General features: G+C 56.2%; 2 protein-coding genes across 2 annotated transcripts; both read right to left on the reverse strand.

Annotated features, from left to right (window-relative positions):
- Positions 1 to 1,902: 1,902 nt before the first annotated feature.
- On the reverse strand, positions 1,903 to 5,052 carry KLHDC7A (kelch domain containing 7A). Its single transcript, XM_032709295.1, has 2 exons — positions 4,742 to 5,052; positions 1,903 to 4,573 (listed from the first exon to the last, which is right to left on the reverse strand). Exons 1-2 carry the CDS (start codon positions 4,934 to 4,936, stop codon positions 2,573 to 2,575), a joined length of 2,196 nt encoding a protein of 731 aa, XP_032565186.1. The 5' UTR covers positions 4,937 to 5,052; the 3' UTR covers positions 1,903 to 2,572.
- A 4,985-nt stretch (positions 5,053 to 10,037) lies between these two features.
- Positions 10,038 to 50,912, reverse strand: IGSF21 (immunoglobin superfamily member 21). The gene is made up of 10 exons (XM_032709218.1): positions 50,684 to 50,912; positions 28,221 to 28,333; positions 20,182 to 20,303; positions 15,986 to 16,104; positions 15,075 to 15,190; positions 14,387 to 14,834; positions 11,357 to 11,442; positions 10,792 to 10,984; positions 10,662 to 10,700; positions 10,038 to 10,291 (listed from the first exon to the last, which is right to left on the reverse strand). The coding sequence occupies exons 1-10, from the start codon at positions 50,745 to 50,747 to the stop codon at positions 10,218 to 10,220; spliced, it is 1,374 nt and encodes a 457-aa protein (XP_032565109.1). The 5' UTR covers positions 50,748 to 50,912; the 3' UTR covers positions 10,038 to 10,217.
- Between the last annotated feature and the right edge of the window lie 4,594 nt (positions 50,913 to 55,506).

Below are 55,506 nucleotides of genomic sequence, written 5' to 3' on the forward strand. Positions count from 1 at the left end.
CCATGGACCTGTGGGAAGTCCATGGTTGGAAGCTGTCCCAGCAGAAACATGGAGCTGTGTGTCAGCACAGCTGGGAATCGACATCTGGCACCCGGTGGTGGTGACAGGAGTTGCCTGGTGATGCCACCACACCTGCCAGCCCTCCCAAGACTCCTCCCCTGCGCTGGTATTTGGGAGCAGAAGACAAACCACCCAGGACTGAGTATCGGTTTGCATTTGTCCTTCCCCCTCTGCCTTCCCTCAGCCTCAGCCAGAAGTCATTTCCCTGTCAGCCACGAGTCGTGTCCCCCTCAGCCACAGCATTCCCACAGGTGTTCTCACTCCAAACCAGCTTGTCCTTCCTGCAGAACAAGCACGGATGTCCCCAGGCATCTTTAATCTCCAAAATGCCTCCCCAGGCGAATCCTGTTAATTGGAGAGTGCAGAAGCGGGGGGAGAGCTGCCCCCCTCCGTCCTTGGTGTTCATCACTTACCATCGGAATGGGAACGAGGAAAAACTGCTGGATCTGAGCTTTCAGCCCAGCAGCAAAGGAGTTAAAGGGAAGGTGAAACATTAAACAGAGGCCCCGTGAGAAAGGCAGGATCCTGGGAAAGCTTTTGTGGGGATGAAAAAAAATAAGCTGTCACCTGGAAGGGCTCCAGCTCCCACCCAGCCCAGGAATTCTCTGCTCCCCAGCACCCAACCGACCGACGGGGACAGGGATGCCAAAATCTGGGATGCCGATGGGGACAGGAGAGTTCTGCAGGTTGCAAAGGGCTGGGCTGTGCCAGGGCAGCAGCTGGTGTCTGGGTTTTGCCATGGGAGAAGCAGGACTGCGTGAGAGGGAATTGAAGAACAAGGAGTCACATAACAATAAAATAAGGAGGTTTTTTTGACTCATAAAGTTTATCAGCCCAAGCTGGTAAAACAGAGCCACCCTGGGATGCAGGAGGCTGCAGTCCTGGCACAGCAGTGCTGGGATGGTCCTGCTGGGGTTGGAAGAGGTGGCTTCACGGTGGGAGGAAGAAGCTGGACTGAGGAAGCTTTTAGCCCAGGGAGAGGGAGCATCACCCACCCTCCGGCAGCAGCTGCTCCAGCCGAGGAGCAAAGCTCAGGCAGGGTTAATTAACACAAGGTTTCCTAATGCTGGGTGGGTGCCACTGACCTTCACACAAAGCCCTTGAAGGCAGGAACACGAGGTCTCCAGGCAGTGACCAAGTGAAGTAATAAATCCTTTGGGAGCCCTTTAAGAGAACATTAACTTGAGCTTTCCTAAAGCACCCGAGCAGCGGGGCAGGAATTACCCGGGGGAGCTGGGGCAGAAATCACCCAGGGGAGCTGTGGTTGCCCCATCCCTGGAAGTGTCCATGGCCAGGTTGGACGGGGCTTGGAGCAACCTGGGCTAGTGGAAGGTGTCCCTGCCCATGGCAGGGGGCGGAATGGGACGAGCTTTAAGGTCCCTTCCAGCCCAAAGCACCATGGGATTCTCTGATAAATGGGGATATCAGGGGCTGCTCCAGCACCGTCTCTTTATGTACAAGCACTTTACACACGTCCACGACTTCATGCTCGTGGCCTGCAGCCACTGAGGAGGCAGGTATGGGAGGGGTTTGTCTGTCTGGAGCTGCTTTGGTCTGTGTGGGGCTGACAGATGACTGATGACGAGCTGTTTGAGGGGAAGAAAATGCAATTACCCAAAGTAGGCTTTTGGCAGGACATGGAGACGATGGAGTGAAGTTGGGGAGACCTGGGAAAAAGGTGATGAAGGACCTTCTGCTCACATCCAGGGCCCTTGTTTGCTTTTGGTTGCCTCCTCAGAGCTGCTGTTCATGCAGTAATTAGTGATGTAAAACATGCATCAGGCGTTTTGTTCCCATTAGACTTGGATACAGTTGGAAATGAGGCGCAGCAGTAGCCCGTGGTTAATTTTACCAAATGTTCTCTTTAATTTCATTTAAAACCAGCTGTCTAGAAATCCATAGTGCCTATTTACATCACGTGCATATAAATACATAGACAGATATAAATATATATATATATAATTCCATTCTGAGGAGAAGGTAAGGGATAACAAGGCACCGGTAGGAGCAGGGCACCCCCAGCCCCAAAGCTCCAACCCTAGGGGGATGTGGGAGATCAAACCTGAAGGCTCAGTGCTGATAGGGCTGACCTTTGGGTGGTACCTCCCTTGAGATCCAACCTCCCTGCCATGTTCCTCCACCCTAAAATCCACCATGTGCTGCGTGTCCATGTCAATATTGAACACCTGGTGCCTGAGCAGCCACTCCAGGGGCAGTGAGCAGCTGGGAGCCTGCAGGGATCCGCGTTTATTTGCATCCAAGCAAACACACCTGTGTTTAAACACCTCTCACCAACGAGCCCGCCCAGCTCCTGCTTTGCTCTTCCTTGTATCCTCAAGGCTGGGGTTCCTGGCAGTGGCCAAGGGCAGTTTGTTTCCCTGCTCAGTCCCTGTTTGATGGAGGGTGGGGGTGACACAGTGCAAAGTGGGCTGGTGGCTTCTCCTCCCGGCTCTGACCATCACATCACACCTGAGCCACCACCGGTCATCTCACGGGACCAAACCACGGCCGCTCAGACCCGAGTCTGTGCCGTCCCTCCCTGCGGCAGCACCAGCACGGCCGGGAGGAGGCTGCCGTGGGGCACGGGGAAGGGCTGCAGCTCCTTGGCCCCGAAGCGCGGCGAGATGTGGTCGGCCAGGAAGCGAAGGTGGAGGCGGCGGCCGAGGCAGTGGACCAGGCTGCCCATGGCGGCGCACTGGAAGCCGGGTGGGTCAGGCAGGGCGTAGTTGGCACACCGGTACCACAGCCTGGCCCCGGCGCCGCAGCGGTGGACGCTGACGCCGGTGCCGCGCTGCCGCTCGAAGCGGTAGATGAAGCCATCGGCGCTCACCATCTCGGCCGTCCCGTCCCTGCTGCCCACGGCCGGGACGGCCCTCCAGCTGTCCCAGCGGGGGTTGTAGCGCAGCAGGACGTAGCGCAGGGTGCCCCCGGTGACGTAGATCTCCCCGTGGCACGCCGTGGCCGTGTGGGCCACCGCAAACGTGTCGTGGGGCAGCGGCGCCACGAAGGCCCAGCGGTCGCGCCGGGGGTCGTAGCGCTCCACCGTGCATAGGCACTCGCCGCCGATGGCGTACAGGTGCCCGTCCAGGGCGACGAGTTTGCAGCGTGGCCGCGCCTGGTTCAGGGGACAGATCTCCCTCCAGACGTCGGTCAGGGGGTCGTAGCAGAAGACACGGTTGGAGGGTCTCCGTGCCTGGCCCACGCCCTCGCAGCCAGACACCACAAAGAGGTAGTTGAACATGCTGCACGTGGCACAGCACCGGGACAGCACCTCCGGTGGCACATGGCAGAGGTGGTGCCAGCAGTCCCCTCCCTCGTCATAGTAGCAGAGGCGGCCGGGGCAGAGGTCGGGCTCCAGCCCACTGACATCTGCCACCACCACGAACATCTTCCCCTCCATCCTCCGTCGCAGGATCAGCTCCCGCTCGCCGGCGTTGAGGCGGCCGTAGATGGAGGGTGTCCTCAGCACCTGCAGGTAGTTGTCACTCATCACCCTGTAGGCAGCCTCCTGGAGGGCTCTGAGCCCCTGTGCCTTGGCTGTGCTGAGCACCTCGTAGCAGTTCCCCAGGTCCAGGGGGGTGTCTGGTGGCAGCTGGGTGGGGTCAGGACTCGCCACCAGTCCTGGCTGGGGACTTCCAGGTGGTGGTGTTCCAGCTGGAGCTGTGACCCCAAACCCCTCCATGGGCAGCTGGAGGTGGGGGCTGTCGGCGATCTGGAGGATGCTGTTCCTGCGGCCGGGAGACGGTGGCTCAGGAGAGGCTTCTGAGCTCCTCGTGGGTGGTGGGACTGTGGAGGAGGTGATGGAATCACGTGCTGCCAAAGCTGGGTCCTGGTTCTGGGTTGCAAAGCTCTGCAGCTCTTCATTGACCCACTCGGAGCTGCGACACTGGGATATTCCCGGAGGGATGTAGGGGAGACATTTCTTCTTCAGCACCGACTCGGAGATGGACTGCACGTAGTAGTCATAGACTTTGCCTCTGAGCCCGGGGACCATCCGGTTGTCCTTGTCCTTCCCCTGCCTCTCAGGGATGTAGTTCTCCTCCACCTGAATCTTTGCGACCGAGGAGAAAGAGTAGGAGGTTTCGGACTCTGCATCACTCGCTGTCATCAGCAGCCCCAGGTTCGAGGTGACACTGAGGGTCCGGATGGATTCGCTGTTCCCCTTGGTCTCCCTGCTCATGCTTCCACCAGCCAAATCCTTCTCCGTGCTCTGGGAACATCCATCATCTGCCATCTGGGCATTGGAAATCCCTGGGGAGACCCCGGTGCTTGGGGCAAGTGTTTCCTTCTCAGAATGGCTGCTCAGTGTTTCAGCCACATTCCCAGGGTCGTGAGAGCTCGGCTCACTTCCCAGCTCCATTCCCAGATCATTTCCCAGCTTGCTTCCCAGCTCACTTGCCCACTCACTTCCTGCCTCATTTCCTAGCTTGCTTCCCAACTTGCTTTCCAGATCACTTCCCTGCTCAATTCCTGGCTTAGTTCCCGACTTACTTCCCAGCTTGCTTCCTGGCTCGCTTGCCAGCTTATTTCCTGGCTCATTTCCTAGTTTGCTTCCTGACTTAGTTCCTGACTTACTTCCCAGCTTGCTTCCCAGCTCGATTCCCAGCTCACTTCCTGACTCATTTCCTGGCTTGTATACCAACATGCTTCCTGGATTATTTCCCAGCTTGCTTCCCAGCTCACTTCCCAACTCACTTCCCAACTCATTTTGCAGCTCATTTCCCAACTTGCTTCCTGGCTCAATACCTGGATCACTTCCCTGCTCAATTCCTGGCTTGCCTTCTGACTTACTTCCCAGCTCCCTCCCCAGCTCCCTTTCCCTCCCGGTGGGACTGAGCCGGGCTCTCCCGCAGGTCAGTCCCTGTTCAGGAACCATCTCCTCTCCCTGCTCCTCCCCGCTCGGCGCCCTTGGATCCCCCCGGAGGGGCGGGAGCCGAGTCCCGGGGATGCTCCCTGGGGCGTCGTCCCCCCCCTTCCTCACCTCCTCACCCCACACCCTCCTCCGCCGCGGACCCACTGCCCCGTTCCCATCCCCATCCCCATCCTCATCCTCATCCCCATCCCCATCCCCGGCCCGGGGAAGGTTTTCCTCGGGCTGTCCCTCATCCCTCGGGGTTTTGCCCCCGGCGAGCGAGCGGCTCCTGTAGAACCTGAAGGCCAGGGTGAGGAGGAGCAGCGCGGCGGCGGACAGGAGCAGCTTCCCGGCCAGCGGCATGTCGGACTGCCAGGGCACGGCTGCCCGCTGGGGCATTTTTCCATCCCGGGAATGCGGAGCGGCCGATTAATGATTGCCGGGCGAGGCTGAAGTGTGGAGCCGAAGGTTTGGGACAAGGTGACTTTGAGCAGGCAAAGCCGGAGGAGGTTTCCGGACCAGCTTTGCGTGTCTGGGCTGGGCTGGGCTCCAAGGAAAGGTGCAGCCCAGAGCAGGTGGCACAGAGCCGGCTTTATGAGCCTGGGAAACAGAGAGGCTCAGGGAAAAGCAACAGGAAGCACAAAGGGAGAAAAAGTATCCCCTCGGAGCAGCCCGAGGTGCCGCCTCCTCATTTCTGCCGCTGTTTAAAAAGGATCACATAACGGGAGGGGGAAACTGTTGCTGTGGAGAAAAGTTGTTTTGTTTGAAAATGCTTCTCATCCCTCGCTGCAGACACAGGGAAGGGAGGGAGAGCGGCCAGAGCCGGGAGACCTTTGGTCTGACGCCGAGCAGCTGCTCTGCGGGGGCCGGGTGGCTGATCCGGGGCCTCTGTTCACGGCACGAAGTTAATGAAGGGTGACGGGAAATAGCCCGGAAGCTCCCGGGGTCTCTTGGAGGCCAGCTCGGAAGTGGCAGGGGAATTAAGAGCTGGTGGAAAAGGAACTGGGGGCTTTGGGAGGGATAAAAGCCTGGCACTGAGGAGAAAATAAAGGCAGGAGTTAAACTGCAGCTGGTGGCTGCCGGGATCAGCGACCTGCATCCGTGGGCACGAGGAGAGGGATGGACCAAGGAAAGGAAACACAAGCATTAGGATCAGGAAGAGATAAGGGATGGGAAGGGATGGGAGAGATGTGTGTCGGGTATCCATGGGGATTGGAGTCACTGTGGGGAAACTGAGGTAGGACGATGCCAGGCTGTGCCACACTTGCTTCCTTCTCCCCCTGGGAAGATGTTGACAATGAGCATGGTCTGAATTCCAAAGATTTAGGGGGATTGTTGTCCCTGTTGTCCCCAGGGCAACCGGGGCCCAGTGCTTCGACTGTGGCAGGGGAGAAAAGGAGGGAGCTTGGGGAATGGCTTTGCTCCCCACCACCCTGGCTGTGCTGCTGCTGAGGAGATCCCTGAGTGATTGGAATTCAAAGGGATAAACTGAATTTCCTTTCCCTGAGGGGGACATCTCACATGCTAAGAGATCCAGAAAGAAACAAGGGAGCAAAGAAACAGCCAAAATATGGGTGGGGATGGGTGGAAGCTCCTGTTTCTATGCAGGGACTCACTCCCTGCTCGCTCGGTCCCGATCCGGTGGGATTTTCCTGCAAAAAAACCCAGGTGACGTTATGACAGGCAGGGTGTGATGTGTCCCAGCTGCACAGGTCGTGGGTAGGTGTGGTGGGAGGTCTTGCCACAGGTCTTCCGTGGGTGGTGGGCGCTCAGGAGCTCATTGGCAGTGCCCTCCCCCTGCCCCGGAGCAGCTGATCCCCAGCAGCCCCTCAGAGCCTGGGCACTGCCCTTTGGGATGGGGAGGAGCAGCTGAACCCCCCCCCAGGGCACGTTCCCCCCCCCAGCATCTGCGAGGGCTGGGAGGGTCCCCTGCCCCTGCTGAGGGGCTGAACTTCCCGGGATGGGTTTGGAGAGGGCCCATGGTGCTGCCAGAGGGGCTGGATGTGTATCTGACTCTAGACCTGCCAGGGATGCTCCTTGGATGGAGGATCATGTTCTAAATAGCAAAATATTTATAGCTCTGTATAAAGAGGATGGAAAAGAAGCCTTGGTGTAAACTCCCATTGCTGGATTGGCACTCGGGGACCCCTGTGCATGTCCCTGCTGGCAGCAAGGAGAGCCCACCAGCGGCTTCTGGGGGAATGTTTGGGATGTTGTCACCTTGTGTGGGGAAATGCAGCAATTAAGAGATTGAGGGGAGGAGGATATTTAGACTAAAAGCTGGACTTTGGAGCAGGGATGGTGTGATGTATCCCTTGGATGCATCTGGAGCTCACACCAAAGGCCAAACCAGCACCAGCCAAACCCACCCAGCCACTCTCCTCCATCCTATTTGGCACAGGGCCCAAAAATCTATCACTGGGGGCTTGGTCTGGCCAAAACCTTGGGAAAAGGGGTGTCCCTCCTACCTGTAAACCCAGAAGGTCCCGAAGCTGAGGGTAACAGGGACATGTATTGAGTCTGGGCACGTGTTTCGGGGCTTGGCTAATTGGCAAAGGGTCTGGCCACCCCCTTGACCCCCGGTTTCTTCGTCTCTCCTGCCGTGGTTTTTATTCTGCAGGAAGATCTACAAAGATCCTGGCATTTGAGAGTTGGGAAGTATGAATTATGCATGTGCTTGGCAGCCCCATGAACCCCGGCCTGGTAATGAGGTGGGGGAGGCAGGGGAAGTACCAAGCAAAGCTCCCACTGCCTTTCCCAACCCTACTGAGCCAGAGAATCCCTGGTTTTGTGTCCCACGCCCTCGTATCCCAAAGAACCCATGGCAGAAATTCAGGTCCAACACATAAACCCCTATTTATCTCTGCCTCTGGGAAGGATGATCAGTGGTGTCGGGGAACAGGAGAAGCAGCGGTGACGTCTCGGCACTTGTGACTCTAATTGAATGTAATTACCTCTTCCAAATTTTGCTAAAACCTTTTCAAAGTCCCCTGAAATGAGGGAACATCGATAACGCTGCTCCTTGGGGTTTTCAGCTCTCGTCAGCCCTCAGAAAGGTGCTTAATTTTTTACAAGCTAATCATATCTCTTCGGTAGGTTGTCAGCCGCGGATCTGTCATCTCTCATCAATAATGAAACAACCTGAGCAGCTCTTTTCCCCTCCAGCCTCCTGCATTATTCACTACCAGGGCCTCAGACAACGGGATGTGTGGTAGGGGGGAACCTTGGGGGGAACCGGGGATTTAATTGTTGTCCTTTGTAATTACCTGGAGGAAGGTGGCTGGGGGTGGGGGAGGCAGGGCTGGCAGGTGGTGGGTGGAGGATGAGAAGGGGTGGGAAGGAGGTGAAGGCAGGGTCCAGCAGGGCATGGATGGGTTCCTTTAGTGGGCTGGCACCTCTTTGGGCCCCTTGCCTTGGGGGGAATTTGGGAAAGCAGGCAGCACCTCTGCCCGGGATGAGGAGGGGCTCCCAAGTCCCCTGTGTTGATAGGGAGAAGATCCCAACCCATAGATGGGCCTATCCCCGGGGAAGGAGCTGAGCGTCCCAAATTGGGGTGGATTTGGGATGCAGGACCACTGAGCCCACCGTTCCTATCCCAGCTGTTGGAGCGGGAGGTCACGGCGCTCCCGAGGGGGCACCAAGCAGAGCTGGCCGTGGTGGCACCACCGCCGCAAAGCTCCTCATTTCCACGGTGCCGGGCTAAACCCGCCGCATTTGCATTTAAATGGAGGTTTGGGCGCCTGTAAATCCTCATTGTTTGGAGCGAGGAGGCCTAATGGTTGTTTAATCACGTCGGGATGAGGCCCCTGGAGCATCTCCAATCCTGCGAGCAGGGCAAGAAGCATCCACGGTGTGGTGGGGGGGCCCTCCTGGCCCGCTCCGTCCCCGGGGGTGTAAGCTGAGTCACGGAGAGTTCCCCAAAAAATGAAGGTTCCTCTAAAAAAAATGAAGATTTTCCTCTCATCCAGGGAGGAACAGTGGAAGCAGCTGGAGAAGAAGCAGGTCTGTAGGGATCTGGATGCTCAGATGCTGTTCCTTCGGGATGAAAGTGGAGCTGCTGATCCTCCCACATCCCAGCCAGTCCCAATCCATCCCCGTGTTGCTTCCAGTCCAAATTATAAACTGTGGGCTTTTGTGGCCGGGAAGAAGCTCCTGAGCTGCCAAGTGGTTGTTGGGCTCCTTTGGGGATGGGAAATCGCTCACAGTGAGGTTGGCAACAGAGCAGGGAAGGGATGGAATCTGCTTAATAATAATTAATCATAATAGTAATAATGATGCTTAGCACTCGTCCGGGGCTTTGGGAAGATGAAACGCCACATGGCTGCTGGATAATCCTCTAGGATTAGGAGTTCCCAGAGGAAAAAGCAGGGGAGCGCCCCGTCTTTGGGATCCTTTCTCCCCCACATCTGCTCCCCAGGGATCCTGGATGCTCTCAGGGTACCACAGGGTAGGAAAACAGGGAAAACCCTGGGTGTCCTCCGTGGGCATCCTCCAGCGCTGGGCAGGGCTGGGGCAAATCCACCTGGGTTTTGCCATCCTGCAGCAGGACTAACACCCTGCCAGGACTGGGGGCCACGGGAATATTGGGGATCTGTCCATGCTGGACCGTTATCTGTTTCCATGGAGATGATTAGCCAGGAGGGACGGGGAGGGTGGCATGGAGCAGGGGAGGGTGCAGGCTGGTGCCTGACGGGACCCGCTGCCCACTCATGTGTGAGCACTGACATTTTGGGTTGGGAGCTGCCTGTCACTTGTGATTCGCCACCAGCCCGGGACGAGTGCTGTGCACGGCCCTGGCTCCCAGCAAAGCCGCTTCCCCCAGCCCAGCCCCGGAGAAGGCCAGTGATCTGCAGCTTTTGGGCTCCCAGCGCTGCTACCCACACGTGTGTGGGCTTGTCCCCAACCTCCCTCACGCTGGGGACACGTGCAGGGTCTTCCCCTGTGGATCTGGAGCATCTTGGTGCAGTGGGAATGGTGTAACCGGATTTTTCCAGGGGAAATTTGGTCCTTGAATCATAGACATCCCCCATCCCCCTCCAAGACCTCACAAAGCCTGCGGGTACCCTGAGACAGCGCTGGGAACCCCAGCACAAGGTAAAACATTAATTACAACCTTCTACCAGGGGAGGTTTTTCTTTTTCCTTTTAATTAAATTGTCTGAGGAAGCCAAGACACAGAACGGGAAGAGATTGAGACTGTAAATAGATTAGAAAAAAAAAGAGCGAGAGAACCAATGGACGGAGGTGGAGACGCCGGGTGGAGCCGTATGGAGGAGGAAGAGGAGGAGGAAGAGGCAGGTGAAGCCTCACGTGAGCTCCAGGATCACTGTCAGGGTGAGCGCCAAAACTAACCTGAAGCCGCAGTGGCCAGTAAGTGAACCTGGAGAGGAGGAGAAAAGGATGGGCAGGTCATGGAGCTGCATCTCGCTGCTTGGGCTCAAAGCAGGATGGGGATCAACCGCTTTTTTGGGGGAGATTCCCCCTTCTAAGCTGGCTATGGAGGTTGTGCGGGGTGGGAAGCAGGTCAAGGATGTTGTGGAGAGCATCTGCAGGGACCCTTTTTTGTCCAGGTACATCCCTGATGCCAAGGGGGAGGGCTTGGGATAAGGTCATGAGGGATGGCCAAGGGCTTGGAATGAGGCAAGGAAAGATGACCATGGGCTTGGGACAAGGCAAGGAGAGATCCTCTCTGCACAGTCCTTCCCTCCCCGGGTGCTCTGTGTTGAAGCACCGGTGCCACCACCACTCACCGTTGGAGTCTTCTGGTCCTCTGGGAATATTTGGATTTTCTAAGGGGAAAGAAACAGCAGAGAGACAGTTTTAGTGGGGAGGAGATGAGTGAGGGTGTGTGGAGGGGGGCTGAGCCCGTGGTGAGCGCACCGAAGACGATGAGGCGGGTGTGGGTGTCGGTGGAGCCCAGAGGGTTCTGGGCAGTGCAGCGGTACATGGAGCCGTTGAGCTCGGCCGGCACCCGCTCCAGCACCAGCTCCTTCCCGTCGTGCTCGGCGCTGCCGTCGAGGAGCCGGCTCCCCACTCGTGTCCAGGTGAAGAGGGGCTCTGGGAAGACTTCGTTCTGCAGGGAGATGGTGGGGGGTGAGATGGGACAGAGAGCGAGCAAACCCCGTCTTGTGCCTGGAGCAAGGATGGGGTGCAGCTGAAAGCCTGGAGTCCTGGAATGGTTTGGGTTGGGAAGGACCATAAGGCTCATCTCCTCCCACCTCCTGCCATGGGCAGGGACACCTTCCACTAGCCCAGGTTGCTCCAAGCCCTGTCCAACTTGGCCTTGGACACTTCCAGGAATGGGGCATCGACAAATTCCCTGGGCAGCCTGTTCCAACGTAGAGACCATGATGCGACCCAAGGCCACCAAGCCAACCCCACAAAGTGCTGGTGGGGATGCAAGGGTGTCCCTTGGCATGGCACCACCTCTGCAGCGGGTGCTGACCTGGAATCCCTGCACCAGAATCCGCACAGTGTCTCCAACGCGGGCTCTCGTCGGGGTCATCGTGATCTTCGGGCCCTTGGGAGCAACTGCGAGGGAAGGGGACAAGGGACATCAGCAGAGCACAACATTCCCGGGGCCCTTGGCTGGAGTTAACGATGCTTTGGTGGATAACCATGGTGAGGGGGTGGATCCAGCCCAGGGGGGCTGGTGACCCTGTGAGTGATGAACAGACTGAGTGATGTCTGAGTGACTGATGGACAGGTAGGAAAGGACCCCGCAGGTGGAAGAACGGGAAGAGTGTGAGACTGATGGATGACTGTGATGGGATACACTGACGGTGAAGGATGGATTTCCCAGTCAAGCCCTTCTCTGCTCAGAAACAGGTGGCGAGAGGGGTCAGGCTGGTTTGAAGCACCTCAGAGAAGCATCCCCAGGACGAGGTGACCTCAGCGAGTCACACACAGCTGGTGGTAACACAGGAGACAGTCATAAAGCTTTGCTGGCACAAAATTCCAGGCACAGTGTGTAAAAAAGAGGGAATTCCTTTTTCCATGGCAGACTTGGGGTGTTCATGACTGGTGCGTTGAGAGGAGAGGCAGCGATGCCACCAGTCCTGCTGGGGTGAAACCACCATGGTGTGCCCCTGGCCTCCACCACGGTGGGGAGTGGGGATGTCCCATGGATGGGATGGGACAGCCCCAGGAGCTGCCTGGTCTCTGCGTGGAAGGAACCTTTGGCAGGCTCCAGGGGGAAAATGGGCAGGAAGGAGATTGTGCCTTGCCCAAAGTGTGGGTGTCACCCCTGGTACACTCAGGCTGTGCCAGGGGTGGGACAGGCTGAACCTGGACGTCACCCGGCACAACACAGAGGGACAAACAGCCAGCAGGAAGCACGTCAGTGTATGGGGGTGGACACTTGCCCTGGAAAGGGCATCCCATGCCCCGGGATGCTCTGCAGGGACACACACCACCGACCATGGGCTGCACTGGCTGTGCAGGATCTGGCCCTCTGGTGCTGGACCAGGGGTGATGGGCTGCAGGTGATCACACCATGCCATGGTTGGCACCAGAAGGTAGCTTTATGGAGCAAAGCAAGTGGTTTGTCTTGGTTTCAATGCAGCTTTTATGGAGAATGTATATATATATACATATATACATATATAAACACGTATATATATATATACTATGAATATATAAGCGGGGTTAACGGGGGATGGTGCTACGATGGTGCCCAAAAACGGGTGTGGCTGGTGCTGGCTGGGCACCCAGTGAGGTGCAGAGGCTGGGGGCACCTTAGGGCTGAGGAAGGCTGTGGCTTTGGGGGGGCAGTGTGGGGTGAGCTTTACCAATACAGGTATTGCAGTCCTGGGGAAGAGCAGCAAACTGTGAGGTCTTGGCCTCATGGGAGCCCCAGCGAGGGGACACCTAAGCCTGATGAGCTGCAGAAGGTGTGAAAATGCAGGATGGAGGTTGTTTTTTGGCTGGTTGGATGCTGGGAAGGAGATTTAATGCTCAGTGGGCGGGAACAGGGAACACAGGGCCCTGTCTTGGCAAGGGAGCTGCTGCCCTACTTGTTGAGTGCCAACCTCCCCCTGACCTCCCCACTGCCGACAACCTCCCGCTAATTGAGGTGTTTGATGAGCTGAGGAGACGCAGCACCAGCGCTGGGAGGTCTGCGCTGGCTGCAGCCGGTGCCAGCGAGGAGAAGCTCTCCAGGAGAGGCCGCGGCAGCCAAGTGAGTGCTCCACTTGGCCAGGAGCAAAGCCCGGGCTCCTCCACCTGGCTCAAGGGAAGGGAGGCTGGAGCAGCCTGCCCAGAAGGCTTCCCTGAAGCTGGGAAACCCCAGTGGAGAGCTCAGACTCCTCTCACAGGGAACCAGGAGGAGCTGGGGAAGCCCCAGCCCGGGTGGGAGACTGGGAGGGAGCTCCACCGACCTGTTCACCAGCTCCTGTGGTCACCTGAGCAGCTGCTGCTCTTCTGTGGTCCTGGGAATTTGGGGGGCCAGTGGGGATTCCCTGGCTTCAATCCCATCACCCAATCATAGCTGCCCCACAGGATGCCTCACCAGCCCCACAGGATGCCTCTGTGCAGGAGCAAACTGCACCCCCCCCAAAATTCCCCCTGGGATGAGTTGTGCGGTGATAGCCAACAAGAACCATGGCGTGTCCTTGGATCTGCTGGGACTGGGTAGAGGTGGATGGAGGTGACACCACTCTGGGGTGAAGGGGTGTGTCCCCCATCCCTTCCCTTCCCTTCCAGAGGGACTCCTCCATCCCATCCCTTCCTTTCCCACAGTTACATCCCAGAGGTAACAGTAAGGGGTGACACCAACTCCCCTCCACCAAGCAACAGGTCCCCAACACAGCCCTTCCCCCCCAGCTCTAACACCTCCTTCCTGCTCATCCCAACATCCAGAACAGCCTTGACTCCCCCAAACCAGCCCCTTTTTCCCCTGATCCTGGTCGTATGTCCCCTCCCGACCAGCAAACCCACGAATGGGAGGCCCTCAATACACAGCAAACCCCTTCTCCTGCCTGTTGGATGCCCCCAAAGCCCCCTCCCCTCATCCCTTCTTTTGTAGAGCCCTTGTTGGACCCTTCCAAAACTCCCTCCCCTCATCCCTTGTTTTGTGGAGCCCTGGCATCACCACCTCCTATCCTATCATCTTGCAGCCCTATGTGGCACCTCTCTTTGGCTCACGGGCACCTCAAGACCCCCGAGAGAAGAGCAAAAATACAAAAGAAGGGAAAAAAAAAGGCAAGAAAAACAAAACAAAACAAAAAAGGGAAAACAAAAGAAAAAAGGAAAAAAAAAAAAAAAAAAAAAAAAAAAAAAAAAAAAAAGAAAAAAAAAAAAGAAGAAAAAAGAAGAAAAAAGAAGAAAAAAAGGAAAAAAGAAGAAAAAAGAAAGAAGAAGAAAAAAGCAAAAAAAGAAAAGAGAAAGAAAAAAAGAATAAAAGAGAAAAAATGAAAAATTTACAAAAAAAAAAAGTGTAAAAAAGCCAAGAAACCCCCCCAGCCGGGCCACTTACCGAGGGTCACCTCAGACTGCATGGGCATGGAGAGCGCCGGGTGCTTCACCTCGCAGCTGAACAGGGCCTCGTTGTCGATCTGGGGGTTCAGGGTCCAGGTGAGGGTGGCTCTGGCCTCCACGGTGCCGTCGCTGACGGGCGCGTGCGTATGCCGGAAGTAGTAGATGGGCTCAGCCACGTGCACCCAGCGCGGGAACTCGCGGCTCACCACCGTCTCGGGGATGGGCTCCGTCACCGCGTCCCGCTCGGCCGCCAGACCCCGCGGCGGCTCCGCCGTGCCCGTGGCTCGCCCAACCCCCGGCTCGCCCTCGGCCGCCAGCGATTTGGGCACCTTGGTGTCGTCCAGGTCGCGGTGCAGGAGGTTGCGGGGGGCCCAGCTCCCGGCGCCGGCCGGCGGCTCCGGCAGAGGGGTGGCCTCGATGGGCTCCCCATCCCGCTTAAAGTACACCTGTGTGGGGACAAAAGGGTGGTGATCCTGATGGGGACATCGCCGGCATCCCCTCAGGTGGCTTTGGAGGGAGCTCCTTCCCAGGGTGAGATTTGGGGAGCAGCAGCCTTAGGAAATAGCCTTTATGTTACATTTGCCCTATAAAAGCAGCAACGTATATAGGATATATTTTAGGTATTTCTGGGTTTATGATTTCAGGTATCCCCAGGAGGGGTAGCCCCCCCAGGGGGCTCAGCTCACCAGGGGGGCAGGTTTCCCTCCGGACACCACACACACCAGGGTGAAGTTCTGGGCTTGATAGCGGCTGAACGGCGCAGGCGTGTCAGCGGCGAGCACCGAGATGGACGTTGGGGGGGCTGCCGGGAGCAGAGTGGGGTGTTGGCACAGTGTCCTCAGCACCCACCCATCTACCTACATCCCCATCCTCATCCTCATCTCCCTCCCTGTCCCATCCCCACCTCCATCCTCATCCCTGTCCCCATTCCCATGTTCATCCTCACTCCCATATCCACCTCCATCTGCATCCCATTCCCTATCCTCATCACTATCTCCATCTTTGTCCCATCCTCACTCCAATTTGTTCCATCCCCAACTTCATACCCATCCTCATCCCCATGGGCATCCTCGTCCCTCTCCCCACCCTCCCCCTCATCCCCATCCTCATTCTAATCCCTGTGCCCATTCCCATGGCCATCCTTCTCCCCACGTTCATCCCATTCCCCATCCTCCTTCCCCTCCCCATCCTTGGCCCATCCCTGTCTTCCAGCGCATCCTCATCCCCATGGGCATCCTCATCCCTCTCCCCACCCTGTCCTTATTCCCATCCCCAAACCTGTATCTTCATCCCTCTCCTCATCCCCATGTTCATCCTCCTCCCTCTCCCCATCCCTGTTCTAATCCCTGTGCCCATTCCTGTCCTCGTCCCTGTGTTCATGCCATTCCCCATCTTCCTTCCCATCCCCATCTTCATACCCATTCTCATCCCCATGTGCACCCTCGTCCCTTTCCCCATCCCATCCCCTTGCTCATCCCCATTCCTCTTCTCATCCTCACCCTCATCCCCATCCCCCTCCCCGGCCCCGAGGATGGGAAAAGGAGCCCAATCCCTGCTGTCCCGTGGCCCTGAGGCCCCGCAGTGTTTCCCCTCTTACCCATGACATTGAGGAACACGTTCCCGGAGGCCAGGACCACCTTCTCCCGCGTGGCGCGGTCGTAGATCCCCACGTGACACTCGTAGGGCCCGTTGTCTGAGATGCGAACCTCAGGCAGGCTGAGGAGGACACACAGCACTCACCACCCCACCCTGGCCTCGTTTTCCCGGGGATGGAGCGGTCGGCACCCGGATACCCAGGCCTCGGACGGGGCTGCTCCTCCCCGGCGATGGGGATCAATAAACTATTAGTAAGTGCCCAGGCTGCGGGAGGGAGCCCTGTAATGCAGTTTAGCAGCTGGAGTTTACCGGTCCTGACAGCTCCTCCGAGGGGAAGTAATTGCATTATTGAAAGGAGACGTGGATGGGAGGGAAAGGCACCGCCGGGAGCAGAAACCCGTGACCACAGCCATCGAACGCCTATGGAATGCCTGTGGAATGCTGACGGAACCGGTTCAGCCCCGCACCTTCCAGGCCACCCCACCACAGTAAAACAGGCAGATAAAAGCATCAAAAGGCCAAACTCAGAGCAAATCCAGAGCACCCATCAATCAATCTTTTATCTAGAGACTTTCTGTGGATCTGGGAAAAACAGGAGAGGAGGAGTTGTGGAAAGGATCGCTGCTACTGGAGGTGGAAATGCTCTGCTGGCTGCAAAGGAGCCACTTTGCTGACTGGCAGCATCCGCCTCCCCAGTGGGCAGCATCTTCCCACCTCACTGGCCAGCTGCATCCCACCCTGCTGGTCCTCAGCATCCCACCTTGCTGGTCCTCAGCATCCCACCTTGCCAAATTGGCAGGATCCCTCTGTGCCAGTTGGGACCATCATCCCACCTCACTGGCTGGCAGCATCCCACCTTTCTGGTTGGCAGGATCCCACCCTTCTGGTCCTCAGCATCCCACCTTTCTGGTTGGCAGGATCCTGCTTTGCCATCTGGCAGCACCATCCTGCCTCACCAGCTGGCAGCTTCTGACCTTGCCAGTCGGCAGCATCACCCCACCCCCCCAACTGGCACATCCCACCCTGCTGCTCTGCACCATCCCACCTCCCCATGCAGGAACATCATCCTGCCTTCCCAGCAAGCAGCATTCCACCTCAGTGGCTGGGAATGTTGTCCTGCCTTCCCAGTGACCAGCATCCCACCTTACTGGTGATCAGTATCCCACCTCACCAGCCAGCAGGATCCCACCCTGCCAGCTGGCAGCATTCCCCCTTTTCCAGTCGATGTTGCCATCCCTCCTCACTGGCAGCATCATCCCACCTCACCACCCGGCAGGATCCCGCCACGCCGTCAAGGGTGGGAGCAATTCCCACCTGGAGCACTCAGCAAGCCACTCCCAGTTGAAGGATCCCACTTGGTGGGCACCTCATGGGGCTTCCCCATCCAGGGGCAAATCTGGCACTGCTTTCCTGGCTCCTTCCCACCAGCCCTTGGCTGCCTTCCCACACCTCCTCCTCACACCCAAGCCCCCGCCAGCACAAACAAGCCCCCATTGAAGTGAACAGTCACTTGGCAGCTCCTTTTAACGGTCACAACACTTTCAACTGAGCCTCCACCATCTGTTCCAGCCTCTAATTATCCGTGTTCGGAGCGGGAAATCACCCACCCACCCCCTCCATCAGCAGCACAAGGAGCAGGTTTGGGCCCCACCAAGCTGAGGACCGGCTCCAGACTAGTGGCTGCTCCTCCCCGTGAAGGAGCCCTTTGGATTTGGGTGTAAAACAGCCCTAACTGGGTCAGTCTGATGTTCCTGGGGATGGCAGAGAGGGAACCACCAGCCCTGCAAAGGCAAAACGCTGCCTGGCGTGTCCTCTGCGTCCTCTAAGCACGCTGGAAAGAAGGAAAGAAAATTATATAGATATTCATGAAGAACGTCTGCTGCGACGAGGGTGGGATTTTAATCAGAGGAAGGGAAAAAAACCCCAAACTGCAGGATTGGATATTGGATATCTCCTGGCTTTGCTCTTCACATCTGAGCAGGCGGCGTTCAAAGCCGGGATGAAAAGAGGCAGCTCCACCAGCGCTCTGTGCTGTGCAGATAAGGGCTGTGCCACCCGGGATAACGCTCCGTGGGACAGCTCCGACGTGACCGTGCCGTGACAAAGATTCCCCGGAAAATAATTAATAAATAGGTGAAAATACAGAATGACAGGGAATGAGTGGATACAGCCAGGAAACGATTGACCCGTCACCAAACCCTTCCTGATATTGCTCCTCTTCTTCAGTAGAGCCCCAAAATAAGGCAGGGCCCCCTCCCTCCCCCCCAAAAAAAAGCCAATGATTTGGAAAACAAGCTCTTTTCATACCCTCTGAGAAATATCTCCTTCTCCCCAGGCAAGTTGCTGTTTTCCTCTGAAAAAAAAGGCAACTCCATGAAAAGATTTCGGCGCCAACATCCCTGGCTCCACGGACGATTTGCCGGCGCCGTGCCGACGATTACCGAGCCTTTTAAGTGCCTGGTCCTAGGGCGGTGAAATTTTCTGCTCACAAATTCTATTAGTTCTACAATACTCAGTGAAAGGGAGAAAAACGGAGGGTTTGGAGCCAAAAAAAGCAGCTGTTTTTCGGTGCTGTGACCGGGTGAGCGGGGCCCGTCCTTGACCCTCGCTCAAGGGCTGCTCTGGCTTGCTTCGTGCACAGGGAATGTTTAATTCCCCATCCAAGGGTGCTCGTGACCCTCGCTGCGCATGGGGAATGTTTTAATCCAGTTTAATTCCCAGTTTTCCCGGCACTCCCAGTTGGAGGAGAGTGACGGCCAAACCCGGCGCCGAGCGAACCCACCGGCTTTACGGCAGGAACCATGGCAGCAGAGTCAGGGAATGTGTAATCCCTCCGTGGAGCTGCCAAAACGTTCTCCAAACAGTAATTAGTCATGTCAGGAATTTGTACAACATGTGAGCGAGCTGCTGAGCAGAGACTCTCCACGGGGAGACAAAACGAGGGAGAGCAGCACCCACAGAGCAGCCTCTGTTCATCCCCCGAGAATGTCCTGAGCACCCTCTGACTCTCCCGAGCATCCTCTGTGCAACCCCTGAGCATCCTCTGACCCTCCTGAACATCCTCATGAGCATCCCGAGCACCCTCTGACTCTCCTGAGCATCCTCTGTGCAAGCTCTGAGGATCCTGCACTTCTCCTGACCTTCTTGAGCATCCTCTGAGCAACATCTGACCAATTCCTGACACTTCTGAGCAACCCCTGAGAATCCTGAGCCTCTCCTGACCTTCCTGAGCTTCTCCAGAGCATCCTCTGAGCAAACCCTGAGCAACCTCAGAGCATCTCCTGACCTTGCTGCTCCTCAGCTGAGCATCCCCTGAGGAACTCCTGACCCTCCTGAGCAGCACCTGAGCATCCTGAACTTCTCCTCGGCCTCCCCCGAGTGGGACCTGAGGATCCTCCTGAGCAACCCTTAAGCAACCTGAGCATCCTCTGAGCATCTCCTGAGCAACCCCACAGTATTTCCAACCCTGTTTTCCTGCCCTTTCTCCACTCTAAATCCACATTAATTCCCACAGCTGTCTCACACACTGCCTTATAATGAAAAATAACTCTGAGTGTAGTAGAAAAAACAGCAAAAAACTCCCCCCAAAAAATCGAATTCCAAAGAATTAGAAAGGATTTCCCACTTCACACCTGCTCATCGGATGGGATGAGCTGTGCCAAGCCCTTTTCCAACCCTTCCACGGACATTTGCAGGTGTAAACCATCCCCTCACTTGAGGAAATTATTATTTTCCCCACCACACACAGAATTTTTATTACCCCACGCTGGGAAAAAACGAGCTTTGAAATCCGATTAGAAAAATCTAATTTAAAAAGGAAACAAGGGGGAAAAAATAAACGGAGAAGGATAAATACTTCATCCTGGGTTCTTTACCTTGAATTAAACCTCCCCTGACCTTTTTTCCAAGCTCCAGTTTTGTTTTTATAACACTAGCAATAAAGCAAGTGTGTAATTAGTAATAAAACTGACACTCCTGCAAGTGATTTCACACTTGGAATAAAAGCAAAGAGAAGCTTCTGTGCCTGGTTTATATATAAACACAGACTCTTTTTTTCCCAATTTTCCCAAGCCTTGTATTTCTTTGCCCATTTCCACCACGGAGACACACCGTGGCCGTTGCCATAATCCTCTCAGCTGCCTCAAAATGGGGAAAAATTCCTAAAAATAGACATTAAAATAGACATGAGGGACTCACCGCACGGTGGACTGATAAACCAGGTCCTCCCTCTTCCGATAATTCTCCATCTGGGAGAAGTTGGTGGAGAACATGGCATCGAAGGTGAAGATCTTCTGCTTGATGGTGCCACCATCAGTGACCTGTGTAAAACAATCAACCCCATTTATGAGATGCCCATGGGTCAATTTTGGCAATTCCAAGCAGCTTTGTGACCACTTTTTAATATTTGTAAGGTTTTTATTCTTAATATTTTAATATTTTTATTTACATTTAAATATAATTATGATAAATACTTCAAATGTATTTATTTTAAAATGTTTACTATATGCATTTTAACATTTATAATAGAATTGTTTTAATTTTTATAGAGAGAATCCCAGAATCATTTGGGTTGGCAAAGCCCTCCCAGTCCATGGAGTGCCCCCTGTGCCCGATGCCCACCTTGTCCCCAGCCCAGAGCACTCAGTGTCACGGCCAGGCCTTCCTTGGGCACCTCCAGGGCTGAGGACTCCAAACCTCCCTGGGCAGCCCCTGCCAAGGCCTGACCACCCTTTCCATGGAGAAATTCCTGCTGATGTCCAACCTGAGCCTCCCCTGGCACAGCTGGAGGCCGTTCCCTCTCCTCCTGTCCCTTGTTCCCTGGGAGCAGAGTCCGACCCCCCCTGGCTCCCCCCTCCTGTCAGGGAGTTGCAGAGCCAGAAGGTCCCCCCTGAGTCTCCTTTTCTCCAGGCTGAGCCCCCCCAGCTCCCTCAGCCGCTCCTGCTGCTCCAGCCCCTTCCCAGCTCCGTTCCCTTCCCTGCACACGCTCCAGCCCCTCCGGGTCCTCCTTGTCCGGAGGGTCCCAGCGGTGCCCCGGGGGCTGGAGGTGCCCCGGCCGTGCCCAGCACAGGGACGGGCCCTGCCCTGTTCCTGTGCCCCCCCTGGCCCGGGCCCAGCCCGGGGCCATCGGCCTCTCGCCCCCCCGGGCACACCCGGGTCATGCCCGGCCGCTGCCACCGGCACCCCCAGGGCTTTCCCGGTTTTCCAGCCTGGAGCGTTCCAGGGGTTTGTCCTGACCCAGGTTCAGGACCCGGCACTTGGCCCTGTTGATGCTCCCCCTTGTCCCTGAATCCAGCCTGTCCCGACCCCTCTGCAGAGCTCCTGCCCCCCGGCACATCCACATTCCCTGGATTGGGGTTGGCCGGGAACTTCCCCAGGGTGCCCTCAATACTTTTATTGATTAACATCAATAAATATTTTTTATTTATTTATCATTAAAAGCAAAATCCACACGTTTCCACCCAGTTATGGCATCACCAACTCTTGTGTCCAGCTGCTCACTGGGGTTGGGATTTTTAAGTGGAAAAAGGCTCTTTTTAGGTCTGGGGAGGACTCATTCCTCCCCTGTGTCCTCCAGTGCCTTCAGATTTATCTGCCCTTCTTCTGAGGAGGAATTTTAGCAGAAAATTAAGAAGGAAAAGGCAGAGGAAAGAAATGCAGGAGGAGATGTGCATTTTGGGGCTAAAACAGCCCAGCTCAGTCCCTCAGAGGGATAAAATAGTCATGTTTTAAAGCAAACCAGGTGCAGAAGAAGATTTTGGGGTTCAACCCCCCAAGCCCAGCATCTCCTGGGGACAAGACCCCGCTGACCCCACCCAAGGCATCCCTCCCGCTTGGGCAAAACACTCTGATTCCAGATTTCCTCTTTTCCACCTTTTTTAATGGTAAAAAAGAAGAAAATCTGTCACTAAAACCATCTCTTCAAATTTATTCGCCCAGGCTGAGGCTTTTATTGCAAAGAAAACACACGGGCGTGGGATAAAGAAGTGCGGGAGGAATTATCGGAGCTGTAAATCTCGGCCTTGGGAATGAGGGTAAGTTTTCAAGGACACATCTGATTTCTCCTGACTCGTATTTACACCCCGGGGCGAGTTTAAGGAGCCGCTCCTGGATGGAGAGGTTGTTTGTGTATCATCTCCAAGGATTTTTAGGGGTTATTTTAGGGATGCAGCGAAGTTGTTGGGAAGGAAGCTCTGGGAATGGGGGGAGGTGGATGTGGCACCCACGGATCAGTCACAGGAGTTCCCCGGTACGTCTGGACAGATATGGACAAACCACCAAGCTCCGTCCAAGGACAGGAGTGGGAAATGCAGCTGGAAGTCATTCGTGCCACTGCTCAACCCCCCTCCCGGGGACCGCCGGCATTCCCTGAGGATGCACAGCAAGGGAAGATGCGGAGCCCGGTCGCGGGGGGATTACAGGCAGTTAATAAACTCCCAGGAAAAGGCACACGGAAAATAGTCTCTCTCCGGGGATTAGACCTACTTTCAGCCTTTTATCTGTGCCCTGGGGTCATTTTTTTGGAGAGGAACTCCATATAAAGTTGCTGCTAAACCCCCAGGGGAGCGGGAGCGGCCAAGCCAAACCCGATGCTTCCCGCTGGGAACAAGAAAGGATGATAATTGGGCAGCATCGGATGGCGACTGCCCCAGATTACATCTCCACATCAAGGAGTGTGAGGAAAAGGGGCACGAGGAGAGGAAATGCACATTTAAAGCACCGGAGCCGAGCTCAGACAGCCCGAGGCTGCCTCCTGCATTATGTATAAATCCCAAGAAAAATCTTATTCCTGACAAAAATCCGGCGACTGCCACAGCACAGGGAGGCATTAACCTCCTGCTCCTTCCTGCTGTCGCAGAGGCAGCTCCCTCCTGTCGCCCTCACCTCGCTGGTGACCCGGGCGTTCGCTGCCCCCAAAATACAGCGGCCCCATTAATACCCTCGGAGCCTCTGGCTGGGATGCCCAGTGGGTTCAATAGGCATCGGCAAGCGATGGATGCAGGATCAAGGGGGATGGGGGGAGTGATTTTGGAGGGCAAAGTGGGTTGTGAAGTGAACATCACCACCGGGCTCTGGTCCAGACTCGGTGTCCTGGGCCTACATTGACACCCCCTCTCCGAGCAAATGGACAAGCACTTGCCATGGAAAGAGGGAAAATCCCCTGGAGGGGCTGCGAGGGGTGACTGCAATGCCCGGGTTGTTCAGGGGGAGCAGCACCGGGGTCTGCAGTGTCCAAGTCCTTGTCGCAGCACTGGGAGAAACTTGGAATTCTCCCTTGAGAATCCACATTTAGCTCAGCTGGCTGGAATCCACCCTCCCATCCTGAGCTTGCTGGACCACCTTGCCCAGAGCCACCAGCATCAAATTCACCACGAAACCCCCAGATTATTTGATTTACTTGCCCAAACCCAGGTGGTTTGACCCCAAAATGCACACCAGGACCCTTCTCCGTCCCCCAAAAGGCATCACTTAGGCTGGTACCCCCTTTCTCCAACATCCCTAAACCACAGGAATGACCAAATGATTATGACAAGTGGGTTGTTCAATTTTGGGAGGCACATCCCAGCCTTCCCGGAGCAGGAATGATGCCCTGGTAATAGAGAGCTCAATAAACTGCTGCTGCTCATGACCTTCTCTCCCTGCCTGAACATGAGGAATTAAAGGAGTTCCCCATCCTGACACTTAAATTATCATCTCGAGGCACGGAGACAACCCAGCCGGGTGAGATGAATGGCACGAGTCAGACCTCTTGCAGCTGCAGGCCCCAAAATCTCTCCATCAGCAGCTTTGCTCAGCTTTTAGGGAATTTCTCCACATCCATAAAACTTGAGTTTTCCCCCAAAGGGAAGCAAGTGTGGAAATCAAAAGCACAACCACTGGACAATCTGGAGGGGGACGCGAATTTCAGGGAGATGTTTTCCAGGAGCGAGGAGTGAAAAGCAGCGTTCTGGTGCCTCTTCCCGAGCATTCCTGAATTTGCCGAGGCTCTGGGCTTTCCCAGCAGCATCGAAGGGCACAGGAAGAGTTTGGAACAGCCTCAGCACATCGTGTGCCCTTCAGTTGGCCCCTGCACCCCGTGTGCCCCCTCCCCTGGAGCCGCTGCTGCTGCCAGCGGGGACTTTATCACTGTCACCAGCAACAACTCCCGCTCGAGCCCTGCGGGAGGCGCCGGCCGGGCTGGAATGTCTCCCTTCTCCAAATGGGCACTGGCAGGGGAGGCCCCCGCGGGGACGGGGCTTTGTCACCGTCGATCAGGCGGCTCCGAGCGGTGCCACCGACCTCGGGATGCGCCGGGAGCCACCGGCCGGGGGGAGCACTTGGAGCCTCCGTGGGCTTTGCCAGGCAGTGAACGGCCTGGAGATCCTGAACGGAGTAAAGGATTTGTAATCCCTGTGCACCGAGGGCGGGCTACAGAGAGCAGTGACCTTACACCAGGAATACTACAGAGAGTAGTGAACTTGCATATAGGTACTCCAAGGAGTAATGCCTGTGCCTCACGGGTGCCACAGAGAGCACGGCACGTACCCCATGAGTGCTGTGGAAATGCCCACACACCATGGCTACTCCATGGAGCAGTGCCCACACATCATGGCTACTCCAAGGAGCAATGCCCACACACCATGGCTACTCCACGGAGCAGTGCCCACACACCAGGGATGCCTGTACACCATGGATACTACAATGAGCAACGCCCGTACAGCACAGGTACACCCGGACACCGCGGATACCACCAGGAGCAGGTGCAGCGCGGGTGCTCCAGGGAGCAGCGCCCGTGCCGGGTACCGCGGACAGCACCGCCAGCTCCTGCGCCGAGTTATTTTTCTTCTTGCTAATTACACTGAGAACCAAACTCTAATTAACGGAGGCAGAGTGTCTGCCCCCGGCCCCGCGGGGTCTCCTCCGTGCCCGCTGTCCCTGTCACACCCCCCGAGCCGGTGGGAGCCCCGCTCCCCGCCGGGGACCGCTCCTGTCCCTCGTCTGACACCAAACCCTGCGTTCCCTGCGGTTCCTGGGCTCCCCGAGCCCCCGGCTGTGAGCACAGACCGGTTGCCGCCGGCTCCGCATTCCCTGGAATTCCCAGGCTCCCCGAGCCCCGGCTGTGAGCACAGCCCGGCTGCCGCCGGCTCCGCTCCCTGCCCTGCCAGATGTCTGCGCAGAGCCGCGGCGGGGACTCGCAGGATTTCCCCTCCCTCTCCTGCTTATGTATTATTTTTTTTTCAGAGCTCTGCACTGCTGCAAAGAGTCCTCCTGTCCCTCCGCGGCCCCGCGCGGCGTGGCAGTGACCATACTAATCGGGTCTCGAGTGCGACTCCCGAGACTCCAACCAGCAACTCGGCAGCTCCGGGGCCCCGCGGCCTCATTACGAGCTCATTTGCGCGGCCGGCACCGCCCTCGCCTCCCGCGAAGGGTTTTTGGGCACTCGCCTGATGTGCAGGAGTTGCAGCTCCGTGTTCGCACGGAAGGTTCTCGGGCACATCGCACCTTCCGGAGGTGCTGTGATGGTGTTGGGGGGGTGGATATTAATTAACACCTCTGCAGAGGTGCGGGTTGCTGTTCAGGCTGCCAAAAGCCCTTTTGCTCAGCCCAGCTCTCCTTGGCTCTGCCGTGGATTTGTGGCTCTCACTGAGGGGTTTCTGACCTCAGGGAAAGGTTTCCTTGGCTGCCGGCCCTGCCCAGCCCTCAGCCACAGGCTTCCCGGGGAATTTATGGAAGGGGGGTCTGGAGGGGTTGGTTTGCAGTTTGGTGCTTCTTGGGGGGGTTTTGCCCGTGGTAAACTGCCCCTCCCAGGCCTTGGTGTGCCCACCCCGGGGGGTTCTGCACCCACCCAGGGGGGTAAGGATGCATCCCATGGATTAGGGATCCATCCTATGGGTTATGGATCCATCCTGTGGGTTATGGATCCATCCCGTGGTTATGGATCCATCCCACGGGTTATGGATCCATCCCACGGGTTATGGATCCATCCTATGGGCTATGGATGCATCCTGTGGGTTATGGATCCATCTCATGGGTTATGGATGCACTCCATGGGTTATGGATCCATCCCCTGGGTTATGGATGCACTCCACGGGTTATGGATCCATCCCCTGGGTTATGGATGCACGCCACGGGTTATGGATCCATCCCATGGGTTATGGATTCATCCCCTGGGTTATGGATCCATCCCACGGGTTATGGATCCATCCCACAGGTTATGGATGCATCCTGTGGGTTATGGATCCATCCCCTGGGTTATGGATGCACTCCATAGGTTATGGATCCATCCCATGGGATATGCCCCCCCCTCTGTCCCCCCAAACCGCTTCCATTGACTTTGCTCCCCCACTCTCCCCCTTTCCCCTCCACACCCGCTGTCGCACCTGGGGCAGCTCTGTGTCCTTAAACCCCAAGGAGCTCTCTCTGCGCCCTGTCCAGCAAACCAAGGGACAGAGGAGCCCCAGGAGGCCCCACATCCCCTTTCCACTGCTCCGGGGCCACGTCCCCAGGATTTCCAGGTGGTATAAACACAACTGTGCAGCCCCAGCAGGTCCAACCCGGCTCACCCAACCCCATCCATCACCTCCCACCCGAGGGAGCGGACACGGGGGGTCTGGGCAGCTGCAACAGTCCGGGAGTGGGACAAAATGTGGGGGAAAGGGGGAAAAAAAGCTTAAAAAAAAAAAGCTTGTTCCGGGAAGGAATTTGGCAAATCCTGAGATGCTCCATGAAAAACCCAACTTTCAAACGCAGGAACCTCCCTGGGAAAGGAGAAAAAGGGAATGGGGGAGGGGGGTAAAAAAGCTGGAAGAGAGGGGGATTTGTGGTGATAAAAATAAAAGCTGGGTTATTTTTTCCCTCTCCATTCTCTCCGTGGTTTATTCTCTCCGAGCATAATTTGCTCGGCCACCCCGGTGCATCATCCTCTCGCTGAGGGCTCCAGCATCCCTCCTCACAGGGGGGATTATGCAAATCCACCCCAGCTCCCGAGAAAGTGGGTTAATCCAATATTACTGAGTGGAAAAGGGAAGGAAAAACCTGGTGGAGATGGCAGAGCCAGCAGAAAAAACCTCCTCCCCAAAGCACTGGGGAGACAAAGCCAATTCCACCCTGCAATTCAGGGGCTGGGGCAGGGTTTGGATTAGATTATTAAATTTGTCTGCTTGAATCCCCTGTACCCCGTTTAGGTGTACCCCTAAATGTTATATGTGTCTACACACATTTATTTATAGCAAAAAGCATCCAGGGTTTGATGGAATATTCCTGTGCACACATCACACTCCAGCAAGTGAATATATTTCAGTCCAGAGAGCACCTTCTCCTATTTATAAACCTGCCTGGATGTGAAGAGGAGCTTTAAGACAGAGATTCTCCTTGTTCAGGGAGCAGAAACACGAGGGTAAATTCAAGAAAAAATGCTCCCAGATGAAAGGCAGTTACTCCATGTGATGCCACTGGCACCATTTGCCCTTTCTTTGCCTCCTCCATGAGCAAAGAGCTCTGTTTCCATCCTGGAAAACTTCAGGTTTGCTCTGATCAAACCACCGCAGGGGTTTTATTTGTGTTTGGCAGCTTATGCTGAAATTTCCTGGAGAAAGCCAAAAATGTTGCTCTGGATTGTTACATTTGAGGTTGGATCGGGGCTCGGTGCAGATGGCAGTGAAGCTGGAACGGGGGAAAGCCACAGCCCCAAATCCCTCCTCCCCAGAAGAAACCAGAGGCTCTAAGTCTTGTTTCCCTTCAGATCAACAGCCCAAATCTGTAAATATTCTGGGGACAGGGAAAGGTTTTGTGAGAGCCCAACATGACGAGCCCAGCACTGCTCCCCGAGCCCCCAACACCCCCAGTTTCGCCAAATTTCCCCCCTCTTTTTTGCATCATTTCACACCCAACATGAAAATCCTCTTTGCAGAGCGGGGCCGACCTCAACCCCAAATCCCGACCAGCTCCAACCCTCAGTACAGCCCCCAGCACCAAACCGAGTCTGCCAACCCCAAATCCACCTGGAAAGCATAACAAAACGCCTGGAAAATGCCTCCTGGAGCTCTCAGGGTGATCACAAAGCCATTTGACATCTCTCCCCACCCAGGTTTTGAAAGGCCAGCCTGCCTGGCTCCTTCCCGGAATCGATTCCCATCAGCCAGAGCTCTGCCTTTCCCTCCACCATCTGGCCTTGACCTTCTGTTCCACAGGAGCAGAGTAGCCTGGTGTCCTCCTGCTCCCGTCCCCAGGGGCAGGGCAGAGGTTCCGGTGCCACTCACCCGGTACCAGACGATCTCCCGCATCTTCCCGTCCGTCTTGAAGTTGCATTTCAGGGTCACGGCGTCTCCCACCACCACGGGCGGCAGCGGCTCGATGCTCACGGTCAGGTAGGCTGGGAGAGGGAGGAGAGAGGGAGGAGAGTTGAGCTCTGGGGAAGTTTGGAGCAGGGTTTAAAATGCTGTCCCTGGATGGTTTCACTGGTTAACGGTCACGGAGAGCAAACGCTGCGTCCCACAGAGGGAGGGATGACGCCTGGAAGAGCCCACCTGGGTGGTACTTGGGCCCTCCCAGTGGAGAATTTTGGCTGCTCCCAATGCAGCAAAAAAGTCTAAATTGAAGAAAACCCTTCCTGAATTTAGGAAAATCCCACCAAACCCCCTCCCACCCTGCAGACTGCAGCCCATCCTTCCTGTGAATTTATTGGCTTTGACTTGGCCTTCACCGTCCTCTGCCCCACATTGGTTCTCCCCCCATTCCAGACCAGGTTCCCCTGCCCTGGGCTTGCTTTAAAATCTCTAAATTACTCATTCCTTATGGAAATGGATCCAACAGATTAATCAGAGCATGCACAAAGCCCAACCTGTGTTTTTACAGCCCGGCCTTGGCCAGGAGCCTGCTCCTTCCCCGCATCCCCCCTGGCTGGATGCCGGATCCGTCCTTGGAAAATGAGAGCACGGACGGCTCTGTCTGGCACTTTTCTCCCTCTTTCCCCTCGATTTGCTGCAAAACTATTGCAGGAGCACAGAGTAGCCAGGGTCAGGAGGGCAGGCAATTGCACTCCTATTTTATTTTCCTCTCTTTCCTCCGGCTGTTGGGAGATGACAGATTGAGAGCCCAGCAGAGTGGAGCCTTTCTTCAGCATCCTCACCCTGATCGCACCCGTTTAACCCCATCGGCAACCAGGACACCCCAAAAGAACCCCTCACCCCCTGCCAAAATCCAGGGGGTTTAATTACTGCTTGCACCAGGTGGAAAAACCTGACAGAAAAAGTCTGGAAAACAGGAGCAGGTTTAGAAGCAGGGCTGCAGAACTGAAGACTCCTTGGAAGGAGATGCCCTGGAGGAGGTGAAGGTGATTGTCTGTGTCCTCCAGCCGGTGTTTCCAGGCTCAGCATCACTTGTAAAACAACTTGTCGCTGTTTTTGCTATAAATCCCAGCCACGACCTGCGGGAGAACACGCTCCACTCCCACGTGCCTGCTGCGCCAGCACGGCAGTGTGGCCTGGCATACTGAGCACGGGGCTCTCAGGCTGAAGAAACCCTTTTTGTGCTGCTTTTTGGGGGGTTACAGCAGCAGCCTTGCTGTTGCAGTCAACTGGAAGAGAGGAAATTTAGATAAAAAGTGGATTTCTGTATGTTTTTGGAGGGGTTTTGGAGCGTTGCACAGCAGGTGCAGCCACGAGGGGTAAATCAAGGGCTCTTTGCAGCCCTGAATTGATGCACAGGAAGATGGAGTTTAATGTTTCAGCCTGGAATCCCAACCTCCTTGCTGAGAGTGACCCAAATCCTCGTCAGCATCCCTGTTCATCCAGGGCCAGCATCTTTCCAGCCTCTCCCTTCGCCTGGACAGGGTTTATTTTAGCTTGCTAAAGCAGGGATTAATTCCTTGTGATTGCCAATGCAGCACGAGGTCCCCTCAAATTCGGGGCTTTGCAGATAGAAAGAGGCAGTGATGGGAGAGGCAGCAGGAGGAGGAGGCAGCAGGAGGAGGAGGAAGGATGGGAGGAAGGTCAGCCGAGGTCTCACAGCGACTGCCCCGGTTCCCCTCGCTTCGCTTTTGACATTTCCAGGAGCGAGAGGAGCAACAGGCACGAAGGGAAGGGAGGGGGATGAGCGAACGTTTGGCAGGTCGGTGACATCTGCCCGAAGGAAATGGGGGGTGGATTCGTGCCGGGGACGGAGCCTCCCCGCGTGTGGAAGAGCTCAGGCTCTCCATGAGGCAGCGCTGGAGCCTCGGGCGGGATTCCATCCCCTCCTGCCCCTGGCACGGATCAGCGCGATTACACAAAGCCGGCGGCAGAACCGACGGTGACAAAGCCGGAGCTAAGATTGAGTTTTCCCTCGTGCCCAGGAGATATTGAAACACAGGAGTTCTTGGCTCATAAGTGCAGCATCTCCAAATGGTTTTCCAGCCCTCTTCCCGTGGTGCTGCCTTGCATTCCCGTGCCCTGCAATGGGAAGGGGAAGCATCCCCAGTCCCAGCCCAGCCAAGGTTTTGGGGGGTGCTTAGAATGTCTTCTGAGGGTTGGTGGCTTTTTTAAGTCAAAACTAATCAAGCTTGGGGTGGCCCCAGCCACTCACCCAAATGCATCAGCCCAAGCATTTATCCAAGGAAATCCCCCTGCAAACACATTTCCAACCTGCAACTTCTGAATGGCTAAAAATACCCAAAATGGGCTTCCCGCTGGCCCTGCTCCCTCCAGGTGCTGCAAAACCACTTTGAGATGCCAATGGCAGCAGCTTCTGCCTCTACTCCTGGTAATCCAGGCCTGGCTGTCCTTAAATTTGGACATTTGGTCCTTAAAAATATGAGGGTGTAACCACAGGATGCTCCTGCACTTCTCTTGAGGAGATCCTGAGTGGAAAGGACAAAGCTCTGGAGCTCTGTGATTTATTGCGCCAGTGCCAGGGGATGGGGATCCCATGGAGGGCTGATGGTGGAGCCCCAGCTGTGCCTGGAGGGGGAGGGAAGGTGAAAATCCAAATGCTCAAAGAGCATCACTGCTCAAATTCAGAGCAAAATAACCTCAGAAGACACGGAAACGAAGGAGGCAAGAGCGGGAGGGAGAGTAGAGAGAAACAGATGCACGATCCCCACAGGAACCAGCCCCCAAAATGCTAAGGATGTGTGGAGGGGAGGGCAAAAAGCAGGGAAAACAAAGTCAGGCACTGGAAAATAAAGCAGGAATCCAGATGGAGCCGTCCAGAACCTGCTGTTTTGCTGTGGCTGATGCACAAATCTCATCCCTCATCCTCCCCTTCCCTTTGCTTCCCGACAGCACACAACTGCCAAGTGTCAATGCTCCTCAAAATCCACACTTTGGGCCCTTTCTTTGGATTTACTGGGGAGAAGAAACCAGCAGTGACAGGTCTTGCTGAATTTTAAGAACTATTTAAAAAGGGCTGAGCACCGGATTTGCTCCAAAGGAGGAGCCTGTCCCAAATTCTCCATCATCCTTTGCGTTATCAGCATCCCAAAGGCAGCTCTGAACCCCGAGGCTCCTCTCCTTCCCCTTTGCTCTTTTAAATAAGACATATTTTATAGTGAAAGCTGTGCCGGGCCACCCTCTGATTAGATTCAGACCTATGGAAATTCATCCCTCTGATTAGATCGCATCCCTGGGGAGAAAAGAGTATTTTTGCTCGGGAGCTGTGGGAATTCTTGCGACATCCAGTTTAAGGGGGATAAAAAAAAAAGGGAGGGGGGGAGAGGGGGAAGGGAGAGATAAATGAAATGTCCTTTTAAATCAGGAGTGACACATTAATAAAAGGAGCACATTGTAACATGCTCAGTGCTTTCAATTACAAAATAGCTCCGAGGGAAGAGGCAGGTTTCACTCCGGCCGGGAAGGGGAGGATGAGGCCAGATGCTTCCAGCCCCACTTCTGCCCAGTGTCAGGCTCCCATCAGAGATTTTGGCACACAGCAGCAGCCAGGCACCCCATGGGAATCTCGAGGGATGGAGCACACGTGGCTGAACCCCCCTGGTTGAGGTCCCTGTCCTGCTGAGGAGGGGGTGGGGGGTGCTGGGAGCCCCCCAAGCCCAGCCCACGCAGCACCCCCTGGGTGCCCCGGGAGGCCTCAGGATGATGGAGCCTTTCAGTCCATCCCAGCACCTCAAAACAACCCCTCCCCATCTTCCCACGCCCTTGAAATCCTCTAACATTCATCAAAATTGAAGATTTGTTTGTTGTTATCGATCGGTGCTTCCATTCCCTGATTTCTGCCCTCCCAGCGCTTCCCAAGAAACCTATTTCTCACCTCCCAGTCCTTCCCCAAAAGCTATTTCTCATCTCCCAGCGCTTCCCAAAAAGCTGACTTCAAACTGATTATAGAATCATGGGATGGTTTGGGTTGGAAGGGACCTTAAAGCCTATTCAGTGCCACCTCCTGCCATGGGCAGGGACAACTTCCACTGGCCCAGGCTGCTCCAAGTTCCGTCCAGCCTGGCCTTGGACACTTCCAGGGATGGGGCAACCACAGCTGCTGATGGACTTCACCCCTCTTGGACACGACCCCAAGGTTCCCCCTCTCCCCATCGCTGTATTCCGGGATGGCCTTTGGAGCATTTCCACGGGGCGGTGCCTCGGGATGGAGCCGGAGGAGGGGACGCAGCTGCCCCATCCAGCCCCTCCCCGTCCCCGCCAGCCTTCAGGTGCCGCCGCGCCCCCTCGGCGGAGGCGACAGGCGAGGGAATATTAACAGCTCATCATTTTAATCAGCCGGTGATTAGCGGGGCTTAGCCATAATTCACACCGACCGGGGCCAGCGCGGGATGCGGATACAGGGAGGGAATGGGAAAGCAGGGACCAGGATCCCTCAATCCGCACAGGGCTGATCTTCATCCTTTCCCAGGATCTGAGGAGAGAAGGAGACGTTTCGCCACTTGCGGAAGCGCCAGATGGGATAGAAAGGGCGGGGAACACCCGCGAAAGGCTGGGAGCGATCCTGCTCCGTGTTCCCGACGAGGAATGACGGCTGGCACGAGGGGCGAGCGGTGGCACGGCAGGGTCAGGGCTGTCACCCCCCCGCGCGGGCTGAGCAGCGTTCCCCAAACACGCTCTGACTGGTGGCACTTTGCAACATCTTGTTCATTAAAGATTAAACACCAGCAGTTGCTCCTGTTCCTGGGAGCGCAGCAAATACCTTCCCTCTCCCTCCCCAGCTCGGCTGATGCTTTATTTATGACATTCCAGGACCATTTAGAATTATAATACGTTGCTGCCTCTCCTTGTTAACCCGGGAGGGCTCCAAGAGACGAGAACCAGCGAAGGAGTCGCATCTGGCCCCGTCCAGAGTGGCCAAATTTTGCTGAATCTTGAGCTTCTCCTCGAAAGCTGCTGTACAGGGGGGGGTATTTTTTATTTAAACAGAGGAATAAGTGGTTTAACACAGGTCTAACAACTGAAATGGAATGGGATGTGACACGTGGGCTCGGCATCGCGCTTCCAAAGGAGATGGTCCTTTTGGGAGGGGAAAAAATGGGTTGGAGGATCCTATTGGAGTTTATAAATCCATGAACTGCTTGAGTTTTCCTTGAATATTGAGCTTTTCCTCCAAAAAACCCCAAAAGCTGAGCATCAGCAGGGCTAAACATCCCCAAACTCACCACTGCCCTCTCAAAAATCGCGTTGGCTTTGGCAAAATGGGTTTATTTCATAAAATAAACCCATGAAATTGGTCATCCCCCACCGTGAGGAAGAGCCCTGCTGGCAGAGAGCAAATTGTATTAATACTGTGTAAATAGGATATTAACAGGCCGACCAAACAATTAAGAGCCCGTAATTAAAATTCATCTTCCTTCACACCGCGGCATATTAAAGTACAAACATTTAATTAGATGCCTCTTACCTCATTCATTTGCATAAGTGGGAGGAAACAATTTGCAGCTGGATCTCTAATCATCCTTTATGGGGGAGCTGCTGGACCGAAACAGCCCCTAAACCCTGCGGGATGGCAGAGCCAGGGGGAGGACGTGTGGGATGTACAGGGAGGGGGGGCAGAACATGCTTGGGCCTGTTTTTCTCCACCTAATTGGATGCAACGGGGGCCCTGACCCTGCCAGATCCTGTGGATGGATCTGGTGTCTCGTTAGCTCTTTGGAATGTAAATCAATAATCTGGATCAATGCATCGATTGAGCAGGGCCAGGTTGGCCTTTCACCCCTTTTAAATGAAGATTAAGTGAGCAGAGCACTCCATTAGGGTGCTGGGGACAGCCAGGGCCCCGGGGGGGCAGTTCACACGTCACCTCCAAATGGGTCAGGACTGGTACATCACATTTTATCACCATCCAAAGGTGGGGTTTTTTCCCAGGGAAGCCGTGGCTGCCCCATCCCTAGAAGTGTCCCAGGCAAGGCTGGATGTGTTTCTGAGCCTGGCCTAGTGGGAGGTGTCCCTGCCCCCAGCAGGAGGTGGAAGGAGATGGTCTTTGACATCCCTTCCCAACCATCCCATGACTCTGTGACCTCTATAACGTGTAACCCAAAAAACCAAACCCAGCTCCCAGAGCTGCTGCCAAAACCCGCCTGAGAGGGGACTTCTGAACACAGCCCACACTTCCCTTCTTCCCTGAAATCCTGGATTCCTCCCAGGACAAATATCCCATTCAAAAAGGAAAAGAACTGACACCCAATTTGGTGTCGAGCCCAAGGTCACTTGTGTGCATGGAGAGAGTCTTCAATGCTGAGCAACCACAAAAGGGCTTCCCAAAGGGTCGTGTCCACAGATCTTAAGGAAAAATCAATTTTCAGAGGAGTTTTCTCCTCATTATGAGCACCACAGTCATTTTTATGTCCTTCAGGGCTGAGGTTGGCTCTTCCCAGCACCGAGAGCTCAGCCAGCGACACTGAAGGCGGCAGAGAAACAAAGAGAGAGCTCAAAATGGGTCATGCTGGGCTGAAACAACGTTCAAATGCTGTGGCTCAGTGGGGTTTTCATCCACATCAGCACAGCCTTGGCATGATAAATGCCCTCAGACACAGTAAGGGACAGTTTGGGTCACTTTGGGTGTGTAAATACCAGGATTTGGGTCGCAGAATCCCAGAATGTGCTGAGCTGGAAGGGCCCCACAAGGATCATCCAGTCCAACCCTCAGCCCTGCACGGGACCATCCCCAGAGTCACATCCTGTGCCTGAGGATCATCCAAACCCTCTTGGAGCTCTGGCAGCCTTGGGGCTGTGCCCACTGCCCTGGGGAGCCTGGTCAGTGCCCAACCACCCTCTGGGAGAACCTTTTCCTGAGATCCCACCTGACCCTACCCTGACACAGCTCCAGCTGTTCCCTGGGTGCTGTCCCTGGTGCCCACAGAGACCAGTGGGAGCCTCAGGATGCTGCAGTGTCCTTCCCTCTCTCCAACACCCATCTCCTGCCTCTGCTCCATCTGCTCCTTCCCACATTTCCACCTTCCCCTCTCCGGTTTCCTGCTCCCAACTCCCTGAGCACCAGCTCTCTCCATCACCGAGCGCCGGCCCATAAATCCCGTGCAAACACCACTTTTCCCGAGCTCGCCGCCACCTTCGGAGCGTGTCTCTCGACAAACAATTCCACGTGGGATGGATCCACCCGCAGCAGCCCCATGGCTCAGGCAGGGACCGAAACAAACCCTCTGGAGTGTCTTCATCGCTCTCCCTGCGCAGAGGCTGTTCCAGCTCACCGGAGCACGGGATGAGGAGCCCGTTCCTGCCTCGGCCTCTCTCGCTCCCAGCGTCGAGTCAGTGCTTGTACTACAGCTCCAGCCCCAGATCCCGGGAAACTGCTCGTTCCCGTAAAAAGATGGATGTCCTGAGGTGAAACAGTCCAAGCGTTGGGCTGGAGGAAGCCAATGTCCTGTGGCAAACACCTGGGGTGACCTTAGAATCATCATTTGGAGGCTCAACGGGTCCCTCAACCCAAAAATCAGGAAGTTTTCCCTTTTTTTTGGATTTCCCTGAGAGTGACTCAGAGATGCCACATTGGGGGTGTAAATCCAGGGTCACATCCTGCCCCCCCTGAGAGCTGCTGGGAACTCAAACCTAGTGACTGCAAAATGAGAGACACGGGGGAAGGGATGGTTTGGGGGTGGATGCAAGAGAAAGGAGGTTTGGAGGGAAGCAACAGCCACTGGAGAACTGGGAGCAACAGGATTTCGGAGGTGCCTTGCTGGGATGGATGGGAAATAGCTTCCATTTGGGTAATATTTCAACCCCTCAGTGCTGCAGACTGACCCCTAAAATGGGATTTATCTCAGTGCAAACACAGGAAGAAGGCCCAGAGAGCCAACCAGGGACAGAAGCCAGGTGGGAACCACCCACCCAATCCCAAAACTCATTACATCAACCCAGGAAAAGAGCAGTTGAGTAATATTTCAACCCCCCCAAGGCTGAAGTCTGACCGCTAGAATGGGATTTATCTCAGGGAAAACACATGAAGAAGGACCAGAGACCCAACCAGGACCAAGAGCCATTTGGGAACCACCCACCCAGCCCCCCAGCTCCATAAATGAGGCCCCCGGAAGATCTGGGAGCGGGAGGAAGATGGATCTCCCACCCCACCCCGATTATCAGCGGGGTTGTGCTCGCTGCATTGATAAGTCTTGGTGATATATTGAATTTTATTTGCTGCCACCAGACCCCCCTGCACAGGCTGGGAAGCCACAGCCATAAATTAGAGCTGAAACATTTATCTCCCGCCGTCCTGCGGGCGGGGAGGATGTTTAGCAGCATTTACTGGAGTGTAGTAAAGTTTTATTTATAATTTCTCTCCCCCCCAACTCAGCGTTAGGATGTGCAACTCCATCTTCTAATGACGCTGGCAGGGGGGAGGTAATATTTTATTCCCCCATCTTCACCCTACTGATGTTGCCATTAAAACATAATGTTCAACGCGCCGCCGACGCACCTGACGAGGCTTCACAGCTGCCAGAATCGGTGGCTGCCATCAGGGATGGGTCACCGAGTCTGGGTTTGGGGAAGAGAAGGATGTTTGTCATCACTGCCTTGCTCGTTTGTCTTGTTTGTTTAACCCCATTTCCAGGTTATTTAAGGAATTTGCCAACATTTTTGTTGGAGTTCGATCGTTTTTGGCATTTTCAGAGCCCTCAACGACGTCTCCTCCCCGGAGAGGTGGGAAAGCGAGTCCAGCAGAGCTGAATTCCCTCAAAAACCCCATGGCATCACTGGTTTGGAGCAATGGCTTTGCTGGCACCTCTTCCCAGCTGGCAGAGCAGCTGCTGGAGCCAAAGCAGAGTCCGGGATGAGTCGGGGTCAGCGGGTTTCTAAATGGAGACAGTGCTCTTCATTTGCATCTCCGCATATATGCAAATGAGGGCTGATTGCCTGCGGCACAGGCTGCCAATGGAAACCCCCCAGCAGCCGTTTAGGGCAGAGTCCTCCCAACCAGTTGCGCCCCAATTTTGTTCCCATTCCACGACCTAAAGCACACGGGGTTTGGCCAAGGGGAGGCTCAAAAGGTGGGAGGTGCTACCCCGCCCCCCCCTTCCCGTGCACCAGCTCTGCCAGCACATCCCTCTCCTCTCATCCCAAACTTTCCACCTAAGCAGACCCAGTTCCTTTAGGATTTCTTGCTCTCCTGGGGGTTTCCACATCAGTTGGATTTTCCTTACAGTTTTCCACCCAAAAATGCTGCCACTCCCCAGCCTCAACTGCAGAGCGTTGAATCCCTCCCATGTGCCACCCCTGCTGAGAATTCCCCAGTGAGGATTCCCTTCTCCTTTTTCTACCTCCTTGCAGATCCCAATTAGCCTTGAGAACTGTTCCAAAAATCCCAATTTTCTCTTCTTTTATCCCACTGTTGCTTTAGCCGCTCTCCTACCATGGGTCACTCTCCAAGCACAGCCATGGCACATAGTTATTTCCATGGATTCTCATCTTTCTCCAACAGATCCCGAGCTCACCACAGCAGGAATTTTCTTACAATCCCACTCTTGCAGAGCAAGAGTGATCTCCAGCCACCCAATCCAATTCTGGCCTCCGGAAAGGGGCAGCATTCCCCAAAATCCATCTGATAGAGCGTGGTGCCTCCTCCACACCTGGACACAACATGGGATAGTGCAGCATTCCCCAAAATCCTTCTGACAGAGCCTGGTGCCTCCTCCACACCTGGACACAACATGGGATAATGCTCCGAGCTGGGATATTCAGGTGTCCTACAAGCTCAGCAGCCTCTCCAGGCTGGGGAAAGCTACAATTCCCCCTCCTCTGCTTTTTGCCTGTTTTAATCCAGCAGCATCCCGGGAGGGATGGGGACCAGGGGGGATCTGCTGAGCCCCACGTGCTGCCCAGGAAAGCCCCTCCAGGCACATGGGGGGTTAATCCAGACTTAGTGTGGCAGGAGAAGGAGAGGCTGGATCATAATCCCGAGCTGAAAAGGATTGGAAATGGGTTTCTTCCCCACACCAGCAAATTCCCAGACCCCCCTTTCCATCAGCAGGCTCAGCTTCCCACCCTGACACGGAGGAGATGGATCCTCCTGGCACAGATCCGCCCTGTGTTGACATCAGGGAGATGCAACATCTGGATGCTGCCCCTGAGCACGGGGGATTATGGAAAACCTCACCTGGGATTAGGGATCTTGTCTCCAGGCAGAGCCAAAAGCAAAGCTGAGTGAAAACCAGCCCGGAGGTGCCATTTGGGAGTAAAACAGCAAATTATTGTCCCCGGCATGGCTTGTTAGAGCCCTAAAGCAACGCTGATGGATTGGATACGGGTGTGGAAACTCGAGAAAAAAAGATTCCAAACCCCTGGCAGAGCTTAAACCACTTCTTGGGTGAATTTAGGAGGGACCTGCTGGAAGCAGCCGATGGTTCTGCTGCTGTTTTCCCTCCATCGGGATGAGGATTATGACACCAGCAGCCTATTATTTGAAGCCAGAGCTCATGGAGTTAATCTGGGCTGGAGCCTGATCCCAGCCAGGAGGAATTAGCAGAGCTGAAGGCAGCAGGGAACTGCTCCCCAGCCCGGGAAGTGTCCAAGGCCAGGCTGGACGGGGCTTGGAGCAACCTGGGCTGGTGGAAGGTGCCCCTGCCCATGGCAGGGGGTGGGATAGGATGGGATGGGCTTTGAGGTTCCTTCCAGCCCCAACCATTCCATGGTTCCATGTCGTTTGGAGCTCTGTGCCTCAGTTTCCCCACTTGCAAGGAGAAAAACCTTTCACAGCCCATCCAAACCCCCTCCTGGAGCAGCAGTCAGGGGTTATTGGAGGAGCTGCTCCTCCAAAACCAACCCCAGGAATGAATGTTCCCACCTGAACCCCCACATTCCTCCCCAAACGCCCTCTTCTTCCACATTCCTTGGGAGACCCACGGGCCTGGAAGGGGCAGGAGGGGGAAAAATAATGAATTTCAAGGACTTTGGGAGGATTTGAGTTTAGATGCCATCGTTGGGTTTCCCAGGGGGTTGAGTCCTGTAGGACACCCCAAGGCTTGGCTGTGCCCAGGTGACCCAGGAGAAGCTGTGCCTGTGACCCAGCTGATGGATTTGCTGATTTCTCTCTCTATTTGCAGGAAATCCAATTAGCCCATATTTTTGATTGGTGACAAACGAGGCAGCCATCGATCCCCCCCTTCCAGCTGAGAGGGATCCCTGCCCACCCCATCGATTCCCACGCCGGGAACTGTGGAGGAATCATTATCAGTAATATTTGGGGGATTTTTTCCCATTTTCCTTCTGAGCTGCTTCTCCAAAGGCACAACCTCAGGCAGAGGAAGGGGGGAAATAAAACCTGGACAGAACTCCCAAGGGCTACAAAATCCACTTTGTTTTCGAAGTTTCGAGTGGGATGTGCAGCTTTTTACCCCAAAAACGGCCTCAGGGGAGCCTGGGAAAGCCAGAGCAGCCCATCACAGCAGGCAAAGCCCCCCTGCTCCTTTCCTCCATCCCTGCAGAATCCTCTGTACTCCCAGGAGGGGCATTCCAGGGGCAGCTGGAGTCTCCTACTGGGTTTATGTGGGGGTAGGGGAGGGAGGGAGGGACAGAGGAAGGAAAGGGTGAGGAAGGGAGGGAGGGATGAAGGAAGGGAGGGATGAAGGAAGGGAGGGAGCAGCAGAAGGATGAGTGGGGGGAGGGATGGAGGAATGAAGGATGGGATGGAGGGTTGAAGGAAGGAAGGGTGGAAGGATGAATGGAGGGATGGAGGGAGGAAGGAAGGAAGGGATGAAGGAAGAGATGGAACGGTGAATGAAGGGAGGGATGAAGGAAGGGATAGAAGGAGAGACAGGGAGAGTGATGGAGCAACACAAGGATGGGTGGGGGGAAGGAGGGAGGAATGAAGGGAAGGGGTGGAGGGATGGGAGGGATGGAAGGATGAAGGGAGGGATGGAGGGGTGAAGGAAGGGAGGGATGAATGAAGGGAGGGATGGAGGAAGGGACAGAGGGAGGGATGAGGGACAGAGCAACAGAAGGATGGGGGACGGAGGGGAGAAGGAAGGGAGGGATGGGAGGAGGGAGAAAGGGATGGAGGGAGAAACTGAGGCCCGAGTGGAGGAAAGGATGGAGGAATGAAAGAAGGGATGGAGGGACAGACAGACAGGTGGGTTGATGGGACAGACACCTGCACAGCCTCCATTCCAACAGACATATCCCACTGGGAGTCCCAGCTCTGGGCTCCAGCACTGGCCCAGCCTCTCCTAGGCACTGGTCTGGCCAAGGGGGGGGAATGGCTGTATCCCAAACTGTCCCATCTCCTGCATCCCAAACTGTCCCATCTCCTGCATCCCAAACTCTCCCATCTCCTGCATCCCAAACTCTCCCATCTTCTGCATCCCAAACTCTCCCATCTCCTGGCCCAGCCTTTGCACCCCATCCCTCAGGAGCTGCTCCTGACTCAACCTCCACCTTCCCTCCTCCCTGGACAAAGCAGGATTGCTAATTGGAATCTCCCCTCTTCCCCCCAGTTCATACTCTGTGATTGATAATCCCTCTGCTCTCCCAGCAATGCTGCTCCACTAATAAGATTAGAACATATCTCCCTCTCCCAGCCCCGATCCGTAGCCCTGATTTCCCGTTCCCACTCCACTCCCATGGGGAGGATGCACGTGGCTGTTCCCTTAATCCCCATACAGCTCCACACATTGAGGAATAGCTGCTAATTAACACCTTTCCCATCTCCCAGCTGGTCCCAGCCCTGCCCAGTTATCCCTGGGTGGCTTTTTACTGCTCTCCAAGGCTGGAGGAGCCCAGGCCCAGCCCTGCCCGTTGCTTTCCCTGCCGATGGGATAAGTTGGGATGTTGGGGGTTGGGGGGGTCTTTTCCCCCAGAATGACATCCCAGAGGTTCTCCCACCCCGGGCTGGATTGCTCAGAGATGGAGCAAAGCTGGAAAACAGTGGGGAGACTTTTCTGAGCACCTTTCCAAGGCTCCCTCCACGACTCCAACATCTCCATGGGGCATCACCTTCCAGGACTTCCCTTTCCCGCATCCATCCCTATTCCTGCCTCCTGCTGCATGGCTTCCCATCCCCGGGCTGGTCTGGATACAGAACAGCCTTAGATAAACCAAATAGCCACATTTTTCACCCCACTGTCCATTTTCCTCCTGCACCAGGAGACCCTGGACTGACCCTCCAGCCGAGCCGAGGAGTCGGATGCTGCGGGAATAAGAGCAGAGCTCGGAAGGGAGGGGAAAGAAACCAGCAGAGCCTCTGATCTGCCGAGTGTGGCAGGGGAGGCCGATGCTCTGCTTTTAATAAAACATAACGAAGCATAGGATCATAAAATATTTCCTTTAATTCAGTGCTCCCACGAGGGCGGGGAAGAGAGGCTGGCAAATGCGGTAGGTTTTCCTTGCCGCTCGCCGTGGGGGGAGGGCACTGCCGAGGTTGTTAAACAGCTCATTTGCGAGGCCGGCAGTGCTCTCCCTTCCCACCCCCACCCCGTTTCGGGGGGCTGACGGGCGGCGGGAGAGGGCTCAGCGCGGCACATCCCTCCCTCTGTGTTTCACCCCGGAGAACGGCGGGGCTTTGTCCCGCAAGGATGGGCTTTCCAGGGGGGGAAAAGGTCAAAAAGCAAATGAGGGAGGGCCGGTCAGCTCCCATCCTCTTCCTCGGCGAGCACGCGGCTGTCCGAGCACGTGCACGTTGAGTCTATATAAATACAGACAGATATACAGAGATATATATAGATATATAATATATACACTCACACATCTCCGAGGCGATGTGGCTGCAGTGATTAACATTCCCAGCGTTAAAGAATCTCTCAGCATCTGCTTTGTCCTACACCCGGCACTAAATATAACCCTTCGATATGCGCTCCCTCCCTCCGCCGGAGAGATAACATTGTTTAAATAAGCCCTTTCCATTCGAAAGGCTCGGGTTGTTGTCTCCCGGCGGGAAGCTCGGAGCAGCTCAGGAAACAGAGGAAGGTGGGCCGTGCAAACAAAGCGGAGTATCCCGAACGTCCCAGGGCCCAAATCCGGCCCTCTCCCAATCGTTTCCCACCGCGAAGCCGCCCAGATATATTTTCTTGCTCTACAAAAATAAAAGAAGCCGCGTTTCCAGGAACAGAAGGGTTTAATTCGGGAAGCGGGTCCGCCCGAGCTTCCTCGAGCCGAGCCGCGCTCGGCTCCCGCCGCCGCCGCCGTAATTACAGAATTCCTGAATTCCCTCCGCCGGGAGGAATCCCGACCATTCCACGAGACTCCCTCGACTGCTCACAAAGGGCTTCCTCGGGGAACAGGACACAAACACAGCTCCAAACGAGCTACCGGAGCCGGCGCTCATGGAAAACGTCTCATTAACAACTTCCGAGGGGAAGGAGCTCCGAGCGGAGCTGAAGCGCTGGAGGGTCTTTCCAGGCACGACGGCCCGTCTGGAAGCCAGACCAGCCTTGTTTCTGGTGGTGCCACACCTTTTGAATCCTTCCTGGAGCAGCATCTCCCCGTTGCACGGTGCTTATCCATCAGCAGGTTCTCGGTTATCCCACATGGAAAATCCCGCATGGACAATCCTGCTCCCCAGCAGCTCCTTGTACATATTTTGGGATGCTGGGCAAGGTGAAGTTGCCCAAATCCTCCCACCCTGCTCTGAGTCACCACATGCTTCTGCAACCCAACTTGCTGGGTTTTATTTTTAGAAGAAGAGCAAGAAAATCAGCCAAGTTCAACCACAGGCTCTTGGGATGCTGCAAACAGGGAATGGGATGGGATGGCAAAGCCTGTGCCTGTGGTTCCCCTCTTCTCACTGCAGTGAATGGGGTTTTCTGGGCTTAAAAATCAGAGCAAGGTGTTGGATGGAGGGATTAGGGGAATTCAAGCTGGAAATCTTCCTAAGCACGCCTTGGGGCCAGGCTTTGGAACACGCTCTCCAGAGGTACAAAGCTGGGCTGGAAATCTAAATCCCTTGGCCATCAGAATCCACTTCCAGAGCATTTCCAAGCAAACATGATGGGTTTTTGGTGGCAGATGCAGCCACCAGCCAAGCTGGGATGAAGAAGGTGCTCATCTCTCCCAGACACCCCCCAGGCACAGGGATCTCAGCTCACCTCCCTCCCCCCACCTCAGGACTGGGGGGTCCTGATGGGTTTGGTGGGATCTACTGAGCTGGAGCCTTTTCCTCCCCCTCCTGCTGTCCTGGTCCAGCTCAGCCCCCTGTGAGGATGCAGTGGCTCCCAAAGCCACCTCTTGGCACCCATGACAGTGACAGTCCCCAGCTCCAACTGTCCTTCTCATCACCTCCCTCTTTTCACCTTCCCAGCACCAAGAACAAATCCCACCCTGGGGACCAGCCAGGTTCCCACCCCAACACAGCACCATGGAAGGCAACATTCCTACCAGGAAATCCAGGGTTATCCGTGAAACCCATCCCAAAAGAAGTATTTCCATGGATGGGAGTCCACCCAGGAGCAGATCCAAACACCCCCATCACCCCAAATCACCCCCTTGAGGAGAACCAAACCCCCTCCACGTGGCTCCAGCCCATCCCTGCCCTCACAGACCCCTTGGAAAAGAAACAAAGGGGTCTAAATGCAGGAGATGCATCCCAAGAGAGGCTTCTCCAGCTCCTGTTTTCCTGTCCTGCTCCGATAGGATGCAGCCCCAGGGTTTATCTCCAGGCACAGGGAGGTGGAGCGGGGCCTTTAATCCCCTTCCCCTCCCAAGTGTATTGTTGAAAGAATTATATAAAGGGAAAATCATTTAGAGCCAAACAAAATCCCTGCCTTCCCTGCTCCTGCAGCACCTCCAAGACGTCCCAGCTTCCAGCCAAGGAGATTTTTGTGGATGGAGAACCAGGAGAGACCACACATGTGGCCTGGAAGCCGGGTGGGGGGGCGGTGGTGCCACATTTCCACCTCACAGACCCAGTTCCATCTCCCTCCACTGGGGCATGTGGGTTTTCCTGAGGTTTCCCAAACCTCCTGGGAGGTGAATCCTGTTTCTCAGCCAGCTGAGAGGGCAAATGAGCAGCACAAGCACCTTCCCTGCTCCAAACGCTTTGCAGACCCCCAGACCCTCCTTTGAAGCACTAATGACTGCTCCGAGGGAAGCGCAGTGGTGGGTTATTATCCCCGGGCTTTGGAATCCGCCCGCCCTTGGCATTCACAGTGAATCCAGTCCCCAAAGCGTTGAAAACTAGCCCGTGATTGACGGTTTATTTTAGGAAAAAGAGGGGAAAAGTGGGAAGGAGATAATGCCGGGAGAGATAATGTGAGCGCCAGTCATTAGTTAAAAACAGACCCATCAGAACTGCGAGTGCCTCGCAGAAAGCAAACAAAAGGGCAAAGAGAGCAGCTTGGCACGGGAACAAAACCAACCACATCAGCTGCATTCTCCCGGCTCTGGATTTACCAGTCGGGAAGTTTGCGAGGCAACACGGCACCTCCTGCCTCCCAAACCCGAGGATCTGGGGGCTCCTTCCCTTGCTTTCCCTCTTTGCTGGTGACTTGGCACCACTGAAATCAAGGTTTGCTCTTAAAAGATGGGGAAGAACCCAAAGCCTGGAGGAAATCCCGTCCTTGGTGGGTCCCAAGGGGGTGATGTTTCATCCCCTGTTCCTCGTCCCCAGCAGGTCCTGGCCATCCAGAGGGAGGATCCATCCTCAGCTCCATCCTCAGCTCTGCAAGTGCTGCGGGAGCCTTTGCAAGACCCTCGGCTCCATCTCAGCCTAATTCCCAAGCCATTAGCACGTCGGAGAGTTTGGATTCAATAAAACCTGCTCTTATCCCGAGAGCACAGAGAGCTTTCCATCGGCAGATCCCAAAGCACACGGGGAGAGTTGGTCAGACATTCCCAGCCAAGGATTTTCTGAGAGAAAAGACCATTTCTGCAACGACAACCAGAAAAAACCAGCCCTGTGGGGCACGTGAAGCCCTGGAACATCCCCACGGGAAGGGGGGGCTGGTGGGAACCTGGTTAATGTCGTGTCCTGGAGGCAGCAGCATTCCCTGCCCTGGTGCCCGAGCCTGGGTGCAGTGCCAGGGCAGACCCTGCCTGGAAGTGCTTGGAGGCACCAGGGAAGCCTGGACCTGGAGAGCCTCGAGGAACAGCCCCTGGGAACCTCAGGAGGTTTAACAAGGCCAAGCTCAAGGTGCCGCTCCTGGGCCAGGGATCCCCGGGATCGGTCCAGGGGATGAACACCAGGAGCAGCCCCGGGAGAAGGACCTGGGGGTGCTGGAGGGGGAGAGGCTGGACAGGGACATTCCCTGTCCCTGTGCTCGGGCAGCCCAGGAGCCCCTTCTGTGCCCGGGGCTGATCCCCAGCGTGGGCAGAGGGCAGGGGGGGATTCTGCCCCTCTCCCCCTCTGGACCCCCCTGCAGAGCTGCTCCAGCCCTGGGAACAGCACAGGGAGGACGTGGAGCTGCTGGAGAGAGTCCAAAGGAGGCACCAAGAGGATCAGAGGGATGGAGCAGCTCTGAGATGGGGAAAGGCTGGGAGAGTTGGGATTGTTCAGCCTGGAGAAGAGAAGGCTCTGGGGTGACCTGAGTGTGGCCTCCCAGGACTTGAAGGGAGGTGACAAGAAAGGTGGAGAGAGACTTTTTACAAGGGCCTGGAGTGCCAGGACAAGGGGGAATGACTTCAAACTGACACAGGGGAAATTTAGGTTGGTTACTGGGGAGAAATCCTTCCCTGGAGGGTGGGCAGGCCCTGGCACAGGGTGCCCAGAGGAGCTGTAGCTGCCCCATCCCTGGAAGTGTCCAAGGCCAGGTTGGATGGGGCTCAGAGCAATCTGGGATAGTGGGAGGTATCCCTGCCCATGGCAGGGGGTGGAATGGGATGGAGTTTGAGGTCCCTTCCAACCCAAACCATTCCATGATCCAGCACAGGGCACTGCCACGTGATGTGGAACAGCCACACAGAGCAGGGGCTTCTCAGCTCAGGGCTCCCAGGAGCACATCTAGGATCTGAACTACAACCCCTCATCCCACACCACAGGAACCAACATCCCCAATCCAAACCCTACAGCATCCCTGGCCCTGGTTTGGGGGGATGCTAATAATCCCAAGGGAATTTGGGGGGTAAATATCCCCAAACCTGGGGGAGCTTTGGAAACACTGAAGGCCCAGCCACAGTTTTACACATGAGGTTTTCCAGGGAGGAACAAAATCCGGACTATCTCCATATCCCAAAGATGCTTATTAGCCTGGAAAGGCACAAGGAGGGGGAAGATCCTCGCTGGTGTTAAAGCTTTTCACAGAGCTCTGGATTCAAACTGGCAGCTCTGAACGGCTCCAAAACGCAGCTGGTGGGAAGAGGAAAATTGGACTAATTGGGGCAGGGCAATTAGCACAGCAAGGAGCAGCTCTGGAAGGGGCTGCCTGGCCCGGATTTACCCGGAGAGCAGCGCAGGGGCCTCATGGAAACACACCTTCCATGGAAATGGTGGGAAAGGCTCAAAAAGAAAGGTGACCTTAAGCTGAAAGCGAGATTTGATGGGGAACAGCATCAGTGGGGAAGGCTGGTGGGAGTTTGGGATGGATTTCTGGATCAGTGTTGTGCAGGTGAATTAAAGGTGAATTAAAGGTCCCACGTGGCACAGAGGCTGCTCCTCTTTTTCCCTCATCCCCCACAAAACAACTCCCACCAAACCCCTCTTGGCTTTAAAGAAGAGACACAAGCAGGTGGTTCCGTCTCCCCGGTAAAAGCCACACATCAATATTTGCCTCAAATAAAAGGTGAAAAATGAGCTTTTCCAGGTTGCAAAGAGGAGCCACCCCAGGGGTTACATGTAAACTGGGAAAATCCTTGTGAGGAAAAGCCTCAGGGGGGTTCCTGGAAATGGAGAAGGGAGAGAAATTCAGTTTGCTGATAATCATAAGTGTAAAGTGCTTTTTCCAGGCTGGTTTTTTTTAGCTTGGAGAAGCAGCTCAGGGATATCTCTGAGGGCAGATCCCTGCAAAGCCCAGAAACCCCAGAAACAGCTCCAGACAAGGAGCTACACTGGAATTTCCCCCTTTTTTCCCCATGGGAGGAGGTGCTGGGGGATGGGCAACAGAAGCTAAAGCCACTCACTCGGATAAAGAGCAGAGAAACACCTCGCTGAGCTCGAACCTCGCCGATCCTCCCTCCCTCCCTCCCGTGTTTGCAAACACAGCTCAGGTTTTACAGCTCGTAAAACAACCCCCGACGAGCAGCTGATGGGGGAGCAGTTGATGGGGCCCGTATTTCAGGGGACGAGCTGAGCGCTGCCTAATGAGCCAGCCCTGATTCCAGCCATGCCAGGAATCCAGATGGGGCTTTTCCAAACCCGGCAGAGACCCCGGGGCTGCGGCTCCATCGTCCTCCCCGGTCCAGCCGCTCGCCGCCTCCTCCGCACGTCCTCGTTTGTTCATCCTGACGGCTCCTTAACCCACTTAGCCTTGTCCTCAGCAGCTTTTCTTTTGGCCAAGGGGAGAGACTGAGCTTGTTATAAAGGAGGAAAGCTGGATTACAAGGAGTGATGCTCCCCAGAGGGACGGATAACACGTCGGGAAGGATCCAGCCGCTGCTGCGCTCGGGTTAATAAAAGGGCTTTTCATTACAAGGTGATGGATGGAAATCACGGCTGGAAACCCCAAAAGGCTTCCCACGGAGGCACAGATGCTCTGCTGGATGGGAAGTGCTTCCAGTGGATCCCTGGTGCTCTCCTTCCCGCCGGCACTGGGATCCTGGTGATCATCCTGGATGCAGCATGGGGAGGGCAGCTGCCCACCAGCGCCGGGTCAGCAATCAGATGACAAAACCGGGCAAAATTCCCCCCAAAAAGGGCTTTGGAGACGTGCAAATGCATTTGTAGGGATGAACAGTGGGATTGGCGTGTTGGGCATCTGCCCCCCTGAACCTTCCCAGGTGACGCGTCTGGATCCTGTTGGATCCCTGATTAGGGAAGCGCCGGGATGGGGAGGGGAAGGACCTCTGCGGGCACGTCCTCCCCCACCACCACAGCGCCGGCAATCCCAGCCAAGGATTCCGTCAGCCACGGCAAAGCCACCTGCACACCGAATTTCGGGAGCAGCCTCCGCAGCTCCTGCTGCCCAGAGCGCGGGGAGGGCTCGGGATGGGGGAACCCACCCCCGAAGCCGGCGCTTTGCCTGGATTTTTAGGTGTTCTATGGAAAACCAGAGCTCAAACTGGGGTTTTTTGGGAAGAGCATCTCTCTGCTGAGGGATAGAATCACAGAATCCCAGAACGGTTTGGGTGGAAGGGACCTTAAAGATCATCTCATTCCAAGCCCTGCCGTGGGCAGGGACATTTTCCGCTGGGGAAGGAGGTGGGAGACACTTAACGGAGCCGATCCTCGGGATCCAGGGAAGCAGCAAAGTTCCAGTGTGGTTTTCAGAGCCCAAACCCGGCTTGTGGGTGTCCAAACCCAAGCGCTTCCCGACACCTCCTCCCACATCACTTTAGAACCTACAGCCCCCCCGGATCCCCAACCTCCTCCAGACCCACCACAAAACAACTTTTATCTCTTTTTTTCCCCAAAAATCCCCATCACACACACAGACTGACCCACGGCCGCTCTCCCAAACCGACAGCAGAAGAGCAGTCGCCCAATTTGCAGTGACAAAAACAGGAGGGAGGGAGGAAAAATGATCCACGAGCCAGTGACAGGCAGCTTGTGCTGAGGAAAAGCCGAGGGGATGCGTCGTTCCTTGGAAATTATCTATCCGTGACCTTAAAAGCGCGGTGGAGGTGGAGAGGAGAGACAGGAGAGAGACAGGGCTGGATTTGGCACAAGTTCCCCCCGCGCCGAGGGGGTTTTGTTGCCGCCGGTGCGTTCGGCGATGCCGGCGGGATGCTCGCAGAAAAGCAGGGAGGGGGATTTGAGCGGCAGCCGCAGCTTTGGCAGCACAGAAACCCACGGGGGGTGGGGGGAGGTGGCAAAGAGGGATGCGGGGAAGGCGCGGCGCCTTCCCGACCCCGGGCCAGCCAAATCCGAGCCGGGCTCTGGGTAACCTCGGCCCCGGGAGCCCCGAGGGATGATTTTGGAGCCGCTCGCGATGCCGGGGAAGAATCAGCTCCTTTGTGTGGAGCTGTGCCCGCTCGGCCCCGCAGAGCCGCCGCTCCCCCTCCCCGCGCCCTGCAGCAGCTGACGGCGCTTTCCGGAGAGGAAAAAGTACATTAGAAAGGGAAAAAACCAGGAGCTCTGGAGCAGGCTCCGCTCGTCCCTCCATCTCCCGGAGCTCGGCGAAGCCTCTCGGCTCCCCGGGAGCAGCCGGGGCTCGCTGGGCTCGGTGAGGAGCAGCCACCTGAGACCCCACGGCGGGGGATTTGGGGGGGCGGAGGGGGAAACAGCGGGGAAATCGCCTTCAAAGACACAAGGAAATAAATGGCACGACTCCCCCTCAACCTCCGGGAGGTGAGGAGGGGAAAGTTTCCTTCCCTGTTCATTTTCCCCTCCCGGGAGCCCCGTTTTTGGGGTTGGGGTGTGAGGATGTCTTAATAAAACCTCCGTGGCGCGAGGTGAGGAGCCAAGATGTTCATCTGGGAGCTCAGCCAGCCGCGAACCCCCCCGGCCGGCAGGAATTTGGGGGGCTTCTTCTCCCTGCCGGGTACCCCCGCGGGTTTGGGGCACCCCCTGCACGCCCAGGGGCTGGGCTGGCTCTGGGTGCTGCTTTTTGGGACCCCCCAAAAAGCTGCAGCTCCTGGGGGTCCGCAGAGCACAACCCCCCCCGGATGGGGGGAACGGGGCTGGGCCCGGGAGCCGAAGCCCCCGGGCGGAGCAGCAGGGAAGGGGACCGTGGGTGCAGGGAAAGGGGCCGTGGGTGCCCCCCTTGCTGCTGGATGGGGGTAGGGGATAAGCATCCCCCCATCGTGTCCCCCCACACCCCATTACCGGGTCCAAGGCAGGTGCCCTATGAACGGCTCCCCTCAGTGGCCCCCCCGTTAACGCTCCCACACCAGTGCCCTGTTCATGGTTTAAAACCTGGACCCGCTCAGGGGGTCCCCCATTAATGACCCCCCCCGGTGCTTCATCAGTGGGGTTAAACCCAATCCCCGGGTCGGGGGTGTCCCATTAACGGGTCCCACATCGGTGCCCTATTAACGGGTTTAAACCCAGTACCCCGATAATGGGGCCCCATTAACGGCTCCCCACCAGTGCCCTGTCAGGGGGTGCCCCAATAACGGCTCCAGACCGCGCGCTCCATTAGCGCCCCATCACCCCCTCCCGAACCAGGCTCCTCTCAAGGGTGCCGGGGTCCAAGGGGGTTCCTTTCCCCCTCCCCGTGCCCCCCCCCCGAGCCTCGGGGCGGGGGGTGCAGCTCCCGGCCCCCCGGTTCCACTCCCGGGATGCGGGTGGCACCCCGTTATCCCCGCGGGGGGGTGACACTCACCCAGCGCCAGGTCCAGGAGGTGCCAGAGCAGCAGCGAGAGGGGCAGGGGGCTGGCGGTCCGCATGGTGCCCGCGGGGGGGGCAGCCCATGGGGGGCTCAGCTGTGCCCCAGCCCCGTGCCCGGGGGGCAGGGGGGCATCGCGGCGGGTGGGGGGGCTCGGGCCGGCTCCGCGCGTCCCCCCGGGCCGGCGCCGCCGCCGCTGCCGCCCCAAAGCCGATTGAGAGCAGCGGGAGTCGAGCGGGGCCGGGGCCGCCCCCGAACCCCCCCGCGCTGAGCCCGCCCCGGGCCCGCCCCCGGGAGGGGCTGCCGGGGGAGGGACAGGGAGGGGGGGATGCGGAGAGGGGGATGCGGGGAGGGATGAGGGGAATGGATGTGGGGGGATGGATGTGGGGGAGGGATGTGGGGGACGGATGTGGGGGATGGATGAGGGGGGATGTGGAGGGATGGTTGAGGGGGATGCAGGGGATGGATGAGGAGGATGTAGGGGCCTGGATGAGGGGGATGCAGGGTGTGCCCGGCCCAGGGAAGGGGGACAGAGTGGTGTCGGGGGGGTCAAGGCGGTGTATGGGAGGTGAGGTGGCCAAAGAGGGGCACGGCCTGGGAAGGGGGTGCAGGACGGGCTGAGGGATGGATGGGGGGGTCACACCCCCCCCCCCGCGGGGACAGGGGACCCCCCTCACGGCTGCTGAAATAATGGGGGGGCCACCTGCACCCCGGGGGTCAAAGGGCAGCTCTGGGCTCCGAGGGGTATTGGGGATGAGGGGGTGTGTTGGGGATGTTGGGATGTGTTGGGGGGGATGTTGGGGTGTATTGGGGGATGTTGGGGTGTGTTGGGGATGTTTGGGTGTATTGGGGTTGTTGGGGTGTGTTGGGGAGGATGTTGGGATGTGTTGGAGGGTGAGGGGACACGGGAAGAGGGGGGACCCTGTGGGGGTGGTGTGGGGGGCAGGGGGAGGTGGGAGGTTCAGGGAGGGGGTGAGGGAAGGGGTGAGAGGTGGTTTGGGGGGGGGTGGGAGGGGAAAGGAGTTTGAGGGAGGGGGTGAACAGCGAGGGAGGAGCAGGAGGGGATGTGCCAGTCTGGCAGGGGAAGGGGGTGGGTGGGAGCATGGGAAGGATGAGGGATGCAGGCAGGGATGAGGGATGTAAGTAGGGATGCCCCCCCCCCCCCCCCCCAGGAAGGGGGCTGGGATTCAGGCAGGAATGTGGGGTTTAGGAGAAGGAGGGATACAGTCAGGAATATGGGATGCAGGAGGGGTTGGGATGAAAGCAGGGATGTGGGATCTGGGGTAGGGAGGGATACAGTCAGGGACGTGGGATGCAGGCAGGGATGGAGGTGCAGGCAGGGGGCAGGATGCAGGCAGGGATCTGGGGGGCAGGAACAGGGATCCCCAGGGAGCCCTGGGGCAGCCCACCCCTTCCTTCAGCAATTCCCTCCTCCCTGAGCCCCCAGCAGGAGGATCCAGCCCTGGGGCCGTTCTGTGTCCCCCAAAATCCCACCCTGGCAGGGATGCAAAGCCCTCCCCGGCCCTGCCTGGCAATCAGCCTCATTCTCCTCCAGCTCCCAAGAACTAAACAATTCCTGGGCACAGGGAAGGTGCCAGGATTGTTTAGGAAGAGCCCAGGAGGGAGTGGGATGGCCTGGGGCTTGCCAAGGGCAGAAGTGCTGAAGGACTACGTCTCTTTCTTGACCAAAATCCACTTTTTTATCCTTCCTCTCCATTTTCCCCCAGTCCTGTGTGGTGTCCCTGCCTCCCCAAAGCCTTTCCTTACAGCCCCAAAGCCCAGCTTAACCCTTGATTTCCAGCTACACAAAGCTACTCCCAGGCACAACCCCCCAAAAAAACCCAACCCAGCATCCTTTTTTGGGGCTTATCTTTGGGAAAAAAGCATTGGGAGAAGAGTTTTCCCTGGGGAGGGGATGGGGAGCAGCCCCTGTGCTGAGATTTTGGCCCAACCAGCGACAGCAGCCTGACAAAAACAGGGGGACTAAGGTTTGTTTCTTAAATAATCCTGAAAGCAACCAGGCTCTGCTTCAATCAGTGCAAAACCACATCCAGTCCAATCCAGGAGCTGCTGGAATTCCTTGGGGTGAGCTGGGTTTTCTCTCCCTTCTCCCTCTGCCTTGAATCCACTGGGAAAACCCCGGGTTGTTGTTGCATGGAGACGTCTGGAAATCAAATCTCCCTTTATTTGCTCGCGGATTTGAGAGACCCCCCCGAGAAAAACCACCTTTGCTTTCCCCTCCTGGGGCTAGAACCGACAGGAGGAGCAAGAGCCGGTCCTGGAAGGGTCATATCCCAGGAAATCCTAAAAAAAAAGCCTCCTCCTTAGTAGGTGACCTGGAGGTAAACCCGAGTTCAGCCAGGCTAAACACGCCGCTGTTGTTTTAAAGCCGCCGTGGCAGCTTAACGGGCCCAAATGGTGCTGTCAGCTCCGGGAACAGCCGCTGCTCCCGGATGCCTCCGCTGAGAGGGAATTTTCTGCCTCTCCTCGCCGAGCCCCATCAACTCCATCGCTCAGCATCCCCGGCCACCTGCAGTGGGAGATTGCCCTCCGGAGCTGTTTTTCCCACCCTTTCCCGGGGTGAAATGCCTGAAGAGGGGAGGATTTCAGCTTGGGAAGGGGGAATTGTTACCCCGCGGAGGAGATTCAATGTCCCCGCTGTCTCCTTGAAAAAATCAAAACAAATAAGGACAAAAAACCCACCCCCTCCAACCGGAATTTGAGCCCTTTGCAGCTCCAGCTCCGCTTTTTGGCTGCACAACCTTCCCCCGCAGCACAAAGCCGTGACCCGGCGGGAGAGGCGCGAACGGAAAACCGGGAATAATTGGGAGCAGGGCTCGTTGTGCCGAGGCAAAGCGGCTCTGGCAGCCTCCAGATCCCGGCTGGGAGCGCGGGGAAAGGCGGGGGGAGGCTCGCGGGCCGTCAGCGGCATCCCAGGACATTGGAGGAGACAGTAAGTGATGGAAATTGGTGGATAAACGCCGGGCTGTTGGCGCGGGGTGTCGGGCTCGCTTGGGCTTCGCCTGCGTTTTAATTCCCTGTGAATCCAGCGGCTGGTAACGCTCCTCGCTGACAGCCCCGGGGCTCCCGGCCCCTGGAAAGGGAGGGAATGAGCCGAGCCAGCAGGGAACGATGCTCCTGCCCCGGTCAAACACTCCACAGAGATGATTATTCCGTGGGTTTTTAACAAATAAGGGCTTTCCCCCGGCCCCCTCCTGCTGGATCGTTCCCTCCAGGCATCCCTAAAAAAATAAATCCTTATTTTAGGACAGAGCCGTGGCCCTCCTGTCCTTCCCATCCTCACAAGGGCTCCATCCAGCCTGGAACACTAGGTCCAAACTGTGCCATCCTTTGGGAGCAGCTCAGATCCAGGGCAGGGTGTGGCGTGTGAGTCTCCTCCATCTGCCCTCAGCGAGGCTCATTTGGGCCAAAACAGCCTCCAAAAGGTAAAATTTCTCAGTTCCTTTCTTCTGACCTTTCCCAAATCAGCCCAGGCACTAATTAGCCAGGTAATAACGTGGGGAGGATGTGATTCCTCATTAGCCTTTCCCAGATTCCAGCTCCATGACTGATAGGCTTCTGAGAGGAAATCAGGCCGGTCATGAGGGCTTCCTAATCAGGATTAATGAGGGAAGAGGCAAAGAGCAGCAGGAGGCTCCTCCTGCCCTCGGAGGGGACTCAGCAACCCCCAAAACGGGGTGAACCCCAAATTGTTGGAAAAATCCCAGTCTGGATGATAAAGTCCCAAACTGGGCAATAAAACCCTCGTTAAACCTGGAATAACCTGAATTAGGTGGGAATTCTGTGTGCTGAACTCAGGATCTCAGCTGGGTCAACACCTCCCAAAATGGGGTGAATCCCAAACTGGGGCAGAGAGTTCCAAACTGGGGGAGAGAGTCCCCACTAACCGTGGAATAACCTGAATTATGTGGGAATTCAGTGTCCTGAGCTCAGGATCTCAGCTGGTCCCCAAGGCCGGATCCTGCCCCATTCCCGGGGCTGGAAAACTCTTCCCCAGAGCTCGGACCACGAGCTCATTTGTGGGTTGAGGGATGGCACAGAGGGGGCTCATCTAAACCAACCCCAACCCATCCCACCAGCAGCAGCATTCCCTGCGATCCCAGGGCTTGGCTCCATCCCACAATCCCACCAGCAGAGCCATGGGGAGGGAGAGCAGATCCTGGACAGCAAATCCCCTCCCTCTCCAACCCACTTCACCATTTTCAGAGCTCCGTTATCCTTTTTTCCCGTTAACGTTATCCTTGGCTGATCACCCCATGGAAAACTGTCTCCCACATTCCCAAATCCCAGCTCATCCCTCAATGGCTCAAAATCCGGGGGGAAACTCAATCTAATCCCAGGGGTCTGGCTGCAAATCTCCCATTTCTCTCCTCACAGGCAGTTTTCCATGAAAAATAGAAACACCAGGAGTCAAACCCCCAAGCCCATCCCATGGGATGACCCCACGGGTTGGGTTTAACCCCAAACTTTTCCAAGTCTGGCTCTTCCCACCTGTTTTTCCACAATAGAAACCGTTTTATAAAGGGGAAATGAAACCACCCCATTCCCAACGTGCAGCTTCCCTGGCATTCCCAGCCCAGCTTTCCTCAGCCAAGGAGCCACAGCCCCGTTTCCCTGGTTCAAACATCCCGTTCCAGTTGTTTTTGGGGGATCAGGGAGCGCTGCAGGTCCTTGGCTGAGCCCACTGGGGATGGATATCCCAGCTCTGTGATGCAGGAGGGAATTAAAGCCATTTTCCCAACGCTTTTCTCCTTCCTCAACGAGCCAAGTGGTGGAAAACCACAAGGATCATCAAGATA

This window comes from Chiroxiphia lanceolata, chromosome 22 (genome assembly GCF_009829145.1).
Source record: "Chiroxiphia lanceolata isolate bChiLan1 chromosome 22, bChiLan1.pri, whole genome shotgun sequence".
NCBI classification, from domain to species: Eukaryota; Metazoa; Chordata; class Aves; order Passeriformes; family Pipridae; genus Chiroxiphia; species Chiroxiphia lanceolata.

Excerpts from the sequence above, each read along its gene's own strand:
- KLHDC7A (XM_032709295.1), bottom strand. The coding sequence starts at position 4,936 with ATGGTTCCTGAACAGGGACTGACCTGCGGGAGAGCCCGGCTCAGTCCC. Across the intron at positions 4,574-4,741 it reads TGGGAAGTGAGTTGGGAAGT|GAGCCAGGAAGCAAGCTGGG; the intron begins GAGCTGGGAAGC and ends AAGCTGGCAAGC.
- IGSF21 (XM_032709218.1), bottom strand. The coding sequence starts at position 50,747 with ATGCGGACCGCCAGCCCCCTGCCCCTCTCGCTGCTGCTCTGGCACCTC. Across the intron at positions 28,334-50,683 it reads CCTCCTGGACCTGGCGCTGG|CCTACCTGACCGTGAGCATC; the intron begins GTGAGTGTCACC and ends TCCCTCTCCCAG. Across the intron at positions 10,985-11,356 it reads TTCTGGTGCAGGGATTCCAG|AACGAAGTCTTCCCAGAGCC; the intron begins GTCAGCACCCGC and ends ATCTCCCTGCAG.